Below are 72,089 nucleotides of genomic sequence, written 5' to 3'. Positions count from 1 at the left end.
CTCCGGCAGAAAAAAATTCCCATCCTCATCATTCGACGCGCCTATGTCAGCTGTGAAATAAAGCAGCCAACACACACAATCTGGAGTTAAATAATCTGGAAACAGCAAAATAGTTAAAGGCAGTTAAATCAGCAAAAATAAATGCATGGCTCAAAAAAAAAAAATCCTTCATTTTAAAATCTCAACAAATAACCCTGCGTAATGAAACTAACAATCAAAAATAGAGCAATGTGGTTGAAAAGGAATAACTAGATAAAGATTCAACAGCAGATTCTGATGCATACAAACCTATGTGTTGTAAGTTGAGGATGGGCCAGAGCCACCTTTATTGAGGGACCAGACACCAATAATTTCCAAGTTGGTATACACAAGTCCATTTGTCAGGTGACTTATGATAAATCAAAAGATCCTTGGCCTTCATTGATAGCATAGAGTAACTTTTTGTACATTATTTCCTGCAGAGAAATTTAAAAATTCAGAAATTCATTTGACCCTTCCGAGAGAGAGAGAACAAGGGTCGGAAACAATCTAAAACTGCAATAGGAAAGCAGATGACTACCCTCACACCAAAGCAGATGCGGGGAAAAGTTTCCACAGCTAACAGCGGATGGATTCAGGAGAAATCATACCTTAGTAGAATAGGGAGGCAGTTTCAGGTAGTTAGCACATGTCATCACACTAGGTAAGTCCTCGTCTGCAGATTCTGATGGCATATTACCATTTGATGCTGTATTGCTAGCACTAGATGAATGCTGTTCAAAAGATATGACGGTCAGCCACCACAGAGAGAATTAACAGGCACGAATAAGTATTTTAGCCAACCACAACCATACCTTCCTCACTATTGTCAGCTTAGGATTGAGCACAGCCAGACCACCTGGAGGAAGCCGGGGAGCACCAGTGACAAACTGACAGAACGCTCGTTGCTGCTCAGGAGTGAACTCTCCCATGATCTCTAGTAACTGATCAGAAGTAAATTATCAGTTTGAGCCAATACATGACATAGAAGAAAACTAGCTTGATAACATTACTGTCTCAGGCAATACACTTCCACTGACACCTGAAGAACAAACTTACATAAACAATGGCGGGGCTCTTGGCTGTATATCCATGATCAAACTTGATATGATCTACAAGCGTCTCAGCCTGCATACACAAAAGATTGGGATTCAATAAAAGCCAGAAATTAACGAGTATACAAGTTTCACACTGTGCTATACTGGGTTCATGAGAAACAAAACACTACCTTCCATAACTCTTTACGGCCACAAAGCAGGTAGTCCAACTCAGTAGGAGAGAATATTTGCAGAGCTGAAATGTCAAAAACCTGCAAGTTGTGGAGCCTAAAAGTTATTTCACTATCATCAGATAAGTGATGATATCAAGATGTATTAAGTAGCTGATGAATTCATTAAGTGGAAGTTACACCAATTTAGCTGCTAAATATCAAAAATCCCATGATGCCAACAAACCTGATTGAAGCCAGATCTAAATGCTTCCATCTGCCGCCCAATTCCGGTATTCACAGCAGCATCAACCACCAAAGAAACATATTCTTCCAAGTTACTAAGATCCACCTGCAGGTTCCAATTGAAGTATACAAATCAAACAAAATGATAAAAAGAAAAAGGACAAAAAGATAGAATTGCATCCAAGGAAAAGTAGCATACATTCTCATCGCTTGCTTTCAGAACATATTCAGGATAGCCTGGGAGTGTGAAATCTAAACAAAGATCCTCAACTGGGGTCCCACGAAAATGCAAATCATTAACGTTTTCTTGGCCCTGGCCTCCAATTGATTCTAGATATAGTTTACGACTAACAAGAGCTTGCAACTCTTGCAAAGTCTTTCCTAACTCAGCATCAAAAGAGAGAATATCATACAGATCAAGCTCCTGCAGTGTTGCACAGAAACGTTAGGAAAGAAAAACAAAAATACAAAGGTAAATGCAACAACTTGATCTTAGGAGGTAATCATGTTCAAAATGAAAAATAGAGAGAAGCCCTTACCTGGCCAAGGACAAGCTTGTAAAATGCAGTTGAAAGAGGGAGGTCCAAAAGCCGCCCATCTTGAAGTGCTTTCGCCATCACACGTCCTAGCAATCTGAAATATTCAATTACCTTTGGGAATTGGCTGCCACCTGCAGTATCAACAGTTGATGGCCAGGGACGTGGGAATAATCCAAAAGGTGCTTGGACAAGTTCTTTATCACCCCCGCTTGATTTTCCATCTACGCCCACTTCCATCGAATATTCACTTGACGAGGAATTTGTTCTCCACATTCCCAGTCCAACTTTTTGCAGATCACGACTTAAAAGGGTATAGAATTCCAGGGTTGGGCCCAAACCAGTGCCAACTTCACCGAAATATTCAACCTCAAGAACAGCTTTTTGGCTAGAGTACATCTCCATTACTTTTGCAGCAGAATCCAGAATGTGATTCCTAGAGACACGGACTTTCTGGCGCTGTAATCTCCCAACCCTGACTTCTCTCTCATTTGTAGATCCATTACCATCTGCGCCTTGCTGCTGTTGAAGCCGATATAAAGCCCTAGATAATCCAAAGGCTGTTGAATAGAAGTACTGGCGCCGAGTCTCAAATGGAAAAAGAAATGGACAGGACCTTGTCAGCTGGTAACACCATGACGGAAGAGACCCACTACAAAGGGCTAAGGCATCCTGAATCTGTCGGGCCAACTTTGGAGTGAGCTTGCTGTTGACAAATTCCTCCGAGGGAATTTTGACCCCAGTACCATTAAGCTCATCTAAACTTAATTTTTTCCCTTCAGAGAAATCATCAATAACTGACTGAACGCGTAACCGTGGGGCCAGCTGGTTTAATCCCTCCACTACACGTAACAGGGCCAAAATGTTGTAAGTAGAATTGCTTTTCTCCATATCACAAGGGAGTTCTCCCTGTAATATGCTATCTAACAATGATGCTCGATGCAATGAGGGATCTGCATCGGCACTTGCTGAAGAACTAGCTTTATTAGATTTGGTGGAAGTTGAGCTCCCCTCCCCTTTCGTAGACCTCTCTGCATGACTGTCAGCTCTTTGGTATGTGATAGTGTAAATATCACCCCAAAGTCTGCTTCCGTCACTAGAAAGAAAGTCAGTGCCACCATACCTCTCTTCATCATCCTCATCAAGGACAAGCTGCCGCTGGATAGCCTGGTAGATAGTCAAGTGCCTATTAAGCTGCTTTCCGCCTGCAGAAAACACTAGTTTGGGCGGATCGCTAGTGCTAAATAGAGGGCGTCCATGACGATCTCTAGCTCCTCTCGCACCTCTACCGTTCGCAGATGCAAGTCCAGCCATGGCAGCAGCAGCAAAGGACATTGCACCCCTTGAACCATAAGAACTCCCACTCCTGAACTCAACAGAATCAGATCCCTGGGCAGAAGCAGCTCTGCTGCTAGAACCACCACCAGCATTTGTCTGGCTATCATTTGGCGTCAGTGCGGCAGGACTATCTTCCGAAGAATCACCCAATTTGACATCATGAACTTTGTCCGGCATGCAAACGGGAAGAGAATCATCTCCCAACACCTAAAGCATTGGCAACAATTTCAGAAAAGCATCTTAATACAGCTGCATATAACATTAAAAGAGCTGCTCGAGTTGATTTGTGGAGAAACCACTGAAAACATGCACATTTGGGGACGCAAATATGCTCTCAACCTATGTTGCTCCGAGTCTCGCAAAATGTTGCCGCACCCGTGTGGAATCCTCCAAGAATGCACTACTTATGGAGGATCCTACATGCACGCGCTGACAATTTTGAAGAGTCCGAGCAACCTAGCTCTCAACGACCAAAGTAAATTGAGGATGGCAGAACCCAAAATTTAAAGAACATGGAGAGTTTCAATAGCTTACATCATCTTGGTCATCTTCATCATCATCAGATATATCTTCATCCTCAATGACCAAAGCATCATCAATGTCAACAGGTGACAAATCCAACTCATCATCCTAAACATCACAAAAAGCAGTGGGATGTAAAGGTTCATGTTTTCATGCAAACCAGCAACCACCCAGGAGATGAAAAGTTGAAGCAAAAGGATTCACAAATAAACAATCAATATTTTGAATAAGCATTTCTGTTTCATTTCAATAAATGAAACCATTAGTTCAAGAGCGAGCTTTATCTAAAAATGTTGAAGAGAGACACATAAGTAATTCATAATATAACTCAAGATTCAGAAAGCTAAATCATGTCATTAATTTATCAGTCAGCCTAAATACATCAAAGAAAAATTAGCAAGACATGCAAGCAAAATGAAAAATAAGACCTTCCGTCTATTTGTCTCTTAGGTGCAATGATAATACTCAACCTTAGCTGCAGTGATAATATTCAATCATCTATTATTCTGCTTGTTCAGCTCCAACTACAAAATCTTCTTTAATCTCTCTCTCTCTCCGACTAAGTGTGCATACAAGCATCATTAAAAGTTGAAACAGAATTCTTCAAGGATATATTCCTAAAGATTTCAGCTCTCTCAAGGTGAGCATCTAAAAGAAATGCTTGTTACATAAGAACCGTGTTGATTAAATGACCATCAAGAACCCACCATGTGGATGTCCATGACATCATTTCACAGTGCAGCTAGTTATACCAAGCTTCAAATCTGATAAAAAGAACTACAATGACACTCACACTGCTTTCCAGCACTGATCCCTTTATTGAGTGTTATCTCTCTCTCTCTCGAGTTTGATCAACACCATCCCGAGATTTGCAGGGTTTCTTGAGGCATACCTACACCTTTGCATATGTCTGGCCCCTCTTATACCATTTCATATGAAAAATGCCTCTTGTACTATGATTTTCAACACATCTAAATATATTTTTCTAAACATGTTTTGTCTATGATACTTCTAAGGTCTGCAAATACATGTTATTTTTCGAGAATCAGTGGATCACTGTCCAAAATCAATCTAAAAAGTTGAGAAGTTTCACCTCATACTCCCAAACCACGTTATTATTTGGGAGGAAGTATTTTCTTTTGCTATAAAGTTATAAATATCTCAAGTTTACAGGAAGAAATACGGAAACACATAGTGACAACTAAGAGGCTGTTAAGTCGCTGGATATCAAAGGTGGGATTGGATAAAAAGACAATACTGATCCGGCATTGATAGAATATCCTCTCCTGGGAGGGCTTTTTCAATGGGGAATTGGAGAAACATGGTATTTTTAAAAGGCGGTATCCTCGACGACTATTCTACCAGGTGTCTGCTACCTCCCATCAGCACGCTACCTCCCATCAGCACACCTACCAAGTAACCCTACCTACCAAGAAGGCTTAGGCAAATTGGAAGAAATTACCTTAATATTTTTCTCTCTGTAGGATGTGAATCACGGTCTCCAAGATTTGTGTTCACTACACTGACCAGTGACCACTATGTTTCTTATTTAAAATGGTAACTGTACACTTCACTGACCACTATGTTAAACTCTTATGTTAGAGAACATGAGAGTAGGTCAAAAAAGACCATTTTGCCTACTTATAAATGCAAGACCAGAGCCCAACTAGAGCTTTTGTTATTACAGTGGAAATATTAAAAAAAAAAAATTGTTCCACTTATATCCTTTTTTCTTTTATGCTATTTCTGAATGATATTTGTATAAAGGTTATTTCCTTCATTTTGACGGATATAATAAAGAATTACTCTGAAGATGATGTACTAAATACTAATTTCAATCATATTTGTCCTTGTTCATTTGAAACTTTTTTTCTTATATTCTTTTCATTTATATCATTTTCCAGAATTTGCTATTTTTAAACAATGATCTTCAACAAAGTAAAGAAATGTGTGAAGAAATATACCTCAGAACTAGATTCCCCGTTCACAGGTTTCACCTCTGCTTCTTTATCCAATGCTGCTCGTCTTCTAGCCGCATTTCTTGTCTGGGGTCCCCTGCCATCTTGAGTAGGCTTTAGAATAGCCTTTCCTTTGCCCTTGGATGAACTTCCATTTTTTTCCTGTGGTGGGTCTTTCTTTGCACTGTCATTTATATTAACCGCTGACCTAGATCGTGTGCGACGAGTTCCAGAAGCTGGAGTAGAAGTCGATGGGCATGAAGCACCAACTCCTGCAGCGGTGGTCCCGGACTCAGATTTGCCTACTGATGCCAAGGCCTTTTGACCAGACTCAACTCGCTGAACTCGAGGCCAAAGAAAGTCTTCAATAGCCGCTAAACTTGCTAAAGGATCGATCAGCACAACATTTGAAGAGTAGTCACGGAGGGTCTTGTCTCCTTGAGCTCTGCAAAGGCGTAGCTTGAATGGTTGTGACAAAGCACTTAAACCTGAAGAAAGTCGTGCATTTCCAGAAGATGATCTTGAAGAGTGACTCAGCACGACAGGGAAACGCTCCAGGGAAGATAAGGCATTTTGAAGCTTTTGAACCAAAACAGTCATGGGAACCACATCTCCACCAACACTAGAAGGAAGGGCAACTGCAATAAAAGACTTGTATCTTCTGATTGCTTGTTGTCGAAGCCTAGACAAATTAGCATCTGAGATTCTTTCCTTTGAAAAATATCCGCATGTAAAATAGTTCAGCAAAGATGCAACAACTCCACTTCCAATGAACTCAAAAGTTGATACACCATCCCCTTTGCTGAGCTCCCCCAGCATGGAAGCTACCAGTCCGTCCAAGGTCTCTTCCTTACTGGCAGAAATATCCCCAAACCGAGGAACAGAAGCTTTTGATTTTCCTTTAGGTTTAGATATTTGTTCATCAACACCAGCGTTCAACTTCATACAGAGATTCTTCAATCGTAGAAGATCATCTGTAACACCAACCTCAGTAGCCCCTGAATCTGAAGGGAAGTATTTATCTTTGAAAGATTTAGCGCCTGCACTGACTGCCATACGAAGGCTAGAACTGGTCTTCGGAATTTCCAACGAGTTTGGTGGTGATCCACTCCCTGGGACTGTAGTCTTAGGATCCTCAACCGAACTTGCATCTGTATTTGAATTGCTGCCACGACGTCGATTACGTCTAGAACGGGATGACCCGGGTATACAATCATTGTCCTTCTCAGCAGATGATGGCTGGGAAGTAGCGGAACCATGGGAGGAAGACAATATCAGAGCATCTACAGCATGAACAACACCCTCTCGCACAAACATCTTGGCAAAAATTTCAGGAAGCTTTTCCATTAGAATTTCTGCCACTTGAAGAGCAGGCACCAGCACTTGAGGATCCTTCCAGGCCAATACTCCAGCCAAGAAACTACATAGGTACCACAAAAGAAGCACTACTTTCATTACCAAAGGAAATATGATGCATATAAAAGATATGTTCCTTGGGTAAACATTCCATCCCAGATCAACACCTGAAGAAAAATTGCAAGCTGTATTTGCTTATATTCATACCTTGATATGTTAGTGACGTTATTTAGAGACTGAATCATATTTGCACTGCTGAAATACATAAGTTTTCCAATAGCTGAGAGACACTTGTGGCGAACTGCACTATTCACACTGGATCCATATACCTGACGAGCAAAACAACAGGGTTTCATCTCGTAAATCTCCGCCATGGCAGTTGTAAGATGGTGGCAGTAATACTAACCTGGATCAGCACAGGAAGAAGATCTATTCCAAATTGTTGCAGAAGTTTAGGTTGATCATTCAATAATTTTTCTCGAGCTGAAACCTCCTGAGAAGATGGATTCGTGTCCTCCTGTTTGGTAGAACCACTAGCAGAAGATTTCTTCATAGTAGAACCTTTAATGAGCAAACTAGTGCCGGTTGGAAGAGAGATGGTTCCTTGAGGCAGCGGAGGAAGGAGCTCATTTGCCAGGTTCACGATCTCAAAAATCTAACAGCGGGGAAATATATTTAAGGTCAATACAAGAGATAGAAGCAGCCCTCAGGAAAATCAGTTAGTACACAGCAAATGAAAGGCATGGTTTCGTGACATTTGCCCAAGCACCAGCTTCCATGAAACCAGACGATTTTTGCAACAAGAGTAACATTAAACCAGTAAGGAGTGAGATTGTCATCTTACTTCACAAGAGAACCAAGCCAACTAGAGGAACAAAACATTAGAAAAAAATTAAAGCAATAAGGTTCTTCATAACGTACTCCAGGTGCCAAATTGCAATTGGAAGCTCTTGAAATATTTTAGATGGTTCTGAACATGGCGAGTTCAATTACATAGTCATATTTACACTATTAACGTTTAACTGATATCAGTGACAAACAATTTGAGAGTCTTCAAGTACTAAGAAAAGTTTCACAAGAAAACCATGGGGTGTTCTAACCCTTACATTAGAAGGTTGTTTTACCAATTACCCCTAATACTTGATTGACATTCTAGAATACTACATTTGAATATTCAATATCCACCGAGGTTAAAACAGCAGATCTCTCGATAAGCTGAAAATCACCTTCACTGATATCAGTCCCAATAAAAAGTTGGTGATCTCCAGTTCCCCACTAGGACATCAAGCAGGCATTTGGACAGTTTTTTTGGACATAATAGTTAAGCTTTCTAAGACACCGACACTATATGGGTAACTGAATCCTGGCTTAAAAATGAGGACCAACACATTGTGATGATACTACCTTGTTCTCAGAAGATGATGAGTTAAATGATTAGTTTAGATATAATAGTCAAACATGATGAATGTGATACTTTTTGGACGTGTTTGGTGGACTTCTGATTTAATTTAATTAATTTGGACGGTTAATGTACTAACTTCAGGTAATTTGGTATATGTATGTTAAAGGTGCATAACCCGGTAATCCATGTTCAAAGGGGAAGGAAAAGTACAGCCCAAAAGGCAGTAAAGATAGAGCGAGAAGACTGCCTAGCACACCACGGATATGTAATGCAGCCTCAAAGCAAAGTGGAACAGGATCATGGTACATGATATCTGCGCTATAGCACATAAAGTCAGGCATATGGCCGACAGAATTTGTACTTTTACGGATATTTTGGTCTTGTTGACATCCCTATATATATGCTCATCCCATAAGCTAGGTATCTTTAATTTTGGAGTAGTATATTGAAGCTTTGAGCCAAGGAACTTGGCTAGACTCCAGTCTCCTTATAGGGTTGTTAAGTTTCCAACTCTTAATTTCCATGATTTATGATATGAATTCCTTCATGGAGTATTTTTTCTTTATCAAAACTTGATGATGTACTAGCTTAGACTTAGTTTCTTGAATTAATACCTATTGTATATGTTTGACAGTGAATCCTTTGGGATGAAATCTTAATTTACTCCAGAGAGGAATTAAGAGGGACTCGAGTCCTTGGATTGTATTCGTTGGTGGTTTTCCTATAGCCCGTTTATTCGAGAGAAGAATTGACTGTCGGAATGTGATATTGGAGTTGGAAAATTGAGAGAAGCTATATTGTTATCTAAAATCAGTCATCAAGCATGAAAAACTCCTCATAGGACATCTCTTCCCACCTACAGATAAATTGACTTACAAAAGAAAGAGGGGTATAGTAACTTAAGACTACAAAGCATAGCAGAGCAATCTAACCTTTCTGCAGGAAAATATGCCAAATAATAAACTATCTTTCAATGTTACAGGTTTCTATATTCAATATGCACTACTTGTTCCAATTTGTCTACAAGAAACGCTAACAATTGTAGCATGAATAAAAACAAAAACTAGTGATTCATACCTGTTCCGGAGGTTTGCTCAAGGCAGGTGACACAGACACAGTGGCCACAAGACCAGAACCTGATAGAATATCCTTGAGTATTCCACTTATACCAAGCAGCAGTAAAGTTTTAGTTCCTAGTGGAGAGCCACTAGCACATGTCGAAAGAAGCCTGATTAAACCCTGCAAGCCTTATCAAGTAAGAATAAAGCCACCAAGTTTGTAAATAACTGACATATGGAAGATTTAAACATACTGTATAGGTTGACGTGCTGAGTGAAGCCTGACCACCTCCAGAGTTACTGGTTGAGATGAGGGATGCAGCTTGGGTTACAAGTCCGTGATTGCAAAGTTCATCTAGCTTCTCCGGGTATGACGCAAATGCTTCAGCAATACGGGTCAAGCAGATAGACGCATGCTCTAATACCTGCAGACACAAGCACCAAGGGATAACATTAAAGAAAATAAAGTGATGTTTAGCCAAAATAGGAGGGGCTGGGGAAGTGGAGATATCTTCCTGCAATGGGAGCATAACATTGATGATGACTCACCTTTGCATCATGATATTGAAGGAGATTCGTCAAAAGCGGAACAGCTTCCATGACAAAGTCAGAAGCATCTGAAGGAAGCTTCTTGCACATATTAGCGGCAGTTGCTAATGCTACTCTCTATTGAAGAATAGAAACAGTTAGAAATAATTCTATACGTACTTAAAGAAGCTGGAAGATTGCTTATTTCACTAAAACCGAATTCCAAAAAATCATGGTAGAGTTAATCATGAAAAGAATTCTTCTACCTGAACACCGGTGGAAAAGAAATCGAGATAAGAAAGCACAGCCATCAGTGCACCAGCCCTCAAACAAGCAGTGGGGTGTTCCTGAGATATCTTCTTTAGAGCTTGCAAAGACTGTTAAAAGGTAAAACATTAGCATCACAGCTTTAAAAAACCAATCCTTAGCAAATAATAATGATGGTTCTACATTAGAAACAGCACTTCGGGGTTATTTGGTTCAAGGCCTATTTATGCAAGGATGATAATATAGAGACCGCAAATAATAGTTATGGATTAGTTATACTGGGAGTATAATTTCCAAGATCATTTTTTTCCTTGTTGGACACATGTACAAACTAATTCACTCACCTGTTCAGCCAAGTCCATGTATTCAATTGTAAGCAACCGCGCTACAAAGCATGAAACAGCTCCATAATGGACAACAGCAGCACACGAAGAGGGCAAAACATCAACCAAGTGCGTAAGAGCCCGGGCAGCAAGAAGCATAATATCAGGATTGTTCTCGTTATTGAGCAGTCCTACAAGTACCGGTACAAACGAATCCACAGAAAACGTAGACAAAGAGTCTTCTGTTCCAATAGAAAGCATCTCACACAACTGAGTCAAAGCTTCCACTTGTTTCCCTTCCTCGCCATCCGCCCTTAAACCAGCTAATATCTTTTTATGCCGACCGTTCTGGTGGGACGATGATGACCCAGACCCCATCCCCGAACTCGGGAGTAAATCATCCAATCCAGCACCTAATTTCCTTAACAGTCCTTGTAGTGCACTACTTGCTGAAGTTAAATTCTGGTGTAATATCCCAACACCGCCTTCGCTATCATTATCATCATCCTCACCACCGCCAGAATCTATATTCAATCCAACTTCCCTATCTCTATCTCTATCTCTATCCCTAACTCTAACCTCATGTTCTTTCTCTTTACCTTTATCCAAATTACTATTATTATTATTATTATCGGTGGGGTTAGGGTTAGGGTTCTTACCACGTCGGGTTCGGCTACCCGACCCGGAAGATTCGTCCATTGGTGTAGATGAGTCTAGAGAGCGAGTTGCGATACGAGAACGAGTTGGGATCGACGATGGGGTTGAATTGGCGGCGGCGGCGCGTGAGGTGGAGAGACGGGCGCGTTTAGAGGCGCGTGTGGTGGGACCAGGAGAGGAAGAAGAAGAAGGCGCTGATGAGGTGGCCTCCGCCCGCTTCCGGCTACGAGTTTCCATACAAAACCCTAAATTCACAAACGAGAATCAGCTCGCCGATATATCGGCGATCAACATAGTATTTACAAACCCTAATTCTTCACAAAATTGAATAACGAAAAAGGGGGAAAAGATTCGATTTTTATTGATTGATTCAGCTAAATCCCCAATCACAAATCACAATCTATTAAAACTAGTTTCAAATTCAGTGTATCAATAACAATCGAATTCCAATGAAGTGCGCTTTGAGTAATTAACACGACTCTTATGAGAGGAGGAATATAACTGTGAAAGTGAAAGAATGAATGGAGAGATAGCTAAATAGAAAACCCTAATTCTATAAATAATTTTGGGTCTGTTGAATTATTTAACTTTTTCTTCACTAAAAAGATCGAATAAGATGCTTTTTAATAAAATGCTTTTGGTGGCTTTTATAGTTCCAACTTTTTCTTTTATTTTTTCCGCCCCTCTACTTTTTGTTTGTTTAGGTGTAGCCCCCTTATGAGGATGTCTGACTAGTTGCTATTCGGTGTTTAATTTATATATAAAATATAAAAAGAAAAGAGATACAATATTTTACTGATACATTATATTCTTGTAATTTAATAGAAGTTCCTTTTTTGGTTAAATACTTAGATAGCCTTTTAAACTTGATATTTTTAATAAAATAGTTACATAAATTTAGAAAATTTTCATTTAGACACGTGAAATCATTGTAAATGTATTTTTTAAAACACACATGAGTAACCTACTTGACATATCACATAACCATGGTTTAATATGAGCGGGTGAACAATTTTTAAGGCAAGATAACACGGATAGCCTCTTTTAAGTCACCACTTATTGACAGTTCAAATACTTTAATTTACCAAGTGATCAATTAGACACCTTTGATCGTCATAATTGTATTTCAAAGACACAATCATCTGACCTAGCACATGCGTAAGTTGCATTTTTGTTTAATTGCTTGATATTCTTAAACTATTTCTTTTATTGTGATTAGATGAAAAAAAAATTGTGGATTCCAAAATTCCACCACTCCTTCATAGCCTCTTTTTGCCGAAAGCCCCCCATCATCCACCAAGTTGAACCGCATAATACTATTTCAATATCCATCAAAAAATCACTCTCCACCATTATAGATTTGACATGACAATTTGTTTAATTCACAATTATTAAAAAAAATTAAATTTGTTTTTCTGATTTTCTTTAAAAAAAAAACACCCCTCAATTATTCATAATTGAATTTTTTTTTTGGTGTTGTGACTGATATCGTCAATATTCACCGAAACAATAACACTAACACTAAAACTGTTATGAAAGAAGAGAGGATGCTCGGGAAGAATACCATTCCAAGGTGCTTTATTCATAAAGTTATCTATTTATTATATATAGATCAAACTTTAAAACAAGTAGTATCTTAAAATTGAAAAATAAGAAAGTAAAATACGTATCTAGAAAGGGAGGGAATTACTTTTAGACATAATAAATTTAAAATTTTAAATACATCTGAATTCACAAGTGAATAAGCTTCGAGAAAGAAGTAATGTTATTGGCAAAAAGGAGGAAGAGTTAAGAGTTTCACGGTGTGTCAAAGAAGAATAGAAGTAAGGGGAAGGCAGAGGAAAGAGAATGGGAGAGGACAAGGAATTTTATTTTATTTTATTGTATTTCGTTTTCACATAATTTAGTATTTTGTTTAATTATACGTATAAGTTTTAATCCGAAATTAAACATGTCAATATTTCATTGGTTTGGTGGACGTAAATTATGTATGTAGTCTATTAGATTGAGGCGTCCACCAGAAGCACTTATGTAAATAGGTGTTTATCTAGTCATTCGGTAAGTTTAACTGATGACTGATTATTGGTGGTAACTTTCTTGTGCTATTTATGTAGTTCGCTAAATTTTTAAAGATGTTGAGTTAGATATTACAAAGTACTCCCTCCATTTCATATTAAGTGACCATTTAGGCTTTTTATTTTGTTTCAAAATAAGTGACACTTTAGGATTTTAAGAATATTTTGAGCAGATTCTTCCAAAATTGCCCTTGTTTAAATAATCAAGATTCATTAATTACTACCAAATACCCCGTGTTAACTTAAAATATAATTAGGGGTAAGTTGGTAAAAAACACTCCTAATTTTCTATAAATGAGCAATTTCTTAACGGGTGTGTATAAGCTAAAAGGGTGACTTATTATGGAATAGAGGGAGTATCAATCGCCTTCATCATATTTCATTTTCTCCATCTCTAAATAAAGCAACAATCCTAGATCTGTGTTTTTTTTTACGTCTTTATAATCACCACCTTGACTATTGAGTTTCAAAGCTCACCGTACCGTATCTTCTAGTTAGATATTACAAATTATCAATCACCTTCATCATATTTCATCTTCTCCATCCCTTAAATAAAGCAACAATCCTATTTTTTCTTTTTTCTTTTATGTCTTTAGAATCACCACTTTGACTATTGAATTTCAGAGCTCACCGTACCTTATCTTCTTCTCTATATTTCTCTCACTTGTTATCTCCCTCCCAAAGTGGATCAAGGTGTAATGGGTTGGAGGTGCGCGTCAACATCGAAATATGCAAAATTAAGAATTTTTTGGACTCAAGCTAACCTTGAACGGGTTAATTTATAGTTGTATGCGTGAACAAGTAAACGTTAGTATGTTATGTAATCTGTACAAACGAAACAATTATTATTTATGGACGGAAAATTGAAACAATTCATTTAAATTTGGGTTGGATTCTTTGAGACCACACGAAGAAAAAGAGTTTATCGGGGTTGAAAGACTTTTAAAACATGCAATGAAAAAGTTAATGCTGGGAACATGTGAATGTATTGTCGAGGAATGAAAATTGAAAGAAAAAAACTTTTCTAATTAGTTCTTTGAAAATACCGCGAAAAGAGAAATTACTTTCAAACCTTATAGATACCTTATCGAACATTATTGCAAACCACTTTTTTTATTATTATTAAAGTTATGCATCCGTTCGCCAAGGGCCATGCAAAGTTACTTCAAAATTAGTGAATTTGCCTGCGCTTTGCGAGGTGGTAAAAAAAGAAAGAGAAAAATAACTAAATAATTATTGTTATAATTTTTATAATAAAAAACAAATTACTAATTAGATAAGTTAATAAAAGATAGAAATATTATTTGTACAGTCATGTCTAAAGAGATAACATCGATAGCCAAGATAATTTTATAACAAAATCATATGCATAACATTTTTCCGTAATTAGAAATATACACCTCATACAATAACAATTAATCAACATTCTAATCTGCAACGAGATTCTTCTATTTTATATTGTTGTTGATCTCTAGCAACAAAGCCAAGAATGCATATATCCTCCATATCTGTCACTTCCAACACATAAGTATCTAAGAAAAACAATCCTCTTTCTAAAAAAAAATCTCTAGTATCATCAATAAAAATAGCTCGTTAATCTTCAAGATTTGTTTTGTACTCGATTAGAATGTTCAGAATATTTCTATCATGCTCATGTGTAACTTTTTTTTGTCTTACAACTAATACTCCACTATCAAACCTTTTAACATAAAACTAAACACAAATTCCTTTCAGCTAAACTGCGCAGACGCTTCATTTTTTATGGTGCACTCGTCTCGAAACGGGATGGGTGCGGGATACGTTCAATCAAATTCGGATACTTTGACTGGAGTCCATGGACAAATTTGGGGGAAAATTGAAAATTTGATTTCTCAAAATGAAAGATAAAACATATTTAAGACATGAGAAATGACATACCTTCAATATTCTAGTCCTTTTGTCTCATATTCGTCGCTTCATGTTTATGGCCAAACAGAAAGAAACCAAGAATTCAAGGGTCGTGTTCTTTATTGCTCTATTTTTATAATTTTGAATTTTCTTAGCAGAATCCCCGTACCCATATTCATACCTGGATCCGCAACCTCGAATCTTAAAATTTAGATTTTATCGAATCCGACACTCAGATTCGTACACGTATTGGATACCCGCACCCGAGTCGGAACAACTTAGCCTTTCAGTATAAGGAATTACAAGAAGCAAACAATTTACTCTACTACAAAAATCAAAGAAACAAACCTTGCTGAAGAAAGGATGGATCTCTTACTGGAATTGGGAGAAGAAACTAAGCATGAGTTAATGTGTAAAATCCTTATCAGGAATTCAAGTTGTGAGGACGGGTTCTAGAAAATATTTCGAAGGATGTGCTAATGTATTCAGATTCTTAGCTTGCTGTCTATTAGGTGGAGCACGAAAAAACTGAACTGCTGGCAAAAGCATCCAATTAGCCGCTTCAGCATATAGAAAAATATTTACAGCCTGATTACTTATACAAAAACATAACAAACAGTGGATATTTTTTGGTAAAAAAACATTAATATTTTTAGGTGCATAACATCACGCGCCTTTTCAGCTGTGTCCAGTCCAAACCTATATAGTAGTGTATTTGCTTTGTTGAACCATGAGTTATGGATACAAACAGACCCTCCGTTTCTTTAATAGTGACCTTTAATTGCTCGTAAAATAAATGGAATGAATGACTAAATCAGTTACGACAGTCACGATTGTTTTTAATCAATATGGAAATGATGAATATATGTATATATATATATATATATATATATATATATTTTAAAGAAAATGAGTTAAAAAGCCAATAGAATGAGAAAAAAGATAAATACGAATGATGGTCATAGAGAGGTGCCACATCATCTTGTCTTCGATCACTTTTACTCACTTGTTATTACAGGAAAAAAGGTTGCACTTACTCTTTCTTATTCGTTCAAATTAACGCGTAAATTGCGTTTGAAACTCACACATTGAATTTGTTAGATACATGCGTTTAAAAAATACAGTTGAGACTATACCAAGTGCCTAATTGATTGCTTCTTAAGTTTATATCGCATGCCAAGCTCAATGGCTATCTATGTATCTAGTTTTTTTTTTCCTCATCATTTCTATTGAGTTCCGTATAACCCTAATTCATATTAGGACATTTTTGGTGACACTTACATTATACATATTTTTTTTTGACGTCATATCTCGTATAAAATAATACTCATTTTTTTTGCAAGATAAGTCATTTATTATATTTAACAATATCAACTTTTTGACATCATATCTGGTATAAAATAATACCCATTTTTTCTTGCAAGATAAGTCATTTATTATATTTAACAAATATCAACCAAATGATTTATAATTATGCGTCATGATTACTTTTTCTTATCAAGCCAATTAAATATTATGCCAAAAAAATCTAAAAAATATAAAGTACAAGGTAAACTTTTGCATACTGTATTAGCTACTCAAAACTATTTTAATGCGATAAATATAAAATTTTAATGCATAAATATGAGAAGATTATTTTTCAACTAAATGTTTACTGTAGTTGAATGTTCTGTGGCCAACCAAACCAAAATTGACCCTAGTAATGAACTTTAGGTGACTTTACTTCGCGGGGCCCACCGTCGGCAACCCAAACGTTAAAAAGAAAAAGAAAAAGAAAAAGAAAACGCATAAACGCACGTTTCAAAAATTAAACGTGCCTTTCTTTCCCTCTTACGCCGCTAATGAGTCACTTAATTTGGACATTTTATTCATTTAACACGGAGCGGCCTCTTCGCTAAGCTTGTCCGAAATATCTTTATCTAATCAATCCAAATCTTGAAAAGACTTAAAAGGACACGGTGTCCAACGCACCGAAGTAGAGTACTAGAGGACAGATTTGTAATTTAGGTCTCTAGTGGAATGCGAAATTAATTTGTCCTGATCATAATGTCTCGTTGGTATATATGGTAACAAAAGAAGGAGTATCAGATTCACAAATGTGTTTTTCTTGAGTTGGGTTTGCTTTGGAGATGGGTTTTGTAAGTACTATTATGGGTTTCTGTGGATTTGGATTTGGGGTTTCATTTGGTTTGACGATTGGATACTATCTTTTCATCTATTTCCAGCCATGTGATGTTAAGGTGTTGTATTCTTTGCTCTATTTTTGTCTTTGTTTCTGTTTTTCACTTGCTACCTTAAAAATTGGTCTATGCTGTGTTTGGATTAGTAATTTTTCTATGTTTATGTGTTGTGTGTGTTTCTGTTCCTATTTGCTGTGCCGATCGGAAAATAAGGGAAGTGAAATGTATCTTTATTATAGTTTGAAGAGAAACTTAGGGCGAGGAAAATTTAAGTTAGTGGGTATTTAATTAGGCAATGTCTTTGATTAATTGGAAATAGTATGCGGATAGGAAATTTTTCTGCTGTTGTTGGACTATAGTTTAACTGGCTAAGTCAAACCTAGGTTGTTCACGGTTTGGTTAAAAACTGATCCAAACCAAACCAAACCGATTAAATAAACCGATATTTACTTGGGTTAGATTTGGTTTGGTTTTGAATTTTTAAAAACCGATAATATTTCGTTTGGTTTTGGTTTTACTAAAAGCAAACCGAACCGAACCGGCAAATTTTATACATAATTTTTGTTTTTATAAATACTTTAAATAATTTATATACTTTTTAAGCAAATTTTTATTTATCTCTAATAGGCTAATGAAATTTATACTGTAAGCCGATTTAAAAAAAAAATCCGTGAATTCAAACTCATTTATTCAAAGAAACAACTACGGAGTATATGAGATTTACCTAGATTTATTTTTGTATTTCTTATAAACTTTATTCACTTAATTAGAATCATAAATCTTAAGACATTTTCTCCATAATGCAAGAAACTATAGCTACCACAATAAAAGGGTAATAACGGATTATAAGTTGGAAAAGGATAGAAAATTCTCTCCTAATTGTAGGAAAGAAACATGAAAGAGAGAAATACCGTTAATTTTCTTAAAAACTGAAAAACCGACCCAAACCAAACCAAACTGACTACAACCAAACCGATGGATATGTATTATATTTGGTTTGGTTTGGTTTTAATAATTTTAAAAACCGACTAGATTGGCTTGGTTTTGGTTTTAACCTAAAACCGATCCAAACCGACCCATGAACACCCCTCAAACCATAGTTGACCTAATGTACTGGGTGGGGGCAACACATTTGCCCTTGTAAATTTCTGGGTTCAATTGTTTGGTTTAGCAAAACGTGCACTATGCATCGTCCGTGCTAAATTGGATGTCTCAGATTTAGCTTGGCAAATGAATAAATTGAAGTGTTGAAAATGTTCGCTAATTATAGTATTGCAGGGGTCACCTATTGTTTATGAGTTTTAGGACTTCAATAGTCGAAAAAAGATGTCTAGAATTGATCGTTGTTATCTTGTTTATTTGTAAAGTAAAAAAATATCTGCATGCACAATTTGTTTCAGATGGATTTCGGTCAAATAACTGGTGAACCTCGTGTCCAACAAATAGTTTTTACAAAAGTTATTGAAGAAAAGAGGTGAAACCTAAAAGTTAGCCCCACAGATAAACTAGACTTATTTCTTCATTAAAAAAAAAAAAGAAGAAGAAGAAGAAGATAAACCAGCCTTATTTATGTACCTTCTTATTAGATGTGTCGGCACTTGGCTGTTTGACTCATCCCTTCAATTATGATATTTTTGGATTAAGTTTTTGAATGAGGTGTCACACGATTTTAGTTTCAAAAAAGTGAGATGTCACATGATTCAATGTGTTATTAGAGCAGGCAAAGGTTTTAGGTTCAAATCTCCTGGCAAGCCTTCTTAAAAGAAAGATGCCACATGTTTGACCCATGAAAGGATCAAACCTTCACACGAGGCGGCTTGCTAAAGACATAATGAAGTGAATAAACAATTGTCCTCTTTAATAGTTCAAGCTTTTAGATGAGGCAATCACACAAGTCAATATGGTATTAGAGCAGACAGGATCATGGGTTCATGTTTCACAATTACATGTTTGACCCATGAAAGAGAGAGGTCTTGAACACATTATTATTAGTTACGTAAATAGAAGTGTGCCAATCTCTAATTCTTTTCATTTTTATATAGAGAAATTCACATAATGCAATAAGGAAAATGCAAAACTTGACATGTTACACTAAGACAGGACGGTGGTTGGTTGGGTACCAATTCACATCTTTCGGTTCCCTAATTGTAGGAGGGAGTTGGTCTTTCGGGCTCTGGGCAAGGGTTTTTTTTATTTTTTTTTATTTTTTTAATGACATGGCTCTTGGCAAAGTTTATACTCTTCACAGAAAGTTTCATTTCCATTTTTTTTTGTTTTTTTTTTAATTATTTCTTTTCTGATGAATATTAAGTACATTTCAAATATATTTTGTAATTTCAACATTATGTTTCTAGACAAATTGACCTCTATTTGATAGAGAAGCGTTTGAGGTTTGTAAACAAAACACGAGTTTCACGAGGTCGTTGGTAGAGTTGCATTGCCAGGTCACTCTTGGCTATACCAATGACCTGGCATTTGCTCTGTCAGGTCATTGCTAGAGTGAGGCATGAACGAGTCATTCTTTTATTCCTCTTCATACGAGTTCTTTCCATTGTTGAGATTCTCCAGTGAAGAGTTTCACCTGTTTCAAGAGGTTGGAAGAGGAACCCTTTGCCCCCTCCCCTCTTCCAATACTCAAGTCAAACCAAAGACAATAGGGCAACCAAAAGAGTATCAAAGTGGAGAAAGTAATTAGATAGGATAAATAGAAAGAAAGAGATGAAATATATTACGAAGAAAAGAACTCTTGTTTTCATTTTGTTGGAAGTCTGTCTCGATAAGCTATACTTAGTAAAACTCTGTCTCGATAAGCTATACTTAGTAAAAATATGACATTTATCAATTTTTTTTAGGGGTGGTGCATATATACAATCCTAAAAACGTCCTAAACATCCTACTTGAAAGCTATAAAGGGCAAAAAGACTCTACGTAGTCGAGCATCACCTTTTTGATAAGCACTTCGTCGAGGAATCATGTCCTTGTTTTATGCTCTTTGGACTGTTGTACAATCATGGAGAACCTTGCCACATCAAGACGAACTGATCCAAACCTGTGGCGGCTATGTCTCAAAATATTTAGGCCCATTTCATTAGTAATCGCAGAACTAGAAGCCTTTGCACAATTTGCTTCTGAGCTAGATAAAGCTACTCAGAATCAATTAGCAAGAGGTCAATGATTCATTTTACAAACTTTCAGAATTCTAATTTATTGAAACTGGCGTATTTAAATGTTAATGTGATGCTTAAAAATTTAATTGTAAATGTCATAACTTGCCTACTGATAAAAAAAGAAAAAGAAAATGTCACAACTACTTGGTTGCATCTGTCTCATTCAGACAGTGTATTTCATTTTTTTTTTCTACATCTGTCTGCTAACAGCTAATTTCTTTTTAATTGTTACCCAATCAGTATTTTGTCCCTTTTGTGGCTGAACAGCTAATCGATTTCTTGTGAACTATCAGGATCCTGTTATACGTCCATTGGTTGAGCGAGATACCAAAAGCTTGCAGCAGTTGCTGTCTGAAATTCCTCTTTGGGTCAAATGTCCGGATTATGACCGTGTATGTATATTGAGACCTTTAAACTGCATTTAAAGTAGTTTATCAGTGGATATAATTTAATTTGCTTTATATTTTCTAAACTTAAGGTGGACTGGCTCAACAAATTCATTGAGTATATGTGGCCTTACTTGGACAAGGTACTTTCATGTCTGAACAGCATTCTGGATTATCTATCTCCTCTATATATTTGTTAAAGGGAAATAAACTAACTAGTGCTCAACTATTTTTAAACAGGCAATCTGCAGGACTGCAAAAGATATTGCGGCACCAATTATTGCTGAGCAAATACCAAAGTATAAAATTGACTCTGTTGAATTTGAAACACTAACTTTGGGGTCCTTACCTCCTACTTTCCAGGGTTAGTCATTTTCTAACGCGATCAACAAATTTTATTTGCTCTTTTTTTATCTTACATGTTGCTGAGATTCTTAAAAAATAATACATAACATGAAATACACAGTACACCATTTCTTATGCTTTGCCTAAAATGACATAAACTTGTCTTTGGAAAGAATTTGATTAACTGATTATGCTCTCTGTCTTTGAGACGTGTGTCACTTTGTTGTTGATCCATTTATATGTTTAAATTCATGTTCATGTTTAATTTTAAGGGGTTTAAGCAGTTGAGCAAGCACTTATTGTCATTCTGACACTTACAATTACTTTCTGTACGACATGGATAAAATTGATGGCATCACTGGGAAGTCTCGCAGAATTTTGATTAGTATAGCATATACCTTTAATGGAAGGATAACAAACTCACTATCAAAGACCTTGGGCAGCTTGGAGGGGAGAGGAGAAAATAAGAGTTTGTAGTTGAGGGATCTGCTTCTTGTTAGCTACCTGTCTTCGATTGAGAATTTTGGAAACAATTGTGTAATCTCCGTGAATATGATAATTTTCTCTGTAGTGTCTATAAAAAAATTTACTTATCTAAAATAAAAATTGACATTACAAATTTATTGACCTCGTGCAACCTTAAATTTCATGATCTTCCCATTTTAATGAACTTCGATTAACATGGTAGTGTATTCTCTCTATGCCATAAGTTTCTGGGAGGTGTAATTGCATGCTTTTTCTCACATAGACTATTATATGGAGTTGGATTCTGGAAGTTGATGTTGGTCTGTCTCTGAGATATGGTTTTACTAAGTTGGATTCAGTTATCACACTAGCACGGTAGATCTCTTTGGTCAAATGCTTCTTGTTCATTATTAGTCCTTAGATTTAATTGCCTGACATAAACAATTTAATCCACTCTGAATCATATTCTTGGAGGACCTCATTTTGTTATTTCCATTGAACACGTTTCTCAGTACACTTAAAGCGATGTACATAGCAATCCTAGGTTTGCAACTGGTTACTGACTTAGGGACTTCTAGAAATATTCTAATTAAGGTTCATGATGTTTGTGTTAATAATGGGTCTCTTAACGCTTCTTTTTTCTTCTCATCGGAGTTATTTCACAAAGACTTGTCAGGGTAAGGAAGAAGGGGGGAACAAGCACACTTGGAGAGCGCAGCACAACGGAGAGTTGTATGCTGTGTTTGGGAAGGATGATTTCAACCAATCTATAGTTGACAGTCAAGGTCGTGTAATTAACACTTGGGCTGATATCATTAACCGTGCTAACCTTGGTATGGAAGTTATGCATGAACGTAATGCTCATAACTTCCCTCTAGACCTAGCCTGCTTCTTTCAGAATATTTCCTGCATTTTTCTCATGGCTTTCTCTGATCATGTTATCGTTGATGCTTTATCTTCTTTGCCTTCACATCTGCTTTCTGACTCGTGGAGTATGTCAAACCTGGATGAAATGGATTTCTGATTTTACATCTGGATAATGATGGTTTAAAATAAGATATTTAGTGTTCGGTTTTTGGTTAAATTCATCCATAAGTTGTTCCTATGCTTCTGTTTGGCAGGGATGAAAGTCTACGTTACTGACGAAAAAGAATTGATCATGGAACCATCAGTAAAGTGGGCAGGAAATCCTAATGTAACTGTTGCGGTCAAAGCATTCGGCTTGAAAGCAACTGTTCAGGTTTTGCACTTTCCCACGTGTTTTAGGTTGTGACGAGATTTTGACAGCAGAATGCCAGCAAAAACCAAAATTTAATTGCTTGAGTGGATATTTCAGGTTGTGGACTTGCAGGTTTTTGCAGCTCCACGTATTACTCTGAAGCCTCTGGTTCCAAGCTTTCCATGTTTTGCCACTATCTTTGTGTCCCTCATGGAAAAGGTAGGTTATGCATCTGGGACTTTTATAAGAGTAGGTTTATGTGATGGGAGGAAAAAAATAAACAAAGTGAATCTTTTAAAGCAAGACTGTTGTGTCTTGTTTCCTTGTGTAACCATATGGTTATGTTTCCTTTTTTTGATTAATCAAGAGCATATTTGATAGTTACGAAGCTGGTATAAGAATAATTTAGGGATATGGGTCATTCATTTATAAGGGAGGGATTGCCTAGTAGAAGAACCCTTCATCTTGCACGATAAGCCTGAGAGTTTGAGTCACCAAAAGAACAAACTGGAAAACTGCATTTGTTGACGTTCATCTTACTAGATTCTTGTTTCCTGAGAAAGGTAACAGTATGTTAATGTGAGCGCAAAGGTTTTGCTAAGCCATATTTACAGTTCAAATGGCAAACATATGTCCTTGTTCCAAGATGGAATCTGTGAAGTCTAGTTAAGTTTCTGCATCTTCTTTCTAGCTTTTTTTACACCAAAAATGAAACCGAAACATCATCTTATGGATTCTTATTGTTTCGCAGCCACATGTTGACTTTGGATTGAAGCTTTTGGGGGCTGATCTTATGTCTATTCCTGGCTTGTACAGGTTTGTCCAGGTACTAAAATTTCTGATGTCCATTCTCTTCTATTTCTTTTTGAAACAATTTATACTTCCCATTTGCTTTATCTTGGAATAAACAGCCTGGATCCTGTGAGATCTTTCCTGTATTTTACTGAAGACTGTAAGCATGTCTGTTGATTAGCTTCTAAGGCTAAGAATACTAGGAATTTCTTATCAAAAATTTGAGTAGACGGATTTGAGTTCAATGAGACAAAGCAACTTCTATAAGTGCTTGTGCAGGGGATAACACTTTTGTTGTAGCCATGGTAAAAAAGATCTAATGTTAATATTGTGGAACTCTCTTTGCAGGAGACAATTAAAGATCAGGTTGCTAACATGTATCTTTGGCCTAAAACTCTAGAAGTGCAGATTTTGGATCCATCCAAGTATGTCCTCGTTACTTCTAGATTTTGTTATCATATTCTCTGTCTCAGGCTTTGCATTCACTACCAATTAATTGAATCATTTTATTTCGCTTTCCAAACACAAAGAGCAATGAAAAAACCTGTCGGGATCTTGCATGTGAAGATTCTGAGGGCAATGAAGCTGAGAAAGAAAGATATAATGGGTGCATCTGATCCTTACGTAAAGGTTAAGCTCACGGAGTCAAAACTTCCTTCAAAGAAAACCAAGGTGAAGCATAAGAATTTAAATCCAGAGTGGGATGAGGAATTTAATATGGTTGTTAAAGATCCAGAATCACAAGCATTGGAGCTCTCTGTTTATGATTGGGAGCAGGTAACTATTCTAGGTCCATGATACACATATTCATTATTTTTTCCCTTCTTTGTGCTATCTCAAGCTTCAGTCTCTTCTTTATTCAGATTGGCAAACATGATAGGATGGGTATGAATGTTATTCCACTGAAGGATTTGACCCCTGATGAATCAAAAACTTTGACACTGGATCTCCTAAAGAATATGGATTCGAATGATGCTCAAAATGATAAGGACCGTGGTCAGATTATGGTGGAATTAACCTACAAACCATTCAAGGAGGATGATCTGCCTAAAGAATTTGAAGAGTCTGATGCACACAAGGTTCCAGAAGGAACGCCAGCAGGGGGAGGCCTCCTTATGATTACGGTCCACGAAGCTCAAGATGTTGAAGGAAAGCACCATACTAATCCATATGTCAGGCTTATTTTCAAAGGGGAAGAGAGAAAAACTAAGGTACAAAGTTGCCTCTTTTTTCTAGCCCTTCATTGTTCTCTCCTTGGCTGGCAATAATAGAAATTGGTAAGATATTATAAGGCTCTTTTCTCACTCATGTTGAACCTTTCATCATCAACCTCACAAGTGTTTAGGCTTTTTGCTAGTCTCGGGTATTCACTCCTTCCTTTCCATATTACTTGATAACTTGACCATTCCTAAAGAACTCAAATTGATAACTTTGATGTGATAACCTATCTAAACAGTAATCCTACCTTTATTCTTATCAGGTTATGCCACCTAAACCGGAATAGTGATGGCATTTCTACTTCATCATAAATTTGCATTAGCTTAGTTTCTAAGAGCCCATTTGACTTAGTTGATTTAAAGAAACTGATAAATTTCAAGTGTTAAAAGCACATTTAAGTGTTGAAACTAATTCTAGAAATAAGTATTTGCGTGTTTGGATAGAAGTGTTAAAATTGATAATAATAGTTGACGTGTTTGGTAAATAAGACATGGACAAGAACTAATAATAGAAACTGCTGAGTGTTCATTTACTTAATAGTTGACGTGTTTGGTAAATAAGACATGGACATGAACTAATAATAGAAACTGCTGAGTGTTCATTTACTTAATAGTTGACGTGTTTGGTAAATAAGATATGGACAAGAACTAATAATAGAACCTGCTGAGAAATACAAGAGAGTAAATGGCAGTCGAGAAATCTCCGTACAGCAGAGGTTAAAAGCAAGAAGGGAAGCATTGAAATATCAGAATCATCTGCAAATCAGGAAAATGGGCTCTTGAAGAGATGTTTAGTTGGATGTTGTGGAGAAAAGTCAAAGGAAAAACCTACCCTAGCAGATATAAGGAGATGGTCTTCATCCAACTGGAAAAAGGCTATTGGGTTAAACATCTATGAGCTTTACAATGATATGTTCCTATTTGAATTCCCAAATAAACATATGGCTGAACAAACTCTCCAAGGACAATGGAGGTGGAAGAACATCTGTTTTAACCTCGAATGGTGGAGCCCATTATCAGGAAGTGTCTCAAACTCCATTGAAGTAAAGGAGACTTGGATCAGAGCAGTGGGCATTCCACTGCATTTGTGGTCACAGAAAATTTTCCAAGAAATAGGTGAAATCTGTGGGGGATGGGTGGCTACAGAGGAGGAGACAGAACTCAAGAACCATATGAAATGGGCAAGAATCTTGGTGTCCAATGATGGTAGATTTATTCCAAGGGAGGTGTCGATCAATCGTAATGGAATCACGTATTACTTCCCAATCTGGGTGGAAAGTAAAACGAGATTCGAAATCACACCGGAAAAGGAAGGAAGAACCATCAGAGATGCTGCTGTAGATGATGCTGTGAAAGATCCAGGTAAAGCTATTGCATGCTGGGTAAAAGGAGATGACCTCTGCAAAGAAGTACAAGAATCCCATCCTCCTAGGGATTCTAGAGATATGCATCACATGGGACTGTCAGATACAGTAGTTGACTTCCCATCAGAGGTATCATGTGATGGGCAAGTGAACAGTTTAAATGAAATTTCAGGATTGGGCCGGGTATGTGAGCCCACACCTCAGAAACCTCTGAAAGTGATAAATGGGCCTGATTTTGCTGGACAAGTTATCTTTAATGACTTAACTTGTGATTATTACTTGCCCTCAACATTGTACAACAACAATTGGCACTGCATAACCATGGCTGAGCTCTCAAAACAAAAAGAAAAGCATGCATGCACACAAACTGCAAAGGATGTGAACACTTTTGCAGAAGTGGTGATGAACTTGTCTAGGGAGGTGATTGGGGAAACTTCAAAAGGGGTGGGAAAAGATGATTGGCAGATGGTGGCTGGGGAAAGTGGTGGAAAGAGGGTGGCAGAGGACCTATCTGAGATAGCAGATCTGAATCCTTTCAATGCTATTGAAAACTGGGAAGTTGAGGAGGCAGAGCCTATCCAAATTCAGCAACAGCAAACAATCATGGATAAAGAGCAAGAAGCTTCGGTATGGGTACAACAAAATATGAGCAAATTCAACAAAATTTTTGGGGTAGATTTCCAGGGGCACGAGGAAGAGGCTATGGAACTATTACTGCAAATTGACAGCAGTAGACAAGCAAGAAGAATGGTGCAGGATTCTGAATGCAGAAAAACAAGGTTTAAGGGTGCACAAGAGCTGAAAGGTCTTGTTTCTTTTGATGTTAAATACAAGAGCAATGGGAATAGGTACAAGGGGAGAAGTATCATCCCTGTTTCTTAATGCAGTTCAAACTAGTAACATGGAATGTTAGGGGATTAAACAATAGGGACAAAAGGAGACTGGTGAGCAGTTTAGTTTTTGACTGGAGAGCAGATATCATCTGTTTTCAGGAAACTAAAATTGAGGGTGACATTACAGAACTGGTGAAACAAATCTGGGGGGGAAGATGGATTAATTTTGCTTGTTTGGAAGCTAGTGGAACAAGAGGGGGGATTCTGTTGATGTGGGATAAAAGAGTATGGAGGGGGGATGTTCTTGAAATAGGTGCTTACACTCTAACCTGCAAGTTTGAAGCACAATTACAAAACTTCTCATGCCATATCACAGGGGTGTATGCTCCAAACTCTTATAAAGAAAGGAGACTGGTGTGGGACGAATTAGGTTCTGTGAGGGGCTTAATGGAAGGGCCATGGGCTGTTTGTGGAGATTATAATGTCACTAGGTTTATCTCAGAGAAGAAAAACTGTACTCAAAGAACCAGGGGGATGAAGGAATTTTCTGATTTCATTGAAGACATGAACCTAATTGACCTACAGCTTGAGGATGCTACTTATACTTGGTTCAAAGGTGACAATTTAGAGATAGCTTCTAGAATTGACAGGATATTAATCTCAAAAGAGTTTGATGATAGTTTCAACAATTTGAAACAGATTCCTCTTCAAAGACTGGTTTCAGACCATATTCCTGTTGCTTTACAAGGTGGTTCATGGAATAGGAGTAAAAGTTATTTTAAATTTGAAAACTGGTGGCTAGGCTCCGAGGGTTTTGTGGATAGAGTTAGGGGTTGGTGGAATTCTTTCAACTTCACAGGCAAACCAGACTACATACTTGCTTGTAAATTAAAAGCTCTAAAGTCTAATCTCAAGACTTGGAGCAGAAGTGAGGATGGAAACTTGGGCTCTAAAAGAAGAAGTTTGCTAGGACAGATGGCTGAAATGGACGTAGTGCTGGAAGAAAGAGCCCTAACAGAAGAGGAATCAATCAAGAAGGCAACTTTGCTTATGGAGTATGAGGAGTTGGTCAAGAATGAAGAAATATCTTGGAGACAGAAATCAAGATCACTCTGGTTAAAAGAAGGGGACAAGAACACTAAGTTCTTTCACAAAATGGCAAATGCTCACAGAAGATATAACAATATTGATCAGCTTGTGATTCAGGGAGAAACAATTGAGGAGCCAGCTAGAATTGAAGAAGAGATAATTGATTACTATCAAAAGCTGTATTCTGAGACTACACAATGGAGGCCAGCCTGTAACTTCACAAATTGCCCTACTATATCAGAGGAGGAAAAGGAGTCTTTACAAGGCAGTTTTGAAGAAAATGAAGTATTGAGATGTCTAAAATTGTGTGCAGTTGACAAAGCTCCAGGCCCTGATGGATTCACCATGGGTTTCTTCATCAAATGTTGGGAAGTAGTGAAGCATGACATAATGAGCACTTTTCACAACTTCCATGAGCAAGGAGTTTTTGAGGAAAGTTTTAATGCAACTTTCATTACTCTCATTCCTAAGAAGAAAGGTGCTAAGGAACTAAGGGACTTCAGGCCTATCAGTTTGATAGGTAGTATTTATAAAATCTTTTCCAAAGTGTTGACTGAAAGAATGAAAGGGGTCATTGCAAAACTAGTGGACTCCCAGCAGATGGCCTTCATTAAGGGCAGACAAATTATGGATGCTGTGCTAATAGCTAATGAAGCAGTAGATTCCAGGTTTAAGCAGAAGAAACCTGGAATCCTTTGCAAGTTAGATATTGAAAAAGCATATGATCATGTAAACTGGAGGTACTTACTCCAGGTTTTGGAGATGATGGGTTTTGGACAGAAATGGATCCAATGGATCAAATTCTGCATATCAACTACTAGTTTCTCAGTTCTGATTAATGGTTCCCCAGCAGGTTTTTTTAAAGCACAAAGAGGTCTCAGGCAAGGTGACCCCTTGTCACCTTTCCTATTTTTGATTGCAATGGAAGGTCTAAACAATATGATCAAGACAGCAAAGGTGAATGGGTGGATAAATGGTTTTGAGGTGGCTAAAGCTGGTAATGAAAGTCTGGAGGTGACACATCTCCAATATGCAGATGACACACTGATCTTTTGTGATGCTGAAGAGGAGCAACTAAGGTTTTTAAGGATGATACTAGTCCTATTTGAAGGAATCTCTGGGCTGCACATTAATTGGAGGAAGAGTTTTTTGTATCCTATCAATGAAGTCCTAAACATGAACTTGTTGGCTGCAAATCTAGGTGGTGAAGTAGGTACTCTGCCAACTATCTATCTGGGAATGCCTCTGGGAGCCAAATCTAATTCAACAGAGATTTGGAACAATGTGATTGAAAAATGTGACAGGAAACTAGCCAGATGGAAAAGCCAATATTTGTCCTTGGGGGGTAGAGTGACACTCATCAACTCAATCCTTGATGCCCTACCAACATATATGATGTCCCTGTTTCCAATTCCAACAGGGATTATCAAGAGGTTGGATAGCATCAGGAGGAAATTCCTGTGGCAAGGAAATAAAGAAAAAAAAGGATTTCACTTGGTGAAGTGGAAAGTAGTGATCACCGGCAAGAAGAGCGGGGGACTGGGAATAAAAGATATGAAAATGCAGAGCAAAGCACTCAGAATGAAGTGGCTATGGAAGTATGCCAATGAAAATCAACTTTTATGGAGGAAAGTTATCAATGCAAAATATGAAGAGGAAGATAGCTGGATAACAAAGGAGGTTACCACACCATATGGGGTTAGTCTGTGGAGATCCATAAGAGCCTTATGGAATGAAGTTAAGTGCAACTCCAAGATCAAAGTAGTGAATGGGGTCAAAACCAGATTCTGGAAGGATAATTGGCTTGAGGCTGGTCATCTGGAAACACTATTTCCAGATATATACAACATTGTCTTAGATCATCAAAGGACTGTGGCTGATTTGTGGACACCTCAAGGATGGAATTTCACTTTCAGAAGGCAAATCAATGATTGGGAGATACAAAGAGTGGCTGATTTTCTTAACATATTGCAACAATTTAAGGGACTTCAGCTAGGAGAGGATGTTTTTTGGTGGTTGGGGAATAAAAAAGGAGTGTTCAAAGTTAGTTCAGCCTACAGGATGATGAATCAATCAATTCAACAGATTACCAACTGGCCCTGGAAACACATTTGGAGATCCAAAATCCCACATAAAGTTAGCTGCTTTGTGTGGCTTTTAGCTAAAGAAGCAGTTCTTACACAGGATAATTTGATGAAAAGGGGGATAATTTTATGCTCTAGATGTTTCCTATGTGGAGAAACAGCAGAGACAGTTAACCATCTGTTTCTACACTGTAAGTTTACACAACAGCTTTGGAGAATATTTTTAAATCTCAAAGGTATAGCCTGGACTATGCCTAGCAAGGTTTCAGAGGCTCTAAAGAGTTGGGAAGAGGCAGGATTGCAGGCAAAGAACAGAAATAGGTGGAGAATGGTCCCTGCCAGCATATGGTGGGCAATATGGAAGGAGAGAAACTCCAGATGTTTTGAGAGTATAGAGAATGGAGTGCAGAAGGTCAAGTTGAATTGTATTTTATTGCTTTGTTTTTGGTGTAATCAGGCCTACTCAGATGATACTATTTCCATTATTGATGTATTAGATTCAATATAGGATTAGAATAGTAGAGTCTTGGAGTACTTTTATAGATATGGTTTCAGTACAACCTATGTACTGTTTTGTTCATATGGAATACAATCCAGTTACCAGTTTCAAAAAAAATAATAGAAACTGCTGAATGTTCATTTACTTAAAAACCTTGTTTATTTATCTTTTCTGAATCTGCAGTAGGTATTTAGTCTGACTTGTATTTCAATGCAAGAAATTTCCTGCATAGGTCTATCTTAATCTTGCTCACATTTCATAAGACGGCCTTTATTGCAGCAAGTCAAGAAGAACAGGGATCCAAGATGGGAGGAGGACTTTACTTTTGTGTTGGAGGAGGCTCCTGTGAATGATAGGCTGCATATGGAAGTTGTCAGCACCTCAACTAGGATTGGCCTATTGCATCCTAAGGTACAGAAGTTGCATTCTCTGTTATTTATTATGCCTTAATGTAGAAACTAAGGACTGGTGCAAGTACGATTTCTCTGGAAACTTGAGATGACCTTTTAGGATATGATATTGAAGTGTAGCAGTCAATTGGAATAACGCCACATAATTGGGAATTGCAACGTGTGCATCTTATCTAACTTATGTTTCAAAAGGTGAACCACTGTTATGTACTGTTTTACTCTTCCGTAACGCCCATAAGGTTGAAATAGTACACCTTATTTTGTAGTCACCTTCAAGATAATGTTAAATGCTAATTTTGCTCGTTAGGAGGTTCTGCAATTTGTTAGTTCTTTAGTTTTCCAAGAAGGATGATGGGATAAAAGGGCGTTTCTTTCTACTATCTTGGTTTGTGTTGGAGATTGCTTTATCGAATCTATGACTTATAATTGCTCATATTAGTGAAGTTCACTTATAAGGGTGTAATTTTCTCATTGATGCAGGAGGTATTGGGTTATGTTGATATAAATCTTTCGGATGTTGTTAGCAACAGAAGGATCAACGAGAAGTACCACCTCATTGATTCAAAGAATGGTCGCCTCCAAGTTGAGCTGCAATGGCAACCTGCTTCGTGATCTAATTGCACGTTCCATGCCTGAAAACCTGTTTTTTCTTTCTGTTTTTATTTTTTTATTTTCTTGATTCTTCTTTTCATGATGGATGTTTGAGTGAAAACATAAATATTTCTTTTCAGTTCTACACTGGAATAACCTCTGCATGGTTTTGTGCATTAGTACATAACGACTTTTGTTTGTTTAAAGTTTTAATTTTTTGTGCTTATCTGTATTGTTTTAGAGGCTAGACCGCTTCGGCATAAAAAAGTTAGAAAAAAGAGAATAACAAAATCTAGGGCCATCCAGCGTATTATAGCCTGGTAAATTTATGGTAGTGCATCATATCCTAGGTGGTGTGGTAGTATATTAACCTCCATGAAGGACGAAGGAAAGCGGCTAGATCTTTTCACCAAATCTATGGCAGCCAACGTTTGTAGTTCCTAGTGATATAATTGAAAATTGCCCACAAAGCCAATCCAAGAGCAACATATCAAGAATGAGAAGAAAGGACAGAAAGCTTCCCATTAACAAGTCCACAAGATTGAAATGATGGAACTTTGTGTCTGTTTTTTTTTTTTTTTTAAATATAAAAATTGAAATCAAAGGTAACGGAGTAGCATGGAGTGTGGCTTAGTATTTAATGAAGTGGATTGAGATCACGAGACGAAGGTGGTCTATCTTACATTTTCTCAAACAAAATAAAATTGTGAGTAATAATTTCTGAAAGACTTGTAGAATAAAAGAAATAAATAAATGTATTAAGTAATGCCATTAGAGAACCAATTTCCCCTACTAACAGAAATGTTGAAAAATGATGAAGATTAAACTTAATCAGACCTATTTTAGTAGTCTCCATCCTCATCTACGATATCTGTCTATACAAGAAAGATGATAAATACAAAACTGATTTTGTGTTGTAAAAACTACCAGTGACATAATATGCCCATAGTTTTCATATAATAAAAGAAAGAAAAAAAAAAGGATATTTATTCCAAATGCCAAATGGGCTAAACTAGTTTGACCCGCGTCTTTTTAGCTCCAAGTTCCAACAACCAATTAAAGCCTCAAAAATACAAACAGATGAGTTTCCATTTCTAGTGTTGCTAAAATAAAAAATCTTATCCTCATTCACAGTTGTTCGTCGGTCCATTCCATCAATGGCGAAACCAATCGTAGACACAGAATACATCAATGAAATTGAGAAAGCTCGTCGCGATCTCCGCGCTCTAATCGCCAGCAAAAACTGTGCACCAATCATGCTTCGCTTAGCGTAATTTCTCTTTCACTCTCTCTACACACATATACGTATATATGTATAGGTTAATTCATTTATGTTTCTGTTGTGTAGATGGCACGATGCAGGAACATATGATTTTAAGTCACAAACTGGTGGACCTAATGGTTCCATTAGAAATGAGGAAGAGTTCACTCATGGTGCTAATAATGGCTTGAAAATCGCTCTTGACTTTTGCGGTAATATATATTTTTTCCCTTTAAACCTAGACTAATGTATTCCTTTGCGAATAGTTTGTACCAGTAGAGTTACTTATTGATTTGTGGAATTTACACTTAGACTAGCTTAATTATAGATTTCTTAAGAGATAATGGTCAAAAGCACACCTGAAGTATCACTTTTTTGCGAGTTTTCTATCTGAACTATCACCGTGCGTTTCCTACCTGAACTATCACCAACTATTTATCAAAACACACTTGGAACCGTTATCTCATTTCTTACTTCAATAAAAGTTTAGCAAGGTGAAAAGTTATCAGAACTCAGCGTTGCAAAAAAAAAAAAAAACCCTTGATGTTTACTTTCTATTTTACCCATAAAATTCAAACTATTAGACTCCGTAGTTAGGGAAAAGTAACAAGGGAAGTGATGTTGAATAGGTATAACTATTTCACTCAATTATCTAGAGTTTAAAGGATGAAAGGGACAAGTTGGAGGGCCGCGACACCCTTACAAGCACTGATGGCAATGTAGGGGTTATTGCGTCATGGATCTTATGTGCTTCAGAAGTCACTCCGAATGTACCCCTAGTGAAAAGCAGTCAGAGTTTAACTACTATAAACAATGAAAAATAAATCCGCTTCCATTCCTTAAAACGGAGTGTTGTGTAATTGCAAACTTGAATGAGACTGCGTAAGTGTCCACCAGAAAGCACTATTTGATATAAGATTCTCCTTAAAATTGTTAATGGCATTATTGTTACCTTTTTTAACATGCTGTGTTTCTTCATTGCAGAAGCAGTGAAGTCTAAACATCCAAAGATTACATATGCAGATCTATACCAGGTGACTCCGATGTTCTATTTCTAGAATCTTTTCGTGGCATTCATATGATTTAGAAAGGATAATCATCTCATTTCGTGACTGAGTGGCTCATCTGATGAAGAGTGAGACGATTCTCCGATAGTTTATTTTGTAGATCAGTATTATAGAGAGGAAAATGATACTCCTTCCTTGTAAGTTTTAGATCAAATGAGATTTGTTGGAAAAGATTGTTTCTTGATAATTCTCTTCGTTTTACAAAAGTTAGTTAATTAGATCAAAGGGAATCCTTCCTTAGTTAGGCCATAATCCCTCCAAGCTATAAGATGAACAAAATAAACGTGAAGCAGTCTGTTTAACTGTGTTACTGCCCGTGCTGTTGATCATAATAATTTATTGAGTGGTTATAACATATAACTGACACCCAACAGGTGATTTCTTGCCGACATGGCACACGAAAGTCAAATTCATATAGATTGATGAAAATGCACCTTTCATTTGTGCAAGCTGGGTGCTTTTTAGCAATGATATTATCCAGAAAGAGGATCCTAGATGGCTAGATCTTTTCCTAATAGCTGAGATTTCTCATAGCCTGTTGTATTGTTGGTACATTATTGTACTTAAGATTTCTTGATCTCATAAAAAACATTATTTTAATTAAGATATGTTTATGTGCACAATAGTTGAGGGTAGCTGAACTGTTATCAAAATCCATTCCATGTTTAGCTTGCAGGTGTTGTTGCAGTTGAGGTCACTGGTGGTCCGACTATTGATTTTGTCCCTGGTAGGAAGGTAACAAAGTTTTTACCCTTTGTTATTTAGTTGAAAACCACTTAATAATGAAATGTTAACGCTTTTATACCTCCGTTTTTCTATAGGATTCCAGTATTTCTACAAAGGAAGGGCGGTTGCCAGATGCTAAACAAGGTTTCACGAACTGATTTTCTTCTCTAGATATGTTATCGTGAAGGAGTGTCATCAGTGCCCTGCAAAATCTTTTTCCCCGGTTGGAATATGGCATTCCTACTAATTAGCATGCATATCACCTCTAGTGTTTTGCAGGACATTTACACAGACATGGCGACACAAAAGTTGTGCAAGCTAGGGTGACCTGAAACAACTAGGAGAGAGAATATACTGATTTAGGTCCAACATAAAAACAAAGTTTAATCTCATTCAAAAACATTTTGACAATTGAGAAGGGCTCTGTTAAATACTAACAAATCATGCTGGCTATCCCAAAACCTCTAGAGCATATAACATATTAAAACCTACAACCAAGCTTCAGTGGGAGATGACCCAGACAAGGCAGGGGATTAGTGTCCTTTTGGGTTTTCTAGTTGAGGAGTGGCAAAGTAAAGAACTAGTGTCCTGTTGGGGTTTCTAGTTGAGGAGTGGCAAAGTAAAGAATTAGTGGCCTGTTGGGTTTCTAGGTGAACGGTAGTGTTCTAAAAGGGTAATACAAGTTTACAAAATAAGAAGATTAGAAAGGATGACATGGCTTAGTTCGTTATGGACGTCTGTGGGTGGTGTCCAATTAATCCCAATGTCGAATTTGAGTTTAGCTCAACCAAAAATATGGAGCTTTTATTCTTTCTTGTTGCTCTTACGGAGTCTTATCAGAAGACAAAGTTGAAAATGGCTGCACTACTGACTGACAAGTTCTGTTTTACCTAGGTGCTTGTCAGTCTATAAGCATACTCCCTTCCATTTACACGTGTGCATAGAGATAATATTTTAATGACTTCTGAAGAATATCCCTGTAGTCAGTTCAACATTGAGAGTCTTAATGCATTGCTGTTTGGTTATTTGTTGGGTTGAGGATATGAAGAAGATGTAAAAGAGCCTACTGCTATGTTGACAAGATTGGAAGTGGAGATGTTGAGTATGAGCTGGTAAAGCAGTTCATTATTCAAATGATCAGTCTGCTTTGACTTAGCGTCATCACCTTATAATGACTAGTCATTTCAGCTTTTAATGATGTTGCTCTTCAAGTTTTTGATGTTGAATAGTAATTGTTCTTGTCTAAGTAAACATTTTTCCAGCTTAGAGGTTCACTTTTTTGCTCATAGTTTGTAAGAGACGTTTTTGCAGTGTTTTGTCAACAAGATTCAGGTTTTTAGATCTGTTAATTGTTTGTTAAAATAGCTTGTAGAAGGTTGAGCTTCTCTGATTCTTTTGGGATTGATGGTAGGTGTGCCACATCTAAAAGACGTATTTTATAGGATGGGTTTGTCTGACAAAGATATAGTGGCACTATCAGGGGCTCATACACTGGTAAGTTGCTTTGCTTCCCACAAGTGTTGATTCGTTTTCAATTTTTATGTTCTTCTCTCTTGCACTAAGAACTACATGTAACATGTGGTTGCAATGAAAGCGAAAACCCACACTCAGAGCACATGCCAATTAGTTCATTTGATGTTGTCTGCAGGGAAGGGCACATCCAGAAAGATCAGGCTTTGATGGTCCATGGACAAAGGAGCCACTGAAATTTGACAATTCATATTTTGTGTAAGTAATATGGGCATATGAGCTAGTTGTTGGATCCTTATGACCTTTTTCTTCAAAGCCCTTTTCTTTTGGGGGGAAAGGCAGTGTTAAGTATCTTCTGTGTTGCTGACCAAGTATAATTGATTTTCTGAATCCAGGGAGCTGCTTAAGGGGGAAAGTGAGGGCCTACTGAAACTTCCCACAGATATAGCTTTATTGGATGATCCTGAGTTCAGACAGTATGTTGAGCTGTATGCTAAGGTATAAGTTAGTTCAAGGATGACCAAACGTTTGGTTATTCAAGTTTAAGTTATGCTAATATTGAGTTTGCTAACAGTTCATAATTAGATCAACACAAGATGAACAGGACGTTTCTCTAGATTTTAATCTTGTCAGTCTAGTTGCAACTTGTAGAGGGGAGTTTGTGAGAAAAACTACTTTTAAACATATATGAGTTGGTTTGTTCCACAATTATAACCTCCAAATGTTAGTTTAGAAGGTGTGTTCTGGTTTCTAATTTCCTGCATTCTTGCTTTGGGTGCTATTCCAATAACGATGACTGCTCTTCTGTCTTTATATGAGGATGATTAGGACTTAATAATAGCGGTCTTATTTTAAGTAGGATTGTAGACAGTGGTGCAGCCAGAAAATCATACAAGGGAATTCAAAAAAAGTTATTTGAGTGTCACACCTAGTATATGAACCTGTGACCCAAAATAATTTTTGAACCCCTTTTACCACTATATAATGCAATCCACTACAATAGAATTCTTCCTTGTGTTAAGGGGATTCAACAGTTAATATAAAACCCTAAAAAGTCATTTTTGCCCTGTTCGCACAAAATGATTTTCCAGTGAAAGGGATTCAATTGAACCCTCTTGCCTCCCTTTAACTCCGCCCCTCGTCGTAGACCTTGAAGGTCCAAACCGGACAGTGAATGCTGTCAAGCTACAGGGAGCAATAATCAAACAAACCTCAATAGTTATGGCTAGATAATAATTTTCGGGTAGAAATAGATGTTGACAATGCACATGAAGTATCAGGTGGTGGTCTTTGGGTGAGAGTATGCAAGTCATGTGATCTAGTTAGCACATTTGAGAAAGACAATGTTATGGTCTCCACAATGCCTTCTTATGTAGGTACTGGAGAGTCCACCTAGCTTAAGGGCATTGCAAAGACAAATATATTACTATGTGCTTTTTTAGGAAATAACGTGAGACTGTCTATCTTACTTAAATGGAAGAGATCTGAAGAAATAACGTGAGATTGCCTATGGTAGTTGACGAGGCTTGAAAGATCCAGAATTTCTCCCGTGCCTCTTTAAGTAAAAATCGAAGTATATTTATCGTTATTTCTCACCCTTCATGGCGAAGGAAGGAAAGTACATTTAAAATGCTGTTCTATGATGATGATAACAAAGTAGCACAGTACAAGGATCCTACAATTTTTATACGTTTTAGGTAGTTTAGGACAGATAGAAAATTAATCAAACTTCATGGTATGTGTGCTGGAAAAAAAAAAAGCAATAGAATCAAAAGGCATATGTGGGATTAAAAAGGTCGGAGAGCCTTGTTAATGACAGTTGGAAATGGATCTTTTGCAAGACATGGGAAGTTGGAGGGATGTTGCAGTACAATCAAAGGGCATATGTGGGATACAAAAGAATCCCCAAGCCTTATCAATGACAGTTGGAAGTGGAACTTTTGCAAGATATGGGAAGTTAGAGGATGTTGTTCCATCTCATTTCTATTAATTTTCAAGTTCTTCTTGACAGGCTGTGTTGGGAGGAAAATAGTACGGGATAGAACAGGTTTGACAGCTTTATTGATCCCGACTATTGTGTCCTACTTTCTCTCTCTCAAAGGTACCTGCGACATTAAGTATGATCTAGATAAGATCTGTTCTATTCAATTCAAAGTAGTTTTGTTTGTACTTTGTGTGTTAGAAATATTGACTGGACATTTTGCCACTACGTTTTGTGTACTGGCCAACTGGGCCATTCGCATTTGTCCAGCAAGTCTTTGCAAAATGTGAAGGAATCAATGTGATCCTTACTGTTTAGATTTCTGTACTTTTCAATGGTTCATATTATTTGTATTGCTTTCATTTCCTTGAAAGCCTTTCTGCAAATGGTGCTTGCCACTTTTACCACCAATGCTTAATTCTTGCTTTGAAGGAAAGTTGCCTAAATGCAACTATTACCATTTCAACGAGCTTTTTATTTGGTTGCTGGTATGAAAACTTTAGCTATTCATGTCATATTTATTGATTATTGCAGGATGAAGATGCTTTCTTTAAGGATTACGTCATATCACACAAGAAACTATCTGAGCTAGGGTGCACCCTAAGTTCTGGTTCCAAGACCACAGTGAGGGATGGTACTATATTAGCACAAAGTGCTGTAGGAGTTGTTGTGGCTGCAGCAGTGGTGGCACTGAGTTACTGGTATGAAGTGCGGAAAAGGATGAAGTAAATTGCAGGACGACGTATTCCATTCTTACCTCCATATCACAACCTCGTACCCATTAATGATGAACTGTACCTTATTTGTATGGTTTTACACACTACTTTCAAATAATAGCATTTAGTGTTGGATTAATACAAAAATATAGTACTAATAAACTGGTTGTACCGTGGAATCTATGTTTATATTTGATCCCGTACTTTTGGAGGGTTACTGATTTCTCTCTGCGTTGGCTTTTGTCTCAGATGCTTTTTGAGTTTAATCCTGTTAGGAATTTGACAAGGAAAGGTAGGTCAGATCAAAGGGAGCATGATTGACTGCTACCAGAGAATTATATACTACATCTATTTGTTTGCACGTTCCATGTGCGCATTATTGAGCGGCATACCTACTTAATTTGCCTAACATTGTCAGTGATTGTTGTCTACTAATTTTCCCCCCAAACATGCAGACTATTTGTTGGCATTTCCCAGTTTTTAGAGTTCCTGTTGTCCCAACTTTTCTGGTTATGGTACATGAATCTGGCCCTTATCATGCACCTACACATTCCCCATGCCTAAACTAGGAAAGAGATGCTTACTACTGTGTTTGTATCCAATACGAAAGCAGACAAAAGCACCAAAACTTTTGATTTCCTGTTGGGTGAGTCAATCTGGTTTATGATTCATTCCTTAAAAACTTACTATAAGGGTTTGAACTTTGGATGCGTGGTACCGTATTTTGTTTCAACTTTGTTAACTATACAACAATTATAAACAAACTCGTGACAAACGGTAGGGTTGTTTGGTTAAAGCCCCTACTAAGAATCGGTCACAGAAAAGGTTCCGTCTTTGAAGTGCCAAAAGCTTTGATGACTCAAATGTTCATATTAGGAAAAAGTGAGCGAGCGAAGGAGTAGCTTTAGACTGGATTTCTCTATTTGTCTTTTAACTATAAAAAATCAAGCTCTATACCAGGTGCGCTTTAGATCACCATAGGGGCAATGATGAAAAGCAAGCTCATTTGGTTACCAATAGCACAAAATATCTATCAGTAAATTAACTAGTACTAGTTCTTTAGCTCAAACTATTTGGAATTGGTTACATAACTTCTCTATATGATTTCACCCTATTCAAACCCGTTCACTTCTAATATTTACTGAAGAAAGCAAGGTAACGGCTAGATCCCAAATGGGAAGGCGGTCTCTATCAATAATTATAAATAGCATTTATAATAAGAGCAAAAATACAAATAAAGAAAAAGGATAGGGAGGAAGCAATTACTGAAGCTTTTATCCACCAAATGTGGGACAGTTGAGAGAGACCCAAAAATCACAAAGGCAGGGAAGTCACATGGGGAAGAGAAATAGAGACTAAAGAGGTAGGTAAAACAATGGGGTTTTAGGACAGCCCCACCAGTCTTGTTTCTTATACCTAAGCACATGGTATCCACGAGCCTCTCACTCGGTATCTCACCTTATTGTTCCCATAATATCACCTCGCCCATGATCAACCATTTTTCCTTTCATTATCCATTAAATTTATATACCTTCATAATGTGAAAAAAAAAAATAACTATTAGTATAGTTTTAACATGTTGTAGCCACTATTCGAGAAAAGGACCAAAATCATCCATAATGTTTGGGTTTGGATCAAAATCATACATATTCTTTCACATGGTGCACTAATAGTACATTATGTTTGCATAAGTGGTGCACTTTTAGTCACAATCCCAAATAAATTTAACGGAAAAGAACAAAAATGCCCCTGAACTTTTAGAAAAGGTATATAAATACCCTTTATTCATCTATTTTGCTAAAACTACCCCTCAATTCAACTTTTTGGCTCATTTATTCTCCTTGACTAACGGACAACACTAATTTTTTTTTTTTTTTTAAAAAAAAAATTAAATTGCACATGACATTTTATTACTGAAAAATTGATTTATTCTTTTAAAAAGAAATCTGAAACCTTGGAATTTTTTTAAATTTGGAAAACTTTTTTTTAACGAGTAAAACCTTGACTAACGGACAACACTATTTTTTTTTTCTTTTCAAAATGTGAAAAATTGGATTTTTATAAAAATTTGAAAAAATTAAATTTTTTATGGAAAAACTGTGTTTAAGAAAAAAACCAGAAAACTATCTTTTTTTAAATCTAGAAGAAAATTATGGAGTATTAGTTTTGCACATTTTACTTAAAAAAACAATCAGTTTTTCAGATTTAAAAATTGAATTTTCTAAAAAAAAATGGGGTTTCCACCCGTTAATTTTTTTTTTCCAAACTTAAAAAAATTCCACATGTTTTAATGAAAATCCAATTATGTTTATATATATATAAAAGGCTTACTACATTTGTTTTTTTTAAAGAAATGGATGTTGAAAAATTATTTTTCCTTATTCTACAAATAATGATTTTTCAGATTTCTTTTTAAAAGAATAAATCAATTTTTCAGTAATAAAATGTCATGTGCAATTTTTTTTTTTTTTTTAAAATAAATAAATTAGTGTTGTCCGTTAGTCAAGGAGAATAAATGAGCCAAAAAGTTGAATTGAGGGGTAGTTTTAGCAAAATAGATGAATAAAGGATATTTTTATACCTTTTCTAAAAGTTCAGGGGCATTTTTGTTCTTTTCCGTTAAATTTATTTGGGATTGTGACTAAAAGTGCACCACTTATGCAAACATAATGTACTATTAGTGCACCATGTGAAAGAATATGCATGATTTTGATCCAAACCCAAACACTATGGATGATTTTGGTCCTTTTCTCCCACTATTCAGTTCTTCACTTATCTGCTACTCGTTCTTGAAACCTATCGATTGGAGGTGGAAGTGAATGACATTCTAACCACTTTGTCATTCGAGGAGGTGTCAGAATTTAAATTTTATGAATTCTAAATTTTTAGAATAGCAATATCAAATATTAGCAACTGAATTTCATTTTTTTTATATATATATATATATATCTTTAGTGATTTTTTTATACAAATACAAGATTGAGCGACCTTCTAGCTCCTTCTATAAAATGGATATTATATCCTGATATCTCAAAACTGGTCTTCTGGTTCCCATTTGTGAGGAAAGGGTAAGGAAATAAAGGGCTTCATATCAATAACTAGGGTCTCTAGGAGAACCCAGCTCACCTTATTGGCCGGTGTATGTAGGGTCATGAGAACTAAATGCTTGGAAACTATACTTGAACTAACGAAAAACAAGCATTTAATTCAATTATAGGATTTTCCTACTACAATAATTCGAGTTAGGATCCGCAGCAGAGTCAGCAATTCTAACAAGAGAATTGAGAAAATTAAAAAATTGTTCATATTTGAAATTTTAACTTGTAACTTAAAGTAATTTTTGAACCGCTATTTCTGTTACATTAAAACCTTCTTTTATATCAAGGGAATTCAATAAATTATATAGATGCAACGGTTCTTTTTTAGCCAATTTGCACAGTATATTTTTCCTATGAAAGAGATTCAGTTAAACCCCTCCCAATCACTTAGCTCTGCCACGGGCGAGTCTATTGTGTTAGTTATAGGTTTACATGAACTTAACAACTTTTATCCGGATACGTGAACTCAGTAACTTTTTATTCGTAAATATTTAACTAAATCCAATTATTATATACTATAGTATTAACTTGATAGCATTGTAGAAACTCATGAACCTCAAATCCTGAATCTACCTTTGGTTCCGCCTTTATTTGGACTAAAGATAGATAAGGATGGAATTTGATAGTTAAGCACGTTAGTGGTGGCAGTTAATATTAAGATGGAAGCCAAAACATGTTGGAGAAGATAATGGATAAGCTTATAAGGTTGGTTTTCTTTTCAATTAGTTCTGATAAACGAAGAAGTACGTGTGGCAACAAAATCCAAAACCGTGCCATAGTCTAACATCATAATTTTTGTGGTGGGCAGCCATTTTTTTTTTTCGATGTGACACAAGGGAATGCAAAAAGTTGACAAAAGGTAGGTAAAACACACACACATGAAATTACGCAAGTGGACAACTCTCTTTCAAGTCATCAAACCCAAGTTGATAGGAATAGGGGTTTAGTATCGTGAATCACAGGCACAAGTTGTTATCATAGTTGTTTTCGGAGAGAGAAGAGAAAGAAAGAGAGATAAGATTTTGTGGAGGTGGGTAAAAAAAACAAAAAAAGAAGTACCTTTGCAAATTGGTGGTAGATAGGGGTAGCAGATAAGTGATTTAGGTCAAACTCGGAGCGGGTTAAAATGGATCGAATCAATAAATGAATCATAATCACTCCGTTCATAATTTATTTAGGTTATATCCCTATCCCTGCAAGACACAACCTCCCATCCTTTTTATGTCATTTTTTGATTAAGAAAAAGTTAAAAAGTAAAATTAATGCATTTTAAAAAAAAAATTATTAGATTAAGTTAAATAATTTTCAATCTTTAAATTTGATTGTGAACTGTTGGCTTGGAGTCGCATTTTGATTCGTTGGGTTACATTATTTTGACCTCACAATTTGATGGATCATTTCGAACTCAACCCGATGTCAAGTCAACATGAAGAATCATAGTTCAATTCGTTTAAATTTAGATAGGTAAGCGAATTATCAAAATAAAAAAGGGAGTTGATTTGTCAGGTATGGGGGTAGACTGGAGCGGATATGCCTTGTCTCAAGCGATGTTAAGGGACACCCAGTGTCTATATAGGACACCTAGTCGAATTATAAGATATGTATATGTAGATAATAAGTGAAATAAAAATATTAGATATAAATATAAAAATTTCCTCCATAATTTGTTATAATAATTTATATATTTTTACACTTCTTCAATGTTGGCTTCCAAAAAATTGGGCATACATCACTGGAGATAGACAATCATATGTGTAGCAAGAACAAGAGTAACAAAAAGGTGAATCAATCTTACCATCTTCAACCCAACTTTGTTGCCTAAATTAACTTGAACCACAAGTCTTGAGAAATATGGTATCTTCTCTCTTTAATAATGAAACAAACAAAAAGAGAGAAGTGGAAGGTGAACCAAAGCCCATATACAACAACAAACACACCCCACATCCATTTTCCCCCTAATTTCCTATGCTTCTCTCTTTTTTTCTTCCACTATTCTTCAACCTCCATTTCTTCTAGAAACCCTAATAATATACACCCATATATACTCAATCCCCTTTTCTTGCATGCTGGATAACCAATACAATAAAGAAAAAAAAAAAAACTTTGTCCTAGTGATAATTACTTGTACTAGCAAGAATATGTAAGCCTAGAGGACTCTGAATAATTCTTCACCAAACGCCCATTACAACTAACCAAAATCCTTGTTTATATTTTCTCTGCAACTCTTTTTCATTTGAATCTTCTTATGAAGTATTAGTAGAAATCCAAAAGAAAAAAGGGTATATGTTGTAATTAGTTTTATGCACTTACGACTGTTAAAAGATATTTATATGATCAGATCACTTATAAAGTAATTATAGGTAATCAATCTTTATGATACATATTACTAATTCATAACCTGCTAAAATGGTATGTACTTCCTTCGTTCCAATAATCTCACTATGGATAAAATGAGTTTTAAAGTTAAATTGCTTCGAAAGAAATGTGTACAAGTGGCATTCTATTTGAGATAGACTAAAAACTAAAAAAAAATAGTATATCACATAAATTGAAACATAGGAAGTAATTAACTTGCTATGACATATTAAAATTCACTAATAATATAAAAAGTCTTTACACTATCACTGTATATACTTAACTTAGATCAATACATATATATATATATTCACAAAATTGGTTTAGCTTTGACGGTTGTAAGACAAACTCTCTGCGTTTGGATAAAGTTTTAGTGTACCTGGTTCAACACAGATCTAAATAAAGTTGTTAGTTCAAACAAGAGCACAATGATAATATTATTATTTTAAAATTGGTACTCTGCAAGAAAAGTGTCAGGTACATGTCGTTCTATGGTTTGGAAGATTTTGAATATTTAGCTAATTTATTTTATTATAAGATGTGGTTCAGAGTTTAGTCACAAACCTTAAAAAAATAATTCATAGAATAATTAAGAAGAGAGATCAGATCACATGACTCTCCTGTTTGTCCTAAATTTACTGGTTCCTTATTACCTCACTTTGCACCTACCTAAAGTTTATCTTTAATTAGTTAGTCATCAACGCCACTTTTACTCCATTTCCCCCATTTTCTTCTAGTTGGATTTACTTACAGGATTAGTATTGCAGCAATAATATATAGTAATTCAATATTTGTACTCTATGGTGTGTAGTAATGTTTTAGATTTATGCTATATACATCGTTATTATAAAAAAATTTATATCATCAAATCACTATTTTATTTTTAAGGTTACCAATCTCACAATTTAAGAAAAAACACTTATATATATATATATATATATATATATATATATATATATATATATATATATTCTTTAGTTGACATGATAGTATATCTTTTTTTTATATCTTTTTGTTGTATATAACTTAAACTCGTATTTTCATCTCGTTAGGTGAAGTACCTATAATAACATGGAGTATTTATTATAATAAAGATAATATGATTACCCGAAAATAAAATATATAACCTGATATATGCTAAATTACACTGTCATTATTTATAACTTAAACTCTTATAAAAAGAATAGTTAACTTATTGTTAAATAAAAAACTCACATTATCAGTGTATCATAATAACATGTTATATATAGTAAATAACCTATATAATTTTTCAGGTTGCTGATTCTATTTTTAGGGGGTACGGTAGTAGGAGTATAATTTGTTTTTTTCTTGCACTATATAGAAACTACTCTACATAAATAATGATAATTATTGATGGTCATATTCTTATCATTAACAAAGAAGAAAGAATGGCCACCAGCCACTCCCCTCAAACCTGTCTTACCAACTCGCATCTAGAAGCATAAGGTCACTCCCCCTCCCCCGCTACCCCCACCCCCTTACCTACCCCACCACCCCACGTCAGTGGGTCCACTCTTATTTATGGAGTCAAAAGCTTATAAAATCCCACCTCAAGTCCTGAAAAAAGCCGGCTTTGATTCTCAAATATACCTCCAAAAGCTAAACTTCCATTAAATTTCCAAAAACAGTACAATACTTGTGAGAAAAAGAAAAAAAAAGAAGAACAAGAAGAAATAGTTTTAACATTGGATCCAATGGGAAGATCACCATGTTGTGAAAAAGCACATACAAATAAAGGAGCATGGACTAAAGAAGAAGATGAAAGACTTATTGCTTATATTAGAACTCATGGTGAAGGTTGTTGGAGATCACTTCCTAAAGCTGCTGGTCTTCTAAGGTGCGGTAAAAGTTGTCGTCTCCGATGGATTAATTACTTGAGGCCTGACCTTAAACGTGGTAACTTTACTGAAGAAGAAGATGAACTTATTATCAAACTCCATAGCCTTCTTGGCAACAAGTACGTACCAATATTCACTTCACTTTAATTTAGTATGCTTTTTTTTTTTTACTTAAGCACTTCAACTTTGGTGAGAAAATGACAAAAATATTCCGTTATAATTGGAGTTGGTAGAAATTAGTGCTTTAAATATACGTCTAAGCAGTTTTAATCCTATTAGTGAACCAAAAAGTGTAGCACTTTTCGTTTCTGTTGTATTAGAACACTAGGCGATAATTGTATTCACGGAATTGACTAGTGATAAACACACGAGTTATTTAACTGAAGAAATCATCAGGATAGACTTCTCCTGATTCATTTTCTCTAATTCGGGCTTACAAGAATCAGATCACTAGAAAAACCAGCATCATAAAACCAAATAATTGGGGGATATGAATCAGGGAGAAGTTTGTCCCGATGATTTCTTCAGTTTAAATGGCTCACGTGCTTCTCACAAGTCGATCCCTTGAAGGATAACAATCGTCGTGTAATTTAGATATCAACAAACCAAAAAGTGATCAGTTTTAGTCCTATATAGTCATAAGGGGTATTTTAGATATCAACAAACAAAAATAGTTGTTTCAGTTATATATATTCATAAAGGGTATTTTAGATTAATTTCAAACATAATGGACTATTTTTGTCATTGTTTCAGCTTTCACCACTAAAGTTTAATTACTTAGAATGTGAACTAAGTTGTCACTTATCATAATTTCTTCTTGATTTTCAGGTGGTCACTTATAGCTGGAAGGTTACCCGGAAGAACAGATAACGAGATAAAGAACTATTGGAATACACATATAAGAAGGAAACTTTTGGGCCGGGGCATTGATCCAACAACACACAGGCCCGTTAACGAGCCTGGAACCACACAAAAAGTCACAACAATATCATTTGGTGCTGCTGGAAATAAAATTAAAGATGAAGAAGATCAAAAGATGATTAATGTCAAAGCTGAATCCGGGCTTAGCCAATTAGAAGATGAGATTATTAGCAGTCCATTTCGAGAACAGTGTCCTGATTTAAATCTTGAACTCAGAATTAGCCCTCCTTCTCGTCAAAATTACCAACAGAGCCATCATGATCAAGATTTAAAACAGAGTCCAAGGTGTTTTGCCTGCAGTTTGGGTATACAAAATAGTAAAGACTGCAATTGCAGTAAAAATAATATGGGAAATATTGCAAGTTATGATTTTTTAGGGTTAAGGATTAAAGGTGTTTTGGACTATAGAACTTTGGAGACTAAGTGAATATTATTTGGATCATTTTATTTGGTGGAAGAAGAAAAAGAGAATTTGAGGAAGACATCAGTATTAGTTTAAGTTCTTTCCAATTTTCTCTTATTTGTAAAATTGAAAGCATTATTATACATATTACGTTGAAAGCAGTGTACCTTACGAAATTTATATCATTTTGCTGGTACTATGTTAATTACTCGATTATTTTGGCATTCCTTTATAAGAGAATTCATTAATCTCCATTCAAATAATAATGGAGGATTTCCTGATTAGAGGGTCTGCTGTTGTACTTTTCTACTATTTTAGCCAACACTTTTTGGTTCCTAACATGTTCCTTCCCAGCTTAATTTTATGAGCCCCGAACTTTTTTAATCCAAAAAATAACTTTTGGAACCAAACTAACCCTTTAAAAAAAAAAAAAAAAACCAAACTAGGCTTCACGCGCGTGAAAGAGAGCACTTTTTTTTTTTAATTCTTTTTTTAAGCTATCAAAATCACGTTTTTTCTATATTTTGGGCAAAGATTAGTTATGTTTCAAAACCCCGAAATATTAATATTTTATATAGAACTTAATATATTTTTTTGCGTACAATAACGTCGGCTCATTACATCAAGTATACCTAAACGTTTGGATCGTCGTTTTAGGGGTTATAAAGTGCCCCGAAGTAAGTTTTGTTTGCTTGGAAACTTGTCATCTTTAGATCTAAGTGTCATATTTTATAAGGTTTTAATTAAAGTGTTTTGAAATAAAAATATTATATTAAAAAATAATTCATCCAATACGAGAGGTTCAATCAAAGTATAATATATCTCATTCAATGCTCCCACCAAGGTTTGATCCCATGTTGTTGGCATAAAAAAGAAGTAAGTAAAAAAAAAGAGGCTAAACCACCAAGCCAAATTGGTGAAAGCAATAAAGTAGACACTTTTTATTTTTCATAATGTTTACTAATGCTATCTAACTCGTTTTCATAAATTGAATTTCGAATCTCGAAATTGATATTCAAAACATCATTACCACGGGATTAGTATCTCGAAATAGATTTTTACTAAAGAAGAATGATTTTTTTGCACAAATTTGGGGCAAAATTCAAATTGAATGGGATAACGAGCATTTTTTGGAAAATCGGCTCGGCCAAACCGCAGCAGTTTGTTCGTGTAGATCTCGAAAAAAATACCCTAGGTAAAAAAAAAATCGCTAAAATTGGACATCCGAGCGGAAAGTTATGACCATTTAAAGTTTCAACAATTTGCAACTAGTTTTCTACCTATGCTGCTGTCCTTATTTTTTATTTACGTGAGTAAAGAGACATATGTATACTTGATGTAATGAGCCGATATTATTGTACGCTAATTTTTTTTATTAAGTTCTATATAAAATATTTATATTTCGAGGTTTTGAAACGTGAGTAATCTTCCGTCAAAGTACGAAAAAAAACTTAAAGATAACAAGTTTTCAAACTTACTTCGAGGCACTTTACAACCCCTAAAACGACGATCCAAACATATATGTATACTTGATGTAATGAGCCGACATTATTTTACGCTAAAAAAAATATGAAGTTCTATATAAAATATTTATATTCCGGTGTTTTGAAACGTGACTAATCTTCGGTTAAAGTACGGAAAAAAGCTTAATTTTGAGTTTGATTTCCAAAGAACAGAGATGACAAGTTTCCAAGCAAACAAAACTTACTTCGGGGCACTTTATAAGCCCTAAAATGACGATCCAAACGTTTAGGTATACTTGATGTAATGAGCCGACGTTATTGTACGCAAAAAAAATATATTAAGTTCTATATAAAACATGATTAATCTTTACCCAAAGTATGAAAAAAACGTGATTTTGATAGCTTAAAAAAAGGTACCCCCTTTCACGCACAGATTCTGTGCGTGAAGCCTAGTTTGGTTCTTTTTTTTTTTAAGGGTTAGTTTGGTTTCAAAAGTTATTTTTTGGGTTAAAAAAGTTTCGGGCCCTTAATTTTATACACCGATGATATAAAATATTATTTATACTATTATGTTACATGAAAGATAATTTGGAATATCGTCTGTAAAAAGTGGCATGAGTAAATCTGGGAAAAATAAGTTTTTATGTACTGATAACATAAAAAGTATCTTTACACTGCCATATTATGTAAAAGATTAAAAATTATCCATATAAAGTATGGTCGCTAGCCTAAAAAATGAGGAAATTATCTGTTAAAATATATTTGCTAGTATAAATATTAATTACACGGTCGGTGTATATAATTGAAATCATTAGCTTTTGTCCTTTCTGGAGGAAAGATATATATACATATATATTGTGTCAGAAGTAGGGTTGAGAGTAATTAGGATATGTGAGTGAATATTGTGGGGTAAAGGTTAGGAGAAGAAATGGATAAGCAGTGAGAGGATGAGAAAGAAACGAAGAGGGGAAAAGGTTGGTAACCTGTCTCTTCGAGTCATAATAATAATAATTCCAATAAATAAGAAAGAAAAAAAAAAGTGTCTCAAAAACTAATATAAAAGGGGTGAAGAAACTAACAAACGATTATATATATCCGCAGTACCATTCTTTCCACCAACGGCCAACTTAACAATTATTGTCCTATAGTAGCCATGACCTGACCAAGTAACCAACCATACCCCCCACGCCAAGATTTTCATTTCTTGTCACTACCACTCTTTTTGGATATAATTGTTGGATCCCTAAATTTTTCCATCTTCAAGTTAATGAAAGTTTTTGGCTTTTAACATTGAGAACTGAGAAACTTTTAGTAAAAAGAGCTACCTTTATTAATGCAGAGACAAATCTAGTAGTTAAGGTTTTAAGCTTTATGTGTTTAACCAATTATAAGATTCTGGTGTTTGATTACTATTTGTTGTAATTTTAGTATTATACATAAGTTTGTGTATCGTGTGGAAAGTATTGAGTTCAAATCAATACGGTTTTATGCCACACGAATCTGAGTTAATTCGATCAATAAATTTCGAACACCGATTGGATAAAGCAAACAAAAAGAATTTGTTGCTTTACCCCCTTTGTCCCAATTATAACAAGATATGTCTTTGCAACAATATATGGTTGTTAAGAGTAAAATTATTCTAATGGTGCTATTAAGTTTACAAATGTTGAAATAATAGTACTCTAGGATGAGAAAACAAATAACTTAATTAAATTAGTTTGAATTATTTGGGGAAATCTATTTTTAACTACAAATATAAGTTCATTTTTCCGGGACGGACCAAAAGAAAAAGGAACTACTTTAATAATTTGAATGGAAGGAGTACTCTCAAAATTCATGGCGGAGTCAATTGGTAAATAATGTCAAAGATTTCTAGGAAAAGGACTAATTTAGATTATTTAAAAAAAAATTAGGACATGAAACTAACTATAAAGAGAATTCTTCCACGTTAGAAGGTAAGAAGTTAGACGATGATCAATGCAAGGTAGGCTAGGCCGGTCCCAATTGCCTCTCCTGTGAGTGTCTTAAATTAGGATAATTAATCTACTAAAAAATAATCATCCGATTTACTCTAATCTTATTTATGATTGCAAGTTATTGTTGAGCAAGTTGGGACTCATCCTGCATAGCTTTAGGGAGCAAAAACAAGCAGTGGACCACCTAAACAAGAAAGAAGCTCCGAAATTGTCAAATTACATTAAGATCTTTTCGCTCATTTTGCAATTTCTCCTTTATTTGCCGTAATTTTTTTAAAACATACAGATTATGAACTTCTTGCATTTGTTAGTATACAACGGACAACTGTAGATTAAACCAGCCAATGAGTCAAGATGTTAGCATGACGTTTAATATGGGAAATACATTGTTTTCCACTCTTTCAAATTATGAAAATGACAAAACGTAAAATTTATCAGATTAAAAAGTTTAAGATCACTACACACTGACATAGTAATGTTTGAAACTGTTCCGCACTCTATATTTTTCTTACGTTGAACTTTTGTGCTAATAGTTGAACCAAAATGTTAAATTTAGCTATGCTTTGCAGTGAAAGGCTCTATCGTAATACGATGTACGAGATTTATTAGTTAGGTTGGCTTTTTTAGATTATTTAAACAAAGATCAAATCCACCGGAGTTTGAATCGTGTCTCCACTTTCCCCATAAATCTTCCACATATTCTAGGCTTCACTTGAATGAGAGTTGTCCAAGATCACATAATAAGAATATACGGGTGTGTTTTGGTATGAAAAAGAATATTTTCAGTTTTTTTTTTTTTTTGGCTGTTTAAAATGTTCCGGAAAACCTTTTTTTTTTAAAACTAAATTAATGAGGAAAATAACTTCCCTAGATATAGCAGGACTAACGAGTCCCGTAGTGACATTTCAAGATCATTGTCTTCTCCAACCCCCCAATGTCTCCCACCCTACCAGTGGCGGAGCCAGGATTTTTCACTAGGGGGTTTCAAAAATATAAAAGAGTAAGAAACAAGGAAGCCAAGGGGTTTAACATCTACTATTTATACATGAAAAATAATTTTAACCTTGTGTATACATGATAATTTTTTGCCGAAGGGGGTTCGGGTGGACACCCTGGCCACCACTTGGCTCCGCCCCTGCACCCTACCCCTCCCCTCCCCCCACCCCTTGACCACTCCACCCCATACTCCTGCTCCCACCCCACCCACTCCCCCTCTTATGATCTTTTTATATATTACATATAAATGCTCTTGGGATAATATTTTCGTACTTACCTACCGAACAACAGAAAATAAATGAAACGATCAATTATTTTCCTAAGATAATATTTTCTAGGTGCAATTATTTTTATTCATACCAAACATACCCTAAATCACATCTCAACCAATGCGAGACTAACATAATATGATTATCAATCTAGCTAATTTGTTGCCGCGATAGATGGCCGCTAATAATTTGTCCACTAATAATTTCTTCGAAATGTTACATAGCAGGAAAATAGGGACAAGATCCTCTCAAAACGCAATCTCAGACATGTGTTTGACAAATCTAATCAAGAAAACTTATTACCTCAATATATCATATTCATATTCCTATATATAATAAGGGTCAATCTAACTTTTTTGTAGTACTTAGTTAGAGTCCTTGGTTACATTACAACTAAAGTTGACAACTATAGGGTTTCTCTTCCAAATTTATCCCTATATTTGTCTTTTATTGTTTCCTCTACTATGGGGTATTTTAAAAATATTAAGACACTTCTAAGCCTTTTTTTATAACAGAAAATCCCTTAGACTAACTTTTTGAAGGTGATGACATGTACTATAGCTTCTTCATATGGCTTATTTTTACTCCTACTTTATTTCTTTGTTATTTAAGGTGTCTCACCCAATTTTGGTAAATTTAGAAAATTTTAACCTCTTAAAACGCTTAAGAAATTGTAAATTGTGATAATGTCAATTGAAAAAAAAAAGTCACTATGCATAATTTGAATGAGAGAATACACCACATTTGCAGTTACCTTAATTAAAACATGTATTGCACAAAAAAATTGAAATTTCTCTAATTAACAGCTCTTTAATTGTTCAGTGTGAAACTTTGAGAATTTAATAGATAAAATTGATCTTAATTTGGATTAGATATTGTTACCTAATTTTTTGAAAGAAAATGTTATATTGGATATATGTTGTTAAAAATTAAGAGACTTTATATATTTGTTTGAAGGTGAAAAAAAAAAGTGGTCAAAAGTAAGGACAAAAAAAGAATTTTTGTTCAATTTTCAAATATTTTTATGCATTTTAAATATATGGGAAGCCTTTAGTTTGTAAGAGTTTGTAAAAAAATATCGAACTAATCTTTCAATAATTTAATGTCATAAAGAGTGGGGAAAAAATAAAAAATAAAAATTACAATTCTAACTTTTAATCTTGATTTTAGGCCCGTGCTTGAGTTTGCAGGAAAAAAACAAACTAATCTTTCAATAACTTAATGACAAAAGGAAGCGGGAAAAAACTAAAAAGTAATTACAAATTTAACTTTTAATCTTAACTTTAGGCCCGAGCTTAGCAAGGGCCAAATACCCACTAGTATTCCTATAGAAAAGGAGGAACAACCCAAAAAACAAAAGGCCAAAAAGTTATTAGATTTTTTAAATGGAAATTTTACTTGTCATAGCTACCTCTAAGACTTATTTATGAATAATAACTACCTTATTTTTATTTAATTTTTGTAGCTTTATTTTTCCAAAATTACATTTCATAACTAGTCCAGTAATTTTTGAAATACATGTACCTCTCTATTCTCTTTCACTACACATTTAAGATTTATCATCTTCTCCAAACTCTAAAAAAAAAATCTCTCTCCTCTCTCCCCTTCCCCTCACTGTCGCCTCTCTCCCTCCCTTTCTCTATCTCCGACCTCTCTTCTCCTTCAACCAAACTTCGTGAGGCAACTAAGAGTTAAAGCTCATAGAAACTATAGCAACATCGTTGTTGCTGCTTCCTAGTCGAATAACAACCATGACTTTACTCCGGCGTTGCTAAAGCCGTCGATGCCACTGCCGTTGCTTCTGTTGATGATGATGATGAGGTGGCAGCGATAGTGGTGGAACGACGCCAAATCTGAGAATACACTCAGATCTGAAAAAGAGGGAGCGGTTATCATTTCATCATTTTTTTTTTCTTTGTTTGAACAGAGTCCATTAACAAAAAGACCAGCAACGGAGTTATTCCACAAAGCAAAAGCAGCACGTTGACAAAGTCATCATGACAAGTATTTAGCAGCTAATGAAGATGAAGAATCAGTAACATAAGATCGTAACGGTGCTTCAAAAAATGCAAAATGGTTTGTTGAATTTGTGGAAAAAACAGACAATGTTATACGTTTAAAAAGTTCTTATGGAAAGTATCTTACTGCTTCAAATCAACCTTTTCTTCTTGGTATGACTGGTAGAAAAGTCTTACAAACTTTGCCTTAAAGACTTGATTCCTCAATGAGGAGGTTTTTTTTTTCAGTTTGTTCTGGTGGTTCTGTAGGGTTTTTGGAGTGGAGCAGGATGGTGGATCTGAAGAAAGGCGGCGGAGGAAGGAGGAGGGTTTTTCCAGTTGTTATGGTGGTTCGATAGGGTTTGTGATTGTGGTGTTTCAGTATATTTCAGTATATTTCGCTATATTTCAATGTACTGTTTCAGTATATTTCAGTGTACTGTTTCAGTATATTTCGCTATATTTCAATGTGTTTCTAATTTACGAAACAGTTTCTGATACATTTCATTGTATTCCATTGTATATACGTATACTACAATTTTATATTTCTTAAACAATCAACCATATTTCATTGTATTCCAATGTATATTTTTCTATATTTGGAAGTATTTCTAAAAGTTTGGAATGGAGTAATTTGGAGAGAAAAACGTAGGTTGTTATGGAACTTCAGTCGTTATGCGTGATAAATGGTTGATTTAATTTGACTTACCATTTAAAATGAAAGAAGAGAATATGTTCCATAAATACAGCCTATTTTTACTCTGCCAAATTTTGTATTTTCGTGTATTTCAAAAACGCGAAATACAACCGAATACAACAAAACCAGCAAAAAACTTTTGAATGGACTGATTTTGATAGAGAGATGTTAGCTGTAGTGGAACCTCATGAGGTTTGCGTGAATCATGGAACCATTAATCCAAATTACCATATAATTTGAAAAAGATTTTTATTGCCATAAATATAGCTTTTTTTTTTTTAATTCAACAGCCACGCTGTATTTCGCTGTATTAAAAAACGCGAGATATAACTGAAATACAGTCAAAAGCAACTACGAATTATAAATCTTCAACTTATAGCTATAACTTGTTAGAAGCTATTAAAAGATAGTTATTTGTATAAGTTTTACTTTTTAAATTGTCTCTTCGCACAACGAAAAGAGGTCACTTTTAAACCTATATATACTACCATCCTCTTTATTTCTTTCTTTTTATTTATTATGACATGTGTTAGGTAGAGACATTAGAACCTTCCATAAGATATTTTTTCCCTCCCAAATACATGCACACAATATTTTCCTCTTCTCATCTCACTCTTTAATAGTAATAAAAAAAATAAAAAATATTGAATCCAAAGTTCGTACTACTTACCCCTACCAATTTAATTATTGCATATCGCTTTTTCTTAATGTCCTCATATTTTTCTTTGCCTCATTATTTTAAAAGTCAAAAGTCAAACGTCACATGTCACAGGCATAACTACCCCGTCTCCGTCTTGTAAAATTATATGAGTGGACCCAAAAAGCCCACTCTAAGAACCAATCATTGCCTTCCATTTTGCAAGAACTATCGTTCTCCTTACCACTATTTTCTTTTTAATAATGTCAGACACAAACCATCTTCATCGTTAAAGAAAATGTCATAATTTTTTAAGGGTGTTATTGGGAAGGTGATACAAGTATCCTTGCCAAGTTAGATTACGAATTATTGAAGGAAAGACACCCTTCTAATTTGGAGGAAAAGATAAGAGAAAAGAAAATGTAATAAATTGGTCTAGAAGTTACACGAGGAGTGTAATGTTTGGATTTACGGCAAATTAACGGAAAGAAAAAAAGGAACTCCACAAGAAATAATTGGAGTTGGGCGTATGGAGGGATATAGTGTGTAGTTTATGGGTTTATGGAACTCAATAATTTTGGCTAACTTGAATTCTGGATATATGCTAAAGAATTCATTAAAATGAATGTATATAATAAATTTCGAACATGATAAATCAAAAAGGCTATGATAGATTTTGAACTCAAATTCATTTATATTCAAATCTTGAATTTGTCTCTGATCGATGAGTTAGGGAGTAGTTGGTCAGGGTATCGAAGGGTGTCTTAAATTTCCACAATTCAAATGCATGCATGGAATTACTATGTTTAGTAGAGTGATGAATCCAACAAAATATGGGCTAAATTTTCTTTGTTTCGTGCGAAGTTCCTACAAAAGACGGGGACAAAGAAGGGAAAAAAGGACACAATTTCAAAGGTCAAATATATTTGTTAGAAGTAAAAGTTATGATTGTAACAAAAATTCCTGGTAATTTATTAGAAAACAAAACAAAGCACGTACGATTCAACCGATATGAGCAGCACAAATTGAAAGACGATAAAAAATGGTTGCACCATAAAGCATCATACACTAAAGTCAAAACCATGAATCCATGATTAGCATAATTATTTACCTAACAACATAAATAGGTTAACGTCGCCGGCTGATGGAGTTAGTGTATTTGTTATTATTTATTTATTATAACTTTCTTTTCTTATTTATACTACATTCTAGTTTAAACTTTTGATATACCCATTAAAAACATTTATTAACATTAATTATAAGAGTTTATTTGAATAAATTGTTATGTATCTCTCCTCAAATCGAATAATACCTGAGGAGAGCCTTTTAGTAAAAATTTATGATTTTTTAATTTTATTTAAACGATTTATTTTGGATCAAATTTATTTAAATAAAAGAACACATTTAAAATTGGTCGAAAGGAATACTGTATATTTCCTCTTATTGGACATCCCAAGATATTAGACATCATTATATTTCTGTTGACATAATGTACTTGGTTGAAATAAGTTTTCACTATTATTTAATATTTTCTCTTGCCACTGTCAAATTAACATCTTAACTTTCGAACACCACCAAACAAAATGGCACGAAGCGAATACTCCCATCATTTTTAATATCGCTTAGAGCAATAATAAGTTTTTATGTCTTATTTAAAAGTATGATACTACAGTTCAAGACTTTATATTGTGAGTTCTTGATGATTGTGTTATTTGGATTGCTTCGTTGTCCTTTAGCTCAAGTGATTTATCTCAGCATTCAATCATTGGTTAAATCAACAAGAGTTGTAGTGAAATGGTAAATATTATTTATATTCAATTAGGTCTAAGTTCTGAATGTAAATTTTTTTGTTTGTTAGGAAGTACTTTATTCTTTAATATGAAATTTCATACTCCTTCCGTTTCAATTTATATGAACTTATTTGACTGGCCACGACATTTAGGAAAGAAGGAAGACTTTTGAAACTTGTGATTTAAAATAAGCCTTGAAAATTTGTGTGACTGTAAATCATTCATAAAGTGAATTTATTTTCAAATTATAAAAAAAGTTATTCATTTTGATATGATCTAAAAAAAAATAAGTTCAAATAAATTGAAACAGAGGAATTACATGAATCCGAATCCAAACGGAAGCTAATACTGAAACATCAAGCGAGGGAGCAACTAAAAAGGATACTAAATTGGTTAAGGAAGTTTAAAATGACTAAAGATAGTGGCATAAGAGTGAATATAAGTAGAAGCTGTGGGCATTAAAAGGATCGCAACCAACTCCTGTCCATTTTTGGGAGGTTTTTGGCGGCTGCGGCGGCGGGGCCCATTGGCTCAGCCAAATACGTTAGCCCATCTCTTATTGTCAAATGTCAAATGTCAAAGCGTCACATTTCGATGTCAAGCTTTTATTATTTTAGCAGGAATAAGACCTGATCTCTTACAATTTAAATAGAGAAAAATGTTATTTTTAAATTTTTTATATGTAAAAAATGAAGATTTCTTACAAAAGAATTATACAATTAAATTTTTTTGTAAAAGACCAAACATTAGAGCAAACAAATTAAAAAATTGTTTTTTAATTTTATTTTATTAATAACCTATTTCCCTTAAATACAAATGTTTCCCCCACTAAGAACATCAACAAGGACCTTATATTTTAGATAATCTAACCCAATCTGCAATTTACTTATTTTCCAAGTTCCAGTTTCCACAGTTAAACTTATTATTTCTACAAAAGCTTTAGAAATAATTATTTATTGTCCTAATTTCCTATTGCTTGCAGTTGCGTAACTCATGAAGAAGAGTTGAATTGAATTTCAAGTGAATAGCAGGTCCAAGAAACTACATAGAGTTTTTTTTTTTTATACCCATCTAAGTTAATTAGGTTTAATTTAATTCTATGCACATCCAATATAAAAATATGTTTACATTACCATATCACCTATTATATACTCCAGTCAACTTATGTAACATTTTTGACTGAGCACGTGATTTAAAAGAAAGGAAAAAAAAATGCATGATTATAAATCATTAAGGGTAAAATGATAATTTTAAATTTTAATTATTTTATAAATAAATAAAGATGACATTCTTTTATAGACATGTTAAAAAGGAAAATGTGTCACATAAGTTAAGACGGATGAAGTATAAGTATTGGAGGACATTGAAATGTAGAAAAAATTGTTAATCTGAAAAATTGCTCAAGAAAATTGAGTTTCTTATCTTGAGAAATTCTGAAGCGAAAAGCCTATATATAAAAATAAAAATAAAAACATTTAGCCTTTCTCACTACTAAACAAATAAAAACACATGTACCCGCCATGAAAATATAGTAATTACTATTAGAACTAGTTTACATTCATGGAAGAAAAGATCAAGAGCCAAGTTACAAAAGTTAAAAGGATGGAGAAGAAACAAAGGGTACCTACTACTTATGGGAGTGAGACATAAAGTTGTTGCATAATTGGTTAGATTCTCTATTTAACTATTTCCTTTCAGTACTCAGTCAAACAAAACTGATTTTTGCTTTTATGCATTAACTAGTGGCGTGCAGCACGGCCCAATATTTGGATAGTAATGAACTTGTTTGCGCTTCGTGCATTAATAATTTTTTTAATAAATTTAGAAATAATAATTTTATAAAATTAATTGAGAAAATGGACATATTTTAATTTTAATTTTATTTATATTGATTAGGTCACAAAGAAATTATTTCAGTCGAATTTCTAATGTAAATATTTTCTAACCCTATAAGAAAATGCCAAATACCCTCGCATCAAGTGGACTATGAACATTTTCTCTTCAGTTTCAAGTACTTTTTGTTGAATTAACACTTTAATTCAAGTACGTGTTCATAGATATATGTACATAACAATTGTCAGCAAGCTTAATTAAAATAAAGTGTACAATATTCAAATTTCAAGTCTAAAAAATTACCGACCTTCAAGAAATCATCAAATCCCTTGCACCAATTGAACAATGGACGTTAATTTGAGAGGATCGGAGTTATGACTACTAATGTGCTAACAGAGAATAGTCTATCTTTTACACTACTAATAACAGTTACCAACGAACATTTGATTTAATAATTCAGCAGGTACTTCATCAAAATCAATGCTGCACACATATTTATTTTGAACCTGGAGTAGATTTCGAATTAATATATGATTGAGATTTTGTCCAATAACTTTTGGAATCATGAGTTATTGTATGTTGCATGCTCAAGTCTCACAAACATAATGAAGATAAGAACTCTACAGTAAGCAAAATATTACTATAATTTCGAGAGTAAATAACAGCATGTCGTGAAGGACTCATTAACACACATTCACATCAGTGGCAACCGAGATGTTTTAGGAAGCCTTAACAGAAACACAACTCAGTAATGTAACAGCTCATGTCTAGATCATGTTTGCCTCAAGGACAAAGAAGGAATTAATAATGGGATATATTTTCAATCAAGTTACAAATTAGTAATTTCCAAATTAGTAAAACACTATTTTATAGGAGAAGAAAATTAAAACACATACACACACACACACAAAACCTACCTAAAGAGAAAAAAAAAAACTCTTGCTACTTCTTGTGGAATTTATATTCAAGTGAATTTTCCGCACGAACGAATCTTGATGTGAAGATTTCTTCCTTAACTGGACAACTTATCTTAGGATCCTTTTTCCTTTTGTTTCCCTAGAGAACAAATATTAGTAAAATTTAAAATTAGAATAACTGTGAATATATTGCATAAAGTAATAAAAAAACACATTAAAAGCATATATCTTAAGTAACTTGCTTTTCAGATGAATATTCAGAATTTGGATAAGCTTCATCGGTCTTTTAAACTTATCATTCAAAATAGTACTCCCATTGTCACAATTTTTGTGTCATAGTTTAAAATTTGAGAAGTCAAACTTCTTAATTTTGATCATGAATTCGGACACAAAATGTTTAAACTTTTTAAATAAAATTTATAAATTTAAAAATTACATAAAAAATACTATAGATCACAATAATGCAAACAAATGCTTACAAAGAGGTTAGGAAAGCCGATACATTCTTGGCCTCTATTTCTAATAAATATATATATGGATATTTGGAATATGCAGACCTAAGGCGCATTGCAGTGACAATAAATTATCCACTTGTAGGCTATTTAAAGCACCCATAATTAACCTCCCACGTAGAGGTTTGTTAAAGCATTCATTTACTGGTTGTTTAAGAGCAATTTTAAAATCTAACTTAAATTAAGCGTTTCAGTATGATTAATATATATGTAACCGCTATTGTGATGCAATAATTGAGAAATAGAAAAATAAAGAAAAAATAGAGAAAAAAGATAAATGTCAATGAAGGTCATAGAAAAATGCTGCATCACCTTGGCTAGGCCTAGCTTTACATTATATATAGACTACGTATATATTTCACTTTTTCACTATAAATCCAGTATAAATACATAAAAATTACTAGTATTAATTATATATAAGGTTTGTGTTGTAAAATATATATGAATGTCCATATAGCCTAGGTTTTTCACATGTCCTAAATAAGAATAGGTACATGTACATTTGGTGGCAAGGTACATGTACATTTGGTGGCATGTATGAAATGAAGAAAATGAAGCAACACAAGTTTGATTTTAATTCTTGGTGTTGTTGATAACGTCCAAATACACTCCTCAAAGAGAAAGTGTACACGGTCGTATGCAATATATTTACCCAACTATGAGTCGGGGTCGATCCCACAGGGAACAATATGCTAGGCGATTAAGAAAGTAAGGAACTTTCACCAACTACGCTAAAGCCAAACGATAAATAATATTTTGGGTTTTTGAGAAAATTATAACTAATGCGGAAATGTAAAATTACCTAGAAAGCGAGTAAAATGATCAATGGCCACAAGCATGGATAATAGGATATTACACTCAAGTAACGATCCAATGTATTTCACGATTTTACAACTAAGAACGGGTTTATGTCAATAGATAATGATTTCTAAAATCTCATTGAAAGTCTTCCAACCAAATCAATGAATTTCACTCTAAGCTTTTCCAAGCCTTAGAGTGTGATATTAGGCACAATCAATTTAACCTCAAGTAACTATCCTCTTCCGAGCTCAAGTTATTAGATGAGTTTAATGACCCAAATTCTTGTTAATTAATCTTTCCCAACCTAGATTTCCTTTTCCAAGCTCAATCTAAGTAAATGGGTGAGTCCTAGGGTTAGCTAATCCCTTTGGAAACATTCAAGAACGAGATTAATTAAATCAACAAAGACCCACTTCTATAGCAATAAGAATCATTCAATACATAAGCATAACAAGAGTTTCAAACCAAACTTTAATCAAGAATACTTTCATAAACGAGATTCAAGTCTAGAAATGAAATACTACACACTAAAATATTCAATACAAAACAAGGAGTTGAAGAAAGGTTTAAGAATTATCTCATTAAAGTGCTCCAATCTTCTCCTCCAATGGTGTAGGTGAAAACCCTAGCCTCCAAAACTTGCAAAATGACCAAAGATAGAAAATGTTTTGCCCTAGCCTCTCTTTTGTAGCTCCCCCCAATTTTTCCAAGTCCAAAAAATGTCAAAATCTGCCCCCATATTTCTGTTTTTGCAATTCTGCCCGTTTTTGCAAAACTGTCCACTTTTTGACAGTTTTGCAAATCTGTCCCGTTTTTGCAAAACTGTCCAGTTTTGACAGTTTTGCAAAAATGTCCAGTTTGACCTCTTTTTTGACTTTCTTTTCACTTGGTATCTTCCGATCACTCATTTCAGCTACTTGGCTTGTTTTGCTCTATTTTGTTCCATTTTGGTCCATTTTGATCCATTTTGCTCTTTTATGCTCTTCGGGCATCTTTTCCTACAAAACAACATAGAAACACAAAAAGTAACAACAAAAGTGCTTAAGGAGTCACAAAAGCTTAAGGAATTAGCGTCGAATATCGCGTAATTTCACGACTCATCAACACCCCCAACTTAAAGTCTTTGCTTGTCCTCAAGCAAACTAAAACCAAAATCTCAATGAGGATCCATTTTAAGCACAAAAGCATGACTTTGGTTGGTACCAACAATTAGGCTACAAGCATGTGAAGCTTCAACCAAATAACTCCCTCATTCAAAATACAATTTCAAGAATGCAATAGAGATTTAAAATAATCAAGCAACAACACTCAAGTCTCAATAAGTGACTCAAAACCACTAGTTTGCTAGATATGCTCACTTGACTCAACTTGGAATTTTTGAACATCACCACTCTATCGTAATCCATATGCCCTCACAAGAAAGAAAGTCCCAAAATCACAATATTCACAGCAACGACACAAGGGACAAATACACAAAAGTCGCTCACACTCAACAAAGAAGTTCTAGTGCTAACAAATATCACACCATAAGCTTGCCTTTATTTTCGTTTATCACTAACTCAAGAACATTTAGTTGGAGATCACATAGGGACTTTTTAAGCTTGTAATGTAGGCTTAGGGAAGGGTAGGATAAGTATTTGGGATACAAGTGACTACGCCCTCCTTGAACACTACACAAAACCTTTCGTCCACTTTCCTCTTCATTTCAAAACAACACTCCTTCCTTTGCATACTAGTTTCCCCAATTATTCCAACTTCCTTTATAAAGTTCCAAAATATAATGTGCTAGCACATGCCACCCCCAACTATAAATGTTGCAGTGTCCTCGCTGCACATAATCAAAACAAAACATAAAAATAGAAAAGGAAAGAAATTTTTTTTTTTTTTTTTTTTTTTTTACTCACTGGCACGACCTGCGACCCCACATGCGAATCGCAGGTCTGACCTGCGAGTCGCAGGTGATGTCACCTGCCAAAATTTTTTTTTTTTTTTTTTTTTTTTTTTTTTTTACAAAGATGCATTTTTTTTGCACAAAAAAGTTTGCAACCTTTTTGTATTTTTCAATTTTTCTTCCTTTCTTTTGACTTTTTCACAACACCAACCTTCACCACTCTCAAGCAACACTAACACCCCCAACTTAGGCTTTTGGCCTCAAATTCACAATTTCATGTTCAAGGAGGGAAACGTTCAAAAGAGAGACTTTTCATCAAACATGGTAAAGGCTTGTAATGTGGCAATCAAAGAAAAGGTCATAAGCTCAAATGGGGTTACTAGTGATATTATTTATGCAATGGTAGGCTAGAAAGGCTAAAGAGGTTTTTTTTTTTTTTTTTTTTTCACAAAGATAGCCCAAGGTCATCTCTCCAACCAACATAATCAAAATTAGCATTGAACGACTAACCGGGCAAGTTCTAGATGATAAAAGTAAACACAAGATTTATTCAACAAACACTCACACACATGGCATATGAACTATTCAAGGTGGATCAATTTCACTTCCCAAGCAAGAACAACTAGTTCAGTATCTCATAATCCAAAGTCAATACACTAGTAGGTAGAGAGTCACAAAATGAGCCAAAAAGTTGTCACAAAGATCATTCTTTCCTATGCACCTTGCTTTTTAACTTTCACAACAATTTGGAGAGGTATTCACATTTCAATTTCACATGCAAGAGACTAACTCTATTAGTACCAAACAAGCCAAGAGTTTTCACATTTTTCCTCAAAGGAGAACCTACGCCTAAACTTACAAGACTAATGAAAGAAGATAAAATAATAAGAGTGACTAATCCACAACATGTCAAAAGAACAAAATTTTTAAAAATTTTGAGCAAGTTTCAAAATATAATGCGCTACTACGTGCCACCCCCAACTATAAACATTGCAGTGTCCTCGCTGCACATAATCGAAACAAAACATAAAAATAGAAAAGGAAGAAAAAAAAAAAATTTTTTTTTTTTTTTTTACTGGCATGACATGCGACCCCACATGCGAGTCGCATGTATGACATGCGAGTCGCATGTGATGTCACCAGAGAAAAAAAAAGTTTTTTTTTTTTTTTTTTTTTTTTTTTTTTTTTTTTTAGTGTCTGTCACCACATGCGACGCAACATGCGATTCGCATGTATGACATGCGAATCGCATGTTGTGACACCAGAAAATATTTTTTTTGCAGCTTTTACTGGTTTTGGGGGCTGTCCGGGTATCCGATATGCTCAAAATAACTCCAAAAGTTCTGAAACTTTGCAGATTAGTCAAAAACCATAAACTAAACTATTCTAAAAAATAAAATTTCAAAAACGATTAAAAACTTTTAAAACGATGGGTTACCTCCCACCAAGCGCTTGATTTAACGTCGCGGCACGACGGTTACCTTTACCACTTTTCCTTCCATTTGGAAGATATGAATTTGCGCCCCAACTTTGAATCAAGATCATGATGACGCTCATGGGGCGGTGGCAGAAAAACGAGGAGGCCAACTCTCGAGTGTCGCATTTTGCACTTCTTGGCCCGTAAGTGAGGCATGTCATTTTGTTTTCTTGGCATAGCAAACTTCAAAATGAAAACGCTTTGATCTTCATCTCCAAAATTCTCCATAGGCTCGGTTAGTTCAACTTCCATTTCACTAACCAAGCATAATGTTGAAAAATGGTTGGAATGAGGTCCAACGCGCTCAAATTCCAAATTTGCATGAATTTTGACATCCTCACCCAAAAATGAACTAGAGTCTTCAAAAACCATTTTATGAACTCTTTTATGCAACTCTAGTATCATTTCTTCAACTTCGGCATCATTCACTATTTTTGGGTTGGTAGGTTGGCAATTCGCCATTAGCTCATCAAAATCAATCTTGACCTCTTCTACATTGGAAACCAACTCAAAATTATAATCCATGGCCCTTTGATATTGAGCATTACATGCTTCAATCTTTGCATTCAATTCGGCCTCCAATTTCCGGATATCAATTTCAAGTAGCTCCAATTCTTGACTTTGCTCAACATGTACTTTTAGAAATTCTTCCATCATCCATGAAATGCCTTCACGGTGATTTCCATAGGCTTCAAGTTGTTGAGCTTGATTCATTAGCCAATCTTGGCTCAAAATTTCCATTTTGTCAAGATTTTCTTCATTGTGAGAGTCATTCAAAGCTTGTAAAAATCCACCCTTGGAGACATTCATGTTTTGGCCACTTTCTTGCCTACTTTCAACACCCTCAAGTTGTTGAGCATTATGAGTATGAACCAATGATTTCATTTGATTCTCCAAGATGTGAATAACTTTGTCATTGCAATTAATTGCTTGCCTCAAGTCATCAAGTGGTTGCCTCAAGTCCTTAACCGCTAAGTCCTGTTTTTCAACTTTTTCAAGGATGGTCTCCAACATGAGCATTATCTTCTCATTTTGAGCATTTGAGGCTTCTTCCATTTCCATATCCCTACTATCATCAAAATCAAAACTAGAATAGTCATAGTGGGGGTTCGGGGAAGGGAAGGACAAATAATCACAATTATCCCAATGACCATTTTGACCACCACACCTATCACATATACTCCACTCATAGGTTTGGGATTGTGCGCACAATCCGCCCCCGGGAGAATTCAAACAATTTTGCCATGAGTGTGGTCCTCCACAATAAAGACAAGGGTCATCAAAGTATGCATAACTACCATCCGACCAATTTTCATTATATGATGCCATTGTTTTTTTTTTTTTTTTTTTTTTTTAGAACTGGACAGTTTCTGCAAAAATAAAAAACTGGACAGTTTCTGCAGAAGCAAAAACTGGACAGTTTTTCAGAACTGGACAGTTTTGCAATTCTGCAAAACTAGTCAGTTTTTTTTTTTTTTTTTTTTTATATAAAAATAAAATCAAGCAAAGAAAACAACTACACTAATATTTACGAATTTTGACCAAAGCAAGCAAGCTTAAATCCCAAACTAACCTAAATACGCCAAATTGTTCCCCGGCAACGGCGCCATTTTTGATAACGTCCAAATACACTCCTCAAAGAGAAAGTGTACACGGTCGTATGCAATATATTTACCCAACTATGAGTCGGGGTCGATCCCACAGGGAACAATATGCTAGGCGATTAAGAAAGTAAGGAACTTTCACCAACTACGCTAAAGCCAAACGATAAATAATATTTTGGGTTTTTGAGAAAATTATAACTAATGCGGAAATGTAAAATTACCTAGAAAGCGAGTAAAATGATCAATGGCCACAAGCATGGATAATAGGATATTACACTCAAGTAACGATCCAATGTATTTCACGATTTTACAACTAAGAACGGGTTTATGTCAATGGATAATGATTTCTAAAATCTCATTGAAAGTCTTCCAACCAAATCAATGAATTTCACTCTAAGCTTTTCCAAGCCTTAGAGTGTGATATTAGGCACAATCAATTTAACCTCAAGTAACTATCCTCTTCCGAGCTCAAGTTATTAGATGAGTTTAATGACCCAAATTCTTGTTAATTAATCTTTCCCAACCTAGATTTCCTTTTCCAAGCTCAATCTAAGTAAATGGGTGAGTCCTAGGGTTAGCTAATCCCTTTGGAAACATTCAAGAACGAGATTAATTAAATCAACAAAGACCCACTTCTATAGCAATAAGAATCATTCAATACATAAGCATAACAAGAGTTTCAAACCAAACTTTAATCAAGAATACTTTCATAAACGAGATTCAAGTCTAGAAATGAAATACTACACACTAAAATATTCAATACAAAACAAGGAGTTGAAGAAAGGTTTAAGAATTATCTCATTAAAGTGCTCCAATCTTCTCCTCCAATGGTGTAGGTGAAAACCCTAGCCTCCAAAACTTGCAAAATGACCAAAGATAGAAAATGTTTTGCCCTAGCCTCTCTTTTGTAGCTCCCCCCAATTTTTCCAAGTCCAAAAAATGTCAAAATCTGCCCCCATATTTCTGTTTTTGCAATTCTGCCCGTTTTTGCAAAACTGTCCACTTTTTGACAGTTTTGCAAATCTGTCCCGTTTTTGCAAAACTGTCCAGTTTTGACAGTTTTGCAAAAATGTCCAGTTTGACCTCTTTTTTGACTTTCTTTTCACTTGGTATCTTCCGATCACTCATTTCAGCTACTTGGCTTGTTTTGCTCTATTTTGTTCCATTTTGGTCCATTTTGCTCTTTTATGCTCTTCGGGCATCTTTTCCTACAAAACAACATAGAAACACAAAAAGTAACAACAAAAGTGCTTAAGGAGTCACAAAAGCTTAAGGAATTAGCGTCGAATATCGCGTAATTTCACGACTCATCAACACCCCCAACTTAAAGTCTTTGCTTGTCCTCAAGCAAACTAAAACCAAAATCTCAATGAGGATCCATTTTAAGCACAAAAGCATGACTTTGGTTGGTACCAACAATTAGGCTACAAGCATGTGAAGCTTCAACCAAATAACTCCCTCATTCAAAATACAATTTCAAGAATGCAATAGAGATTTAAAATAATCAAGCAACAACACTCAAGTCTCAATAAGTGACTCAAAACCACTAGTTTGCTAGATATGCTCACTTGACTCAACTTGGAATTTTTGAACATCACCACTCTATCGTAATCCATATGCCCTCACAAGAAAGAAAGTCCCAAAATCACAATATTCACAGCAACGACACAAGGGACAAATACACAAAAGTCGCTCACACTCAACAAAGAAGTTCTAGTGCTAACAAATATCACACCATAAGCTTGCCTTTATTTTCGTTTATCACTAACTCAAGAACATTTAGTTGGAGATCACATAGGGACTTTTTAAGCTTGTAATGTAGGCTTAGGGAAGGGTAGGATAAGTATTTGGGATACAAGTGACTACGCCCTCCTTGAACACTACACAAAACCTTTCGTCCACTTTCCTCTTCATTTCAAAACAACACTCCTTCCTTTGCATACTAGTTTCCCCAATTATTCCAACTTCCTTTATAAAGTTCCAAAATATAATGTGCTAGCACATGCCACCCCCAACTATAAATGTTGCAGTGTCCTCGCTGCACATAATCAAAACAAAACATAAAAATAGAAAAGGAAAGAAATTTTTTTTTTTTTTTTTTTTTTTTTACTCACTGGCACGACCTGCGACCCCACATGCGAATCGCAGGTGATGTCACCTGCCAAAATTTTTTTTTTTTTTTTTTTTTTTTTTTTTTTACAAAGATGCATTTTTTTTGCACAAAAAAGTTTGCAACCTTTTTGTATTTTTCAATTTTTCTTCCTTTCTTTTGACTTTTTCACAACACCAACCTTCACCACTCTCAAGCAACACTAACACCCCCAACTTAGGCTTTTGGCCTCAAATTCACAATTTCATGTTCAAGGAGGGAAACGTTCAAAAGAGAGACTTTTCATCAAACATGGTAAAGGCTTGTAATGTGGCAATCAAAGAAAAGGTCATAAGCTCAAATGGGGTTACTAGTGATATTATTTATGCAATGGTAGGCTAGAAAGGCTAAAGAGGTTTTTTTTTTTTTTTTTTTTTCACAAAGATAGCCCAAGGTCATCTCTCCAACCAACATAATCAAAATTAGCATTGAACGACTAACCGGGCAAGTTCTAGATGATAAAAGTAAACACAAGATTTATTCAACAAACACTCACACACATGGCATATGAACTATTCAAGGTGGATCAATTTCACTTCCCAAGCAAGAACAACTAGTTCAGTATCTCATAATCCAAAGTCAATACACTAGTAGGTAGAGAGTCACAAAATGAGCCAAAAAGTTGTCACAAAGATCATTCTTTCCTATGCACCTTGCTTTTTAACTTTCACAACAATTTGGAGAGGTATTCACATTTCAATTTCACATGCAAGAGACTAACTCTATTAGTACCAAACAAGCCAAGAGTTTTCACATTTTTCCTCAAAGGAGAACCTACGCCTAAACTTACAAGACTAATGAAAGAAGATAAAATAATAAGAGTGACTAATCCACAACATGTCAAAAGAACAAAATTTTTAAAAATTTTGAGCAAGTTTCAAAATATAATGCGCTACTACGTGCCACCCCCAACTATAAACATTGCAGTGTCCTCGCTGCACATAATCGAAACAAAACATAAAAATAGAAAAGGAAGAAAAAAAAAAAATTTTTTTTTTTTTTTTTACTGGCATGACATGCGACCCCACATGCGAGTCGCATGTATGACATGCGAGTCGCATGTGATGTCACCAGAGAAAAAAAAAGTTTTTTTTTTTTTTTTTTTTTTTTTTTTTTTTTTTTTTTTTTAGTGTCTGTCACCACATGCGACGCAACATGCGATTCGCATGTATGACATGCGAATCGCATGTTGTGACACCAGAAAATATTTTTTTTGCAGCTTTTACTGGTTTTGGGGGCTGTCCGGGTATCCGATATGCTCAAAATAACTCCAAAAGTTCTGAAACTTTGCAGATTAGTCAAAAACCATAAACTAAACTATTCTAAAAAATAAAATTTCAAAAACGATTAAAAACTTTTAAAACGATGGGTTACCTCCCACCAAGCGCTTGATTTAACGTCGCGGCACGACGGTTACCTTTACCACTTTTCCTTCCATTTGGAAGATATGAATTTGCGCCCCAACTTTGAATCAAGATCATGATGACGCTCATGGGGCGGTGGCAGAAAAACGAGGAGGCCAACTCTCGAGTGTCGCATTTTGCACTTCTTGGCCCGTAAGTGAGGCATGTCATTTTGTTTTCTTGGCATAGCAAACTTCAAAATGAAAACGCTTTGATCTTCATCTCCAAAATTCTCCATAGGCTCGGTTAGTTCAACTTCCATTTCACTAACCAAGCATAATGTTGAAAAATGGTTGGAATGAGGTCCAACGCGCTCAAATTCCAAATTTGCATGAATTTTGACATCCTCACCCAAAAATGAACTAGAGTCTTCAAAAACCATTTTATGAACTCTTTTATGCAACTCTAGTATCATTTCTTCAACTTCGGCATCATTCACTATTTTTGGGTTGGTAGGTTGGCAATTCGCCATTAGCTCATCAAAATCAATCTTGACCTCTTCTACATTGGAAACCAACTCAAAATTATAATCCATGGCCCTTTGATATTGAGCATTACATGCTTCAATCTTTGCATTCAATTCGGCCTCCAATTTCCGGATATCAATTTCAAGTAGCTCCAATTCTTGACTTTGCTCAACATGTACTTTTAGAAATTCTTCCATCATCCATGAAATGCCTTCACGGTGATTTCCATAGGCTTCAAGTTGTTGAGCTTGATTCATTAGCCAATCTTGGCTCAAAATTTCCATTTTGTCAAGATTTTCTTCATTGTGAGAGTCATTCAAAGCTTGTAAAAATCCACCCTTGGAGACATTCATGTTTTGGCCACTTTCTTGCCTACTTTCAACACCCTCAAGTTGTTGAGCATTATGAGTATGAACCAATGATTTCATTTGATTCTCCAAGATGTGAATAACTTTGTCATTGCAATTAATTGCTTGCCTCAAGTCATCAAGTGGTTGCCTCAAGTCCTTAACCGCTAAGTCCTGTTTTTCAACTTTTTCAAGGATGGTCTCCAACATGAGCATTATCTTCTCATTTTGAGCATTTGAGGCTTCTTCCATTTCCATATCCCTACTATCATCAAAATCAAAACTAGAATAGTCATAGTGGGGGTTCGGGGAAGGGAAGGACAAATAATCACAATTATCCCAATGACCATTTTGACCACCACACCTATCACATATACTCCACTCATAGGTTTGGGATTGTGCGCACAATCCGCCCCCGGGAGAATTCAAACAATTTTGCCATGAGTGTGGTCCTCCACAATAAAGACAAGGGTCATCAAAGTATGCATAACTACCATCCGACCAATTTTCATTATATGATGCCATTGTTTTTTTTTTTTTTTTTTTTTTTTAGAACTGGACAGTTTCTGCAAAAATAAAAAACTGGACAGTTTCTGCAGAAGCAAAAACTGGACAGTTTTTCAGAACTGGACAGTTTTGCAATTCTGCAAAACTAGTCAGTTTTTTTTTTTTTTTTTTTTTATATAAAAATAAAATCAAGCAAAGAAAACAACTACACTAATATTTACGAATTTTGACCAAAGCAAGCAAGCTTAAATCCCAAACTAACCTAAATACGCCAAATTGTTCCCCGGCAACGGCGCCATTTTTGATAACGTCCAAATACACTCCTCAAAGAGAAAGTGTACACGGTCGTATGCAATATATTTACCCAACTATGAGTCGGGGTCGATCCCACAGGGAACAATATGCTAGGCGATTAAGAAAGTAAGGAACTTTCACCAACTACGCTAAAGCCAAACGATAAATAATATTTTGGGTTTTTGA

General features: G+C 35.2%; 4 protein-coding genes across 5 annotated transcripts in view; 3 read left to right on the top strand and 1 right to left on the bottom strand.

The window, feature by feature from the left end:
- LOC132599324 (E3 ubiquitin-protein ligase UPL3-like) overlaps positions 1 to 12,019 on the bottom strand; it is a 12,214-nt gene extending 195 nt beyond the window's left edge. The window contains exons 1-18 of one of the 2 annotated variants that reach the window (XM_060312637.1): positions 10,781 to 12,019; positions 10,436 to 10,546; positions 10,191 to 10,307; positions 9,896 to 10,066; positions 9,661 to 9,822; positions 7,588 to 7,836; positions 7,389 to 7,510; positions 5,832 to 7,245; positions 3,880 to 3,975; positions 2,011 to 3,552; positions 1,671 to 1,895; positions 1,473 to 1,577; positions 1,247 to 1,327; positions 1,078 to 1,146; positions 834 to 962; positions 630 to 752; positions 289 to 455; positions 1 to 95 (exon numbers count right to left, since the gene is read on the bottom strand). The exon at positions 1 to 95 is cut by the window's left edge and continues 195 nt beyond it. In XM_060312637.1, the coding sequence (XP_060168620.1) occupies positions 390 to 455; positions 630 to 752; positions 834 to 962; positions 1,078 to 1,146; positions 1,247 to 1,327; positions 1,473 to 1,577; positions 1,671 to 1,895; positions 2,011 to 3,552; positions 3,880 to 3,975; positions 5,832 to 7,245; positions 7,389 to 7,510; positions 7,588 to 7,836; positions 9,661 to 9,822; positions 9,896 to 10,066; positions 10,191 to 10,307; positions 10,436 to 10,546; positions 10,781 to 11,653 (5,655 nt within the window). In that variant the 5' untranslated portion in view covers positions 11,654 to 12,019 and the 3' untranslated portion in view covers positions 1 to 95; positions 289 to 389. The remainder of the gene's footprint in view (positions 96 to 288; positions 456 to 629; positions 753 to 833; positions 963 to 1,077; positions 1,147 to 1,246; positions 1,328 to 1,472; positions 1,578 to 1,670; positions 1,896 to 2,010; positions 3,553 to 3,879; positions 3,976 to 5,831; positions 7,246 to 7,388; positions 7,511 to 7,587; positions 7,837 to 9,660; positions 9,823 to 9,895; positions 10,067 to 10,190; positions 10,308 to 10,435; positions 10,547 to 10,780) is intronic. The other variant, XM_060312638.1, reaches the window with a different exon arrangement.
- A 5,301-nt stretch (positions 12,020 to 17,320) lies between these two features.
- LOC132599322 (synaptotagmin-1-like) lies at positions 17,321 to 32,225 on the top strand. Its single transcript, XM_060312634.1, has 12 exons — positions 17,321 to 17,618; positions 21,019 to 21,117; positions 21,204 to 21,254; positions 21,352 to 21,475; positions 23,043 to 23,161; positions 23,258 to 23,359; positions 23,892 to 23,966; positions 24,281 to 24,357; positions 24,463 to 24,709; positions 24,796 to 25,143; positions 31,298 to 31,429; positions 31,909 to 32,225. The coding sequence occupies exons 1-12, from the start codon at positions 17,508 to 17,510 to the stop codon at positions 32,038 to 32,040; spliced, it is 1,617 nt and encodes a 538-aa protein (XP_060168617.1). The 5' UTR covers positions 17,321 to 17,507; the 3' UTR covers positions 32,041 to 32,225.
- An 834-nt stretch (positions 32,226 to 33,059) lies between these two features.
- LOC132599323 (L-ascorbate peroxidase 3-like) lies at positions 33,060 to 39,457 on the top strand. Its single transcript, XM_060312635.1, has 9 exons — positions 33,060 to 33,289; positions 33,368 to 33,492; positions 34,265 to 34,314; positions 35,017 to 35,082; positions 35,169 to 35,217; positions 36,485 to 36,567; positions 36,722 to 36,801; positions 36,939 to 37,041; positions 39,059 to 39,457. Exons 1-9 carry the CDS (start codon positions 33,177 to 33,179, stop codon positions 39,251 to 39,253), a joined length of 864 nt encoding a protein of 287 aa, XP_060168618.1. The 5' UTR covers positions 33,060 to 33,176; the 3' UTR covers positions 39,254 to 39,457.
- A 6,824-nt stretch (positions 39,458 to 46,281) lies between these two features.
- Positions 46,282 to 48,160, top strand: LOC132599321 (MYB-like transcription factor 4). Its single transcript, XM_060312633.1, has 2 exons — positions 46,282 to 46,671; positions 47,381 to 48,160. Exons 1-2 carry the CDS (start codon positions 46,409 to 46,411, stop codon positions 47,898 to 47,900), a joined length of 783 nt encoding a protein of 260 aa, XP_060168616.1. The 5' UTR covers positions 46,282 to 46,408; the 3' UTR covers positions 47,901 to 48,160.
- The last annotated feature ends 23,929 nt before the right edge of the window (positions 48,161 to 72,089 follow it).

This window comes from Lycium barbarum, chromosome 6 (genome assembly GCF_019175385.1).
Source record: "Lycium barbarum isolate Lr01 chromosome 6, ASM1917538v2, whole genome shotgun sequence".
NCBI classification, from domain to species: domain Eukaryota; kingdom Viridiplantae; phylum Streptophyta; class Magnoliopsida; order Solanales; family Solanaceae; genus Lycium; species Lycium barbarum.
Note: the sequence above shows the minus strand (reverse complement) of the source record. Positions and strands in the feature narration are given on the sequence as shown.

Excerpts from the sequence above, each read along its gene's own strand:
- LOC132599323 (XM_060312635.1), top strand. The coding sequence starts at position 33,177 with ATGGCGAAACCAATCGTAGACACAGAATACATCAATGAAATTGAGAAA. Across the intron at positions 33,290-33,367 it reads CCAATCATGCTTCGCTTAGC|ATGGCACGATGCAGGAACAT; the intron begins GTAATTTCTCTT and ends TCTGTTGTGTAG. Across the intron at positions 35,218-36,484 it reads GTTGCCAGATGCTAAACAAG|GTGTGCCACATCTAAAAGAC; the intron begins GTTTCACGAACT and ends GATTGATGGTAG.
- LOC132599321 (XM_060312633.1), top strand. The coding sequence starts at position 46,409 with ATGGGAAGATCACCATGTTGTGAAAAAGCACATACAAATAAAGGAGCA. Across the intron at positions 46,672-47,380 it reads CATAGCCTTCTTGGCAACAA|GTGGTCACTTATAGCTGGAA; the intron begins GTACGTACCAAT and ends CTTGATTTTCAG.
- LOC132599322 (XM_060312634.1), top strand. The coding sequence starts at position 17,508 with ATGGGTTTTGTAAGTACTATTATGGGTTTCTGTGGATTTGGATTTGGG. Across the intron at positions 21,118-21,203 it reads AATGTCCGGATTATGACCGT|GTGGACTGGCTCAACAAATT; the intron begins GTATGTATATTG and ends TCTAAACTTAAG. Across the intron at positions 23,967-24,280 it reads GCTTGTACAGGTTTGTCCAG|GAGACAATTAAAGATCAGGT; the intron begins GTACTAAAATTT and ends CTCTCTTTGCAG.